At 47.0% G+C, this 60,948-nt stretch overlaps 2 protein-coding genes across 8 annotated transcripts; one reads left to right on the top strand and one right to left on the bottom strand.

Annotated features, from left to right (window-relative positions):
• Positions 1–1,484: 1,484 nt before the first annotated feature.
• STX6 (syntaxin 6) lies at positions 1,485–28,499 on the bottom strand. 2 transcript variants are annotated; one of them, XM_036273132.1, is made up of 8 exons: positions 28,251–28,499; positions 18,665–18,834; positions 16,492–16,586; positions 13,605–13,667; positions 10,846–10,971; positions 9,525–9,631; positions 8,265–8,359; positions 1,485–4,499 (listed from the first exon to the last, which is right to left on the bottom strand). In XM_036273132.1, exons 1-8 carry the CDS (start codon positions 28,283–28,285, stop codon positions 4,423–4,425), a joined length of 768 nt encoding a protein of 255 aa, XP_036129025.1. In that variant the 5' UTR covers positions 28,286–28,499; the 3' UTR covers positions 1,485–4,422. The 2 variants fall into 2 exon arrangements, with proteins under 2 accessions (XP_036129025.1, XP_036129023.1); XM_036273130.1 differs by lacking the exon at positions 28,251–28,499 and adding an exon at positions 20,067–20,186.
• A 6,018-nt stretch (positions 28,500–34,517) lies between these two features.
• Positions 34,518–51,551, top strand: LOC118637864 (major histocompatibility complex class I-related gene protein). 6 transcript variants are annotated; one of them, XM_036273487.1, is made up of 7 exons: positions 34,640–34,663; positions 41,575–41,742; positions 42,811–43,071; positions 43,752–44,027; positions 47,995–48,270; positions 48,843–48,947; positions 50,662–51,551. In XM_036273487.1, the coding sequence occupies exons 3-7, from the start codon at positions 42,957–42,959 to the stop codon at positions 50,700–50,702; spliced, it is 813 nt and encodes a 270-aa protein (XP_036129380.1). In that variant the 5' UTR covers positions 34,640–34,663; positions 41,575–41,742; positions 42,811–42,956; the 3' UTR covers positions 50,703–51,551. The 6 variants fall into 6 exon arrangements, with proteins under 6 accessions (XP_036129377.1, XP_036129382.1, XP_036129376.1 ...); XM_036273485.1 differs by lacking the exon at positions 34,640–34,663 and adding an exon at positions 40,659–40,974; XM_036273483.1 differs by lacking the exon at positions 41,575–41,742 and having other exon boundaries at positions 34,525–34,663.
• The last annotated feature ends 9,397 nt before the right edge of the window (positions 51,552–60,948 follow it).

Here is a 60,948-nt window from a genome sequence, read left to right as displayed (position 1 = left end):
TAATTTCTAGTAACGTGAGCCAGTGAAAGTGTATTCTCACAAAAATGAGTCCATAATAATTTACAGCTTGCTCTCTCTGGCCCCTCCCTGGCTTCCAGGAGACCACCCTGGGCAGTCTCCCAGCCTGGCTCACTTAGGACACAAGCACAAGGCATTTACAAGCAGTTCCAGTGGCTTATTAGCGACACCTTACTCGGGACAGCTGACTGGCCTCTCCTTACCCTGCACAGACGACAGGGCACACTCTATTCCTGAGTATCAGGACATCTGCCTCTCCCAGAACAGACCTTAACTGTGGGATCGAAACGGCCATTCAGTAGTGGGTCCCGGCTAAACCGACTTTCGGCAGAGCACGAAGGAGCCACCTTGAACTCGGCCCCACCCCAGGGCTGACAGAGAGCTTGGCTGGAGAACAGCGATGCTGGGTGGTCTGGTATCTAATGCCCCCTGAATCATGTGGCTTCTGGGTTTGAAAACTCATGATCTTAATGGTATAATACTTTCTCACAGGGGTCTGGCTGCCGCGGGCAAACCTGCTCCGTGCAATGTCCACGTGGAAGCCAAGCAGGAGGGCGGGTCTGGGTGCAGCTCCCACGGCACAGCCTCGGGAAGGGCAAAGGTCACGTCAGAAGGAAAACAGCACCAACACATGAGCGTATGTCAGAGGGACACACCCACCTCCCCAAACCTCTGTCTTGTCACCCTGACGCAGAGAACTCCCGTGCATATGTGGATGGCAGCACCTGGCTGCGGTGCGGCTTTCTGAGCTTCGGCGTTTGTCCCTCAGCAGACAGCGTCAAACAGCAGGGGCGACCACAAGTCACTACCAGCCTAGCTGAAGCATGTCGCTGAGGTCGGCCTGCCCAGAGCCTGCGGGCCCCTGGGCCAAGTCCAGGCTGCATTGCAACACACCAACCGACTCCTGTGTCTCTTCCGGTAGCTGTAATCGTTTCATCTTTAAAACAAGGATAAGCCCACGGAGCCTCCTGCAACACCAACCCCAGACGTCAGCTGGTTGGGAGTTTCAGCCCCAGACCAGGCTTCAGACTCAGAGGGCAGAGCAGGGCTGCTCTCTTCTCTCGATGTCTGGACTCGACCCTAGACGGCAGCTTCCCAGGGAGCACTAGTGAGCACGGTGACAATGACAGGCCTCGCAAGGACAGGGCCTCCTTATTTTAAGCATAGGCGTATATTTTGGGAAGACTGGGAGCTGGGTAAGGACAGCGGCCACTACAGGAAGACCACCTGCTCTCCTGGCAGCCAGGTGCCCTCACACAGGAGCAGAGGCCCCGGGCAGAGCCTCTGACGGCCTCCCAGCATCTTCCCATGGGGCACTGTCTTCGAGACCAGACCTTGGTCAGGGGCGGCGTGGAGGGACTGGGGGGCTGAAAGTCTGCAAATCCTTTGGTTGCAACTTCTCTCTGCTCTTGATGAACAAAGAACACTCTTTAAGAAAAAAAATTCTTAAAATATCTGGGAGGGAACAAAACGCCAGGGGAGGAAGCAGAGGGAGAATTGCAGGTGGTGCATTCCAGCTAGAACCTCAGCCTTCCGGACGGCCTGGATTTGGTGCTTACCAACTCGTCCCGCAGTTTACAAGGTAGAGCTGAACAGTTCAAAGTCCACAGAGCTGAAGAGCAACTCATATCTATCATTTAGTATTTAGATCTTCCAATGCTATGAATTCTCTGGAAAGGTAACGGTCTCACTTGACAGCCAGGAAAATTACCAGGAGAAATCCTGGCTCTGCCACCTTCCCATGCAGAAGGTACCGCACTTAACAGAGACAGACTTCTGTTGGAGTTAGATTGGGTTTCTCTTCACAGCCCTTCATCTACGAGGTGAGAAGGAGGGATGCTGCCAAGTCGTTGGCTCCCAGACCCATCAGTCTGTTTAACTCTGGCTAAAAGCAGAGAATAATGGGCAGGTTACCAAGCTCCTCCCCCTCTGGCGTGAAGATGCTCATGTAACACACCACCGCCACACGGAGCGGCACAGGGGCCCTGGGACTGTCCATAGTCCACACAGACAGATCGAACATTCGACTGGAAACTAATGGATCCGGTTTTGCAGGTGGGCTCCCACTCTGGCAAACTCCCCCAGTGGTTCACCCCTACTCTACCCCCAAGTCAGCTGATTTGTAAAATGCTTTTCCCATAAACAAACAGCTCTTTCTGTTATCCAGGCTCTTCTACCAGCTCTCTAGAGGGGCGCGGGACGAAGCGTGAGGACTGCAGGAGCCTCACCTCACCTCGGCCCTGGCTTGTCCTCTCGGATCGCCAGCTTGGAGTCTGGCGTAGGGCCTCCAGATGACCACTTGTCTGTAGTGACTGTCCTGCCCAGCACCACAGGCTCAGGCCCGAGATCAAGCCATTGGGGCCAGAGGTGATGGCTGGGCAGAGCCAGCTCGGAGCCAGTAAGAGGCCGGCTGTCGAAGAGCAGCGCCTTCACGCTGTGGAGAGCGGAGGCCCTGCAGCGGGAGTGTACGCGGTGCCCCTATTCTCAGTAAACATTCCCTCTGTTCGGCTCCAGCCCGAGTCTGCTCTCCAGTAGCCACTGTTCAGCGGACACCCGCAATGGGTGAGGTCAGCAAGCCGATTCTGAACACACCCAAACGTGGAGCACTTCACCTCGGGGTCACAGCTTGGTCCCTGCAGTCAGGGCAGCTACTCGTTAAAGGTCAGGGGTGTTCCCACAGGCCCTCCTGCCACGCGCGGTTCCTGGGCGCAGCGATCTGGTAAGAGCAGACAGCACGGCTCTCGCAGGGCAGCCGGGAATCCAGACTCGGGTGTTCGTGTGGCCGAGAGCACTAAGACAAGGCCCACGTCCTAGCAGTTTGCACAGACTCGTACGTTTGAATGCAAATCTAAGGACCATCCCTGTTCCAAGTTTACAGAAGACTATTTGAATGTCTCCAAACTTTGTACAACAAATAATCTAGTACGCTACCTCTGAAGCCCTTTGTGATAATTACCTTTTTTTGAAAAGAAATGAACTTGTTTATATATCATATGGGGCTGAGTGTGAACATGAGCTCAGCATGCAGATGCCTTACCGACCACCACCCTACACATGAGAAAATACCCTTCTTTAAAAAATTGTTACAAACATTTATTAAAAAGTGCTATTCAAAAGTTAGCTGGGCAAGTACAGCATTGCAAATCACCAAAGAAAGAAAAAGGGAAAAGGAATAAAAGCCCCAAACAAAATAAAAACCAAGAAATACAGACAGAACAAGAACAAAAAGTGAAAAAGTTAGGGATGGGCCCCAAAAGAGGAGGCGATGAAGTCAAACCTAAAACTCCACCCCGGGGTCACTGCGCTTTCCACGTGCAAAGGAGGATGGGAGACGCGGCCTGGCCGCCAGGCTGACCCGGACCGTCCGGCTGCTGCGTCGGCACTGGGGTGGCTGTAACAACACCCTATCTATACACACGTGCATGTCGGAAGCATTTACAGAGTCGCCGGAAGCTTGAAGTTTAGTGTCTCGGCAACTCAAACTCAAGGGGAGCGAGTGTTACTTAAATTTGGATTGGCTCAGTGACTGGAGTGGGTGATAAAAATCAAGTTGTCACCTTGGGGGGAGAAAAGCAAACCAGTTCATCTACCCCTTTTTGCCATTATTCACAGGGCAAGAGCAGCCTGGTGCAGAGCTAGGCTCTTGCCATTCCAGTTTCTGACTAAATGTAATCGATGTGCTAACCCTTCCCAACCCGGTCCTGCCCAGGGAGAGGGAGCCGCAGGGTCTAAATCCATTCACGGTGCCGCACAGCAGCCGAAAATGCAAGATGCACCGCTGGGGAGGAGGCTGCGGGCCAGCCACCTGAGTTCAGCCAGGCAGTGACCCCCAAGCCCTTCCTCCCTTCAACTCCAGACAGGTCGCCAGCACTCCCGAAGCCCAGGGCTTCTCATCGGTTCCCACTCGTTCTTACCACAGAAAGGGGTGCCTGGGAGAGCAATTTTCTCCCAGCAAAAAGAACCATGCGTTTCTGTCACAAACTGCTCCTGGGCCTCCGTCCCCATAGGGCCAGCTCTCGGGCTGCAGGACGCTCCCACGAGGGCAGTGGAGCAGCCCAGGGTCCTTCGGGTCGGGCGGCACCGCCGTCGGAGCAGGGAGAGGGTCGGAGCAGGAGGAACGACCCCGAGGGGTGCCATGGCGACAGCGGACACGAGGCGAGTCTGCGGATTCCCGGGACCCCGGGAGGCCCTGCGCGGACAGGTCCAGGGCGGCAGAGCAGGGGCGAGCTGTCGTCAGGACAGGCGGAGCCAGGAGCGTGCAGCGGGCACGTCCCCTTCCCACGCGCCCCGCCAGCGCGGGGCGGAGGCGCTGCCTCCCGGCGCGGTCCCAGAAGTCCGGCGGCCGTGTTCTCAGGAGGCAGGCGAGCCGGCACCGCGTGGGCGGCCTGTGCCCCGGTCCCTGCGTCACAGCACTAAGAAGAGGAGCAGCACGACCAGCAGGACCGCGAAGAGGACGGCGATGGCGCACCACTGGCGCCGATCTGCGAGGCAGGACACGAGGGTTAGCGCTGGGACTGGACGTTCCCGAAGACAGTCACGTGGACACTGAGGCCACATCTGAAGCGGAAAAGCGACAGGACTGCAAACGACAGGGGCAGAGGGGCCCTGGGACCTGCGGGGCTCCTGGCCTGCGCTGCACCTGCGTCGGCCACTCCTCCGTCCCTGAGGGCTGCCCCGTGACAAGTAGGTGCTCCATGTCTCAAGTCCTTAATTAGAACCCGAGGCCCCTAGCCTTCTGCTGGTGGCTCCTGCACCCTGGACAGGTGCTGGCCTGGCCTCATGGATCAAGGCCCATCTGCGCTCACCTCCCACCAAAGTCAAACCATTCAAATCAGCAGTAACCTGTCCCGGTCTCAGCACCGCGGGAGGAAGAAAAGGGGATGAGAGCTACTCCTGGTCACTTTGGGGAGTGAAGAGCTGAAAAAGCAAGCTCCAGGGATCATGGGCCTGAGTAATGACACCACACCTAGTCAAGAAAGTAAGATTACTCAACCAGTGACCGTGTTAAAGTAACTTACACCGCTTCTCTGTAAATGGACGTACCCTGTCTCTCCTGAAACTCGGCCCCACCAGAAAAGGCTCAGGGAACAAAGTGGCTAGAGTCCATCCAAAAGGCAGAGAGCAAGGAGGCCCTAAGGGACAGAGGGGATCCCAGCTGCAGCCCAAACCTGACTGTGACCCCGTCTCCACAACAGCTGCCTCACAGGGCTGCCGGGAGCCCAACAAGAACACCCTCGGGCACATTCCTCATTGGGGTCCTTCCTTCACTTGCATAGACCTAGACCGTAAGAGGTCTTTCCATTGATGAGTCCTGCCATTTTCCAGAGGGTCACTGGGAGAAGAGAATTTTACTAGCCTATGAAAATGTAGGTCAGCTGCTAGAAATAGGAGTTCCACTTAAAGGATCGTGTACTGATTCATCAGAAGTTCATTTGAAAGCCTGCAGATTTCAACACACCACGGCTACTGAGAATCACAGTATAACAAGGCCTGACCTAGGAAAATAGATTGTACAACTTTCCACAGGGCAAAGCTAAGTCCACAAAACGTGAACTTCAATTAAATGACCTGGAGAGCAAAGTCTTCAGAGGAGCCAATACAACTTCCACTAAGTGATGTAAGTGAAGCAAATACCTCCTTAGTGCTGCCCAGCTTGCTCTGCCTCAGGCAGGCTAGAAACTCACTTCCTAACTGACGAGGACAAAGACCCCAAGTCTCTAAGTTCCTTTGCTGAAGCAGAATGATTCCAAAGCAGGCAGAGCTGGCTTCCCCAGGTACTATTTTTAATGTTTCACCATTACTTCAATGGTGAAGAACAGTACCATATTTAATGTTCCTTCATCTTTTTAAAAATGTTTACAATAATTTGAACCACTGTCATTGAAAATAGACCATAGTCTTCCAGGGCAAACAATGCAGGTCATTGTTTCCTAACCACACCCCATCCCCCTCACACCTCATTCCTGCACTTACCCCCTACCCCCAGGCAGCCTGCCATTTCCAAAACCGGATTTCCAACACCGAACTGGCTTTCCACCTTTTGGCTTTCCATCAGCTTCCACCCCCACCCCCCCCCTTTCCTGCGACTGCATCGAGTAGAGGTTTTCACCCAGGAATGCGCTTTAAAGCATCTTCCTTTGAAGTGGGAGCTGCTGCTTTGAAGCATAAACCAGGTAACCGAGAGCTGTTCCCTGAGCCGAGAGCTGTTCCCTGAGCAGACTTCTCCCGAGAAGGGGCGGGACTAACCCAGGGCTCCCGTGACCTCCGGGGAGAGGGCTCAACCAGGTTTCCAGACCTGCCTCGGGGCAGGGGGACCAGAGAACTCCAGAGGCAGTTTGGTTTTTTTTTTCCTCCCAAAATATTTTCCTCCCCTAAAGTGAAAAGATGAACAACAGAATTTCAGAAGGTGAGGGGAAGAAAACACCTTGGTATCTACTCAAAAGGAGATGCTTCGGGTGGGAAAGTGACGAGCCAGAGTCTCTCTCGGGTAAGCGGTGGCCACGGGACAGATGCTCGGCCTCTCAGGCCGGGAACCGGGTCCGGTCACTGCCTATCGAACTGCAGTGTGTCTTCACATGCTTCCTGCGGTGTGGGCTGGATGGAAAGGCAGCGAACTTTCCCAAAAGTTATGGCTGCAGAGACAAGTACCAGTGGTCGCCCTAGAACTGAAACAGGCACCGCCAAGCGGGGGGCCCCGGGCAATCCCCAGGGAGCGAGCAAAGAGGAAAATGCAAACCACAGGCCAGCTGTGCACCCTGAAGGGCCTCGGGCCAAGTGCTGCTTCCTGGCGCTGTCCTACACAAATATAACCCAGGTTCTTCCTTTGCTCCCCAAACTGTTCTTTTGGGAGAAAGGAGAATAAAGCATGAGCAAGTTGCGGGGCTGTTTATACACGCAGGACAGCGGCCACAGCGCGAGTGCTTCTCCACGGTGTTCCTGCCGGGAACGCGGGGAGGCAGACACAGCGCGTCTTTGTTCGCTTGCTCCTCCCCAAACAACTGGCGCCGAAGGAGCCACTTGACTTTGCGACTAATACACACTAGTGGGAGGCCCGGTGTTTACACTGGTTCTACCATACTTCATTAAAGCTCTTCTGTACGCAGAGGGCTGGGGGCAGGAGGGGAGAGAGCAGAGGGAGGGGATCAGAAAGATGACTGCAAACCTCTCTCAATGTATCAAAGATGGACTAAGCTGTGTCTGCTCCAGGCCACGATGAGCCTGCTAGAAGCATAAATGTACGATCCTGGCAAGAACGGAGGAAACAGGCCAGGCTAGGAGCTTCCCTTGGTTTTGGATATAACAGGTCACTGGCCCTTAGAGCCATCTTCTGCCTGTCTTATGATTTTTTTAAAAACAAACATTTACCAAGTACTAAAATACATGGGAGACACTGTTCAACACTTGTACGTGAATTATTACGATTTCATGTAACCCTCACAATGACCTTGAGAGCCAGGCATCACCCTATTTTTTAATCAATGAGAAACTGAGCCCCAGAGAACTGTTCACATAACCTGACTATGAGTTAAACTGCTGAAAAGCAAATATACACATGTATTTTAATCTTGCCGCAAAAGTCTAAAGAATTAGACTCTATAACATGTACCTGACGGGGAAACCAACAGAAAAACGAGGTGTCAAGGGACAGGAAGTTCTCATGGGGGAGGGGGTGCTATGGTTCAAGAGCACATCAGGTACCTGAAGGCTTCTCTTTCCTCTCACCACACCACCCCCATCAAGTAAAGAAAAAAAGATACTGGATTTTCTTTTTTTTTAAATGTATTATTTCTTATGTAATAGAGGAGACAGGTTATAGTAATAATAATAACAATAAAAAAAAATAGTCACTGGAACACATCTTCCTATCTGGTAACTAATTTGAAAAATGCTATTTATTCATCCCTGTCCTGGTGCGAATTTGCTGAAATAGTTCACTGTGGACTTAAATCTAAACAATTTAAATGAGATCTGCAAGGGCATCTCATTCTGAAATGGTAGGGGTTTTCTTTCAATGAAAGTCAGTCCAGGAGAAACTGTAACAGGCTCCTTAATTACTATTTTAAAATAAGCTCCCTATTTTGGGCAGGAAATCGGAAAACAAAAAATAAAAAAAGGATTTTGTAATTGCAAAGAAAGTTGCCCCATCAGGAGAAAAGCCACCAACTACCAACTACGTGTGGGGAATGCTGTGTGGAACCCCCAGCCTGTTCTAGAATTAAGGGAGGGCTCTCAAACACCGTACATACCACTGGTCATGTGAGACACTTTTGCAAGTTTCTTCATCACGTTGTCCAGCCGAGAGTGAGTGCTCTCCAGCTCGTGGGAGAAGTCGTCCAGCATGCTGGGGAGAGAAGCAGGTGCACACGGCCCTGGTAAACACGCAGCCTCGCGACGCATGGCCGTGGGACTCATCGGGGCCGAGGCCTTAGTCTCAGCAAACAAGACCAGCAACACGGGGGTTCAAGCCCCCAGTCTATTACCTGAACTCCTTAGGACAGATTTTTGAATTCAGAATTTTTGATATTTAACGAAGTGATATGTCTTATATGCCACATATTAGCCAACATCCTCAGCAGGCCCAGGGCAGGCCCCATAATCACACCCGTGAATATTTCTGTAGAGGAGACTGTGAGCTGGGGCTAAGTCAGGGCTTTCAAGGCCACACGCACCTTCCCATCCCGGCAGCCCTCCCTCTCCTGTCACCACTTAGTGACGCGTACTCATTCACATCGTGTCCAGTCTGCCCAGTAAGTGGTCCTCTCCGATGGCAGACATGGACTCTTCTGTTCACTACTCTGAGGACAGGTGCCCAGTCTAAATTCAGTTAGTGAGTGTGTAACTCTGAACACAAAACTGAGATGGGAGACCTTCTGATGTATCCTAGTGGACTCTTGTTTGTTTTCAGAAAAAAAATATATCATAAAATGGTAAAGGTATTATGTAGTAGCATTTAAGAATGCTGATTTTGGTATCATACTTCAGTTTAAAAAGACTGTGCTTAAGGAAAAACAAACCCAGCTATGTTTCCTTGTGTGGCTTTACTTTTGATTTTGAAAGGGGAAGACTTTTTACTAATTGGAGTTAAATTTTTAAGTTTTTCTCATGAAGTTAAATTTGAGATGCAAAGCAAAAAGTTCTATTTGATGTAGAGGGAGAGTCGCGGGATGATAATGTCAGCTCGTGTCCTATCCCCTGCAGGACACAGGTCTCCCCAGAGGCCGCAGAGCCGTGTCTCCCACTCTCAGCCCTTCAAGTACCTGCTCAGAGGAATTTGTATCTGTTTTTGCAGGTGTCGGGGAAAAAATCATAACTTTGCCTACACCCTGTTTAATATTTTAACTGATAATTTGCTTCTTTTGGAGAGGCTGGTCTCTAAAACAGAATAAAAATGTAGTTATAAATAAAATAGTTTTTGTTTTACGAGTCCTGTAACTGTCAGGCTTGGCAGGGGTCCTGGGACATGGCTCCCCCCGAGCTCAGGGCCCCCGAGGGCGTCTCATGCTCACACGGCCTGTTCCTCCAGCTCCCCTCCGATGCGCTGGGACATGTTCTTCAGCACCCCGATGCTGCCAGAGACCAGCTCCAACTGCTCATCCTGCTGCTCCACGATCAGCTGGCACCAGAGAATGGGAAACAAGCAATTAAAATCCATCCTACCTGGTCCCAAGCCCAGCACTCCAGCAGCTGCCAGCTTCTCTGCCAACTTGGGACAGTTCTCATTCAGAAGCAAAGCCCAGAAATCAAAGGACCAGACCGGCGCCTCCAAGAACACACTGTTCAAAAAGCTGGATTGTCAAGCTACTGCTGTCTCCTGCTGATCCGACTTGTGAACAGTCAGCGGGGCTCAACGCCACCGAGAGAGATGCCTCTGGCTGGCGGGAGTCCAGCAAGGAACAGGTGATGGCCGAGAGCACCTGTGCAGTGACCACTGCGACGTGGGGATGCTGGGAAGAGGAGGCCCACTGCCAGGGCCAAGGTCTCAATCCACAGCAGGCTCACACGAGAGGCTGGCAAAGCTCTGGACGTGGAAAACCACGTCCTGTCCTCTCTCTCAAGGACACACCAGAGGCAGCCCTGTGACAACAGTTACCTCAAGGACAACTGCTAAGGGACAAATATTTCATTTAATTGTGTGGTAGCCTCCTCACTTTTATTAAAAAACAAAACAAAACACTTTTCTTGGTAAATAGCAATCTAAGCAGACAACTGGTTAAGCAAACATGCTAATGGAAAACAATCATATAACCGATTAAAATATATACATTAAACAATATGTAGGAACCAATAGCTTCAACGGGCAGATCATCCTCAAATCCAGGTGTACTATTATTAGCTCCCTTTTATTACAACAACTACACATCAAAAGCAGCAACAGACACAATCAACCTCCCTCTCCTTCGACCCTTCACCTCCACTCAAGCGATCATTTTATATACACAATGGAACCAACAATAATTTTCCATGAAAAAACCAGGACTCAATTTTTCTGAAAGCGTGCCTTTGTTGAAATGAACAAAAAACTGAGTCTGCGAGTGGAGGCTGGGGAAGAGGGGTTCTTTTGTTTGTTTTTGAATCAGTGGCCTTGTCTGTCAGCTTTGGAGGTCTGGTCTGCTTCTCCTAAGGGACCTAATCAAGCTGGTTCCCTTGAAGCGCGCTCCGGAGGAGGCATTAGAAACCCTTTACATATGCAGTCACTGCACAGGTAGGCACGGCCGCCGCAGGGCTAGCTCGGGTCCAACCTGCCTGTCATTAGCAACAAAGGCCCCTGGCTGCCAGAGGAGCCCGGGAGGCCCCCGCCTGCACGTCTCTGCCGCGCGGTTCCAGTACCTGTTGCTGCGCCTGCTGCTCCTCGATGAAATGGGAGTTGGCTAGCTGGAGCTCGCGGTCCAGACGCCCGTATTTGTCGGGGGCTCCGGTGCTCCACTTCTGGCCGCCGCTGTCTCCCAGCAGCGCCTGCGAGAGCCGGGCGGGCCGCCGGGCAGGGAAACGAGTAGTTACCATCCCCGAGCCAGCCCGCCGGGACGGAGGGGTGCAGGTGGGCGCCTGTGTGGTCTGCCCTGTCCCCACCGCTCCCAATGGGACTCACAAATGGGCTTTGTCCCATTACAATGCAAATAAATGCCAACTTTGAATCAACAAACACCCATCTGTACACAGCTTTACAATCTAAAAGAGCTTGGTCTCTGGGCCGGCTCTGCCTAGCACCCGAGGAAGTCCACCAGAGACCCACGGAGGGATCTGTTGGGCAGGTACGGCCACAGTGGGTGCCTGATCTGATAACTGGGGCAAGGGCTGGCCCTGAGGCAGTGTCACCACTAGGATCCCCGCATGGCAGGGTCGGGTTCCCCAGTAGGAATTCAAGGACGCTTGTAGCCAGAAGAGGGTAAGTTTGGGACCGTCCTGTGCAAGAGGCCAGACAGGAACGGGGAGCCGGGTCTCAGCAGCTGGCTGGGACCCCGCAGGCCTTTCTGAGCAGCCGGTCAAAGACACTGCTCACCGCCTGCATGGAGATCCAGCTCCCGCTGGTGACCGAGGTTCTTTTTCCTTACAGAGCTGCCAGACCTTCTTACCAGCTGCTTTTGATCTCTAGAGCTGCCAAAGGCCTCACTGATTACTTGGTTCTGTCTGCAAAGCCCCTCAATCCTGTCACTGACCTCAAACGGCAGTCGGGGCTAGGCCCGGGGTGCACAGCATAACCCGGGCAGTCGCGAGAGGAGGACCAGGACGTCTGAGCGTCCAGCTGGCCTGCACCCTCGTCTCTTCGGGAGGCTGGATGGTGACCGTCTCAGGTAAAAGCAGACCAAGGCTTTCTGTGGACGGCTCTGCCCCACCTGGCCTCAGGGCTGTCGAGCTTTAAAACATCTACTGGTTCTCCTGCAAAGACTCTAAGGACCTCTACAGAGTTCACTGGGGCTCAATGACAATTTTTTCAAGGTCAGAAAATGGCTACAGTGAGTCATCACTGTGTGTGCTCCTGGAGCCAGAGTCGGGGCTACTCCTTCTGGCTTATGCACGGGCTACACTTCGCTGGACATCTGACACCCGTTAAGAGTTGTCTAGGCTTCACTGTGAAGTAGCTTGGATTTCATCAGCCTGACCTCCCAGAGTCTGCTGGAAGGGAGAGAAGATGGAGGGAGGGCCCAGAGCACTGGACGCCCAGCCTGCGGTGGGTGCCAGGCCGGGCTGCTGGCACGAGGCGGCGGCAAGAGGGACTCCCTGCCCGAGGGCGTGGAGACCCTGGCGGCCTGTGACTCCAAGCCGGTTCACTCACTGCCCCAAACAAAACTCCAAGCTGCGCTCGGAAAGGCAATGGATAAACGTGCATTTTAATTGTTAGTTCAACTAGACTGTCCAGCGAGTAGGATAGGGTTACCTACCTCACCCTCCCAGGGCAAGTAGGCAGGAGAAAAAAACGACTTTAAGATGAAACGCAGGGAAAGGAAACAGGAAAATTAAGTGAGGTGATGCTTGGAGAGCCCCTCTCCTTCTTTGAGCTTTTATATTTATTCTAAAAATTAAGTGGGTCAACAAATACCCACAGGTGTAAAGTAGGGATTTATATTGTGAACTACTGACTAGTTCAAAATGGTGAGCTGATTTCTTGAGTTGACAGTCTACCAAATGGACTATTGGTAACTTTATGGAGTCTGAATAAAATCTAAATCAAGCCTATATTTTAAAGTGACTATTGTATTATTTATTTATTTATTTATTTATTTATTTATTTATTTATTTATTTATTTTGGTACGTGCCCTTAGCGGGAACCGAACCCGGGTCTCTCAGGACCGCAGGCCGACGCTCTAACCGCTGAGCCAAACCGGCCAGGGCAGTTTTTTTTTTTTTTAAAGGACTGTATTATATCAGTTGGAAAGGAATTTCTATCGTACACCAAAGTGTCTAATTTTTAAAAGATACCTAGAACAGGGCTTTTGTGGCTTTTATTTTAGATGTGTCAATACCCATGCTCTGGTTTCAGAAATGTATTAGGTTGCATAATTTATTTGTCATAACTAATGAAAACTGGACCTCATCTCAAAAAAAAGATACTTAAAATGATGCAAGATTTAATTTAACACATTAAATTCACACACATTTAAGATTCTTCAAATGTCTTTCATTTTATTTTAAATTTCATAAAATGTCAATCATTAAATATCTAGTTCTATGGGGTAGGCAATGTAACAGCAGCTGGAAATTAAAGAAATTCCTCACTCTCTAGGAGCCTGGGGTCCAGCAGAGGAAAAGACAAGTAACTAAGCAATTACAGCCCTTAGCAGAACCTGGCACACAGAATGTGCCCAGCAGGTGCGGAATAAATGGCTGTGTGGAAAGGGCTAGGCAAGCACAGGGCACGAGGAAGCCCAGAGGAGATGCGGAGGGTGGGCGGAGGGGGGAGGGCAGGGACAGCTGACCATGGGGCAGGGCGGGCTGGTGACTGGCCTTTCACAAAACCTGCCCGCCCCGTCCAGGCTCAGCGTGCACAGGATTCTGCTTGTGTACATGATACACAGATGTCAGCATTTCAAAATTCCAGCATCTGTGTCTTGTCTTTGATTTGATACTCTGTATTCAGATGTTGACTCACCTGTCTGTTTTTTCTTTCAGCTACTGCCTGCACAGATGAAGCTGACATCTGATCCTTCATGTCCTAATGAGGTAACCAGGAAACAAATGAGTACCCCCAGACGAAGCAAAGTCACGGTGAGCATTTCCTACACTAGCAAAATACGCCTAACAAGAAGACAGCTTTCTTTGGCTTTTTTCAGTCTCAAAAATAAAGGCAATAAAGAGAACAATGTCCCCTTGAAAAGAGGTACCTGGGTACTAACCTTAAGTAGGAGAAGAGAGGGAAGGAGCTTGTATTTCCTGGGAACCTACTCTGAGCAGAAACACTGTTCAACGCTTACGCACATTACCGCTGGCTTTTCATGACGACCCTCTGAGCCGGCTTGGCCTCTGCTCTACAGTCGAAGAGACTGAGGTCTAAAAAGACTGGAGCTAGTTTCTCAAGGTCACAGTCAGAAAATGGCAACTTTGGGGCTCAAACACACACGCCCGTGCTCAAGGGCTGGCATCTTCAAGTACATGTGAAATCCCACGCACGTCAGGACAGTTACCACTAAACACCTGTGAAATTTCTAACAGTGAAACAACAGGTCACTTATTTCACCTTTGCGTTGGATTTATGTGAATATAGACTATTTCAAACACCACAGTGAATTTCCAGAGTGGCATCAGAAATCATTTCCTATGGGAATAAAATGAATGGACCCATTACTTACGATGAAGAAAAAACACTTTGTTAAATATGAGTCATTTTGCTAATCAACTAACCATGACCCGATATACTTTAAAATGATTTGAACTGAGTACATAATTACTATAATACGATTTTTCTTCAAGGCTGCCAAAATACTTGATGATTTTCTACCGGCCAGTAGACTATTTTATAGATGCCAACACTTTTAGAAGCTTCTTCTAAGACCCATGACAAGTGAAGGGTAGACCAGAGAGCCACAACTTTCGTAACTGCTGCTGCGGGACGTCTGAGTGACAGCCACGTTGCTTCGACTTTCAAAGTGGCCACTGCTTCCTCTCTCCTACGGACTTCAGTTAGGCTTTATTTAAATTAAGAGCCCTGGCCGGTTTGGCTCAGTGGTTGGAGCGTTGGCCTGCAGACCAGAGTGTCCTGGGTTCGGTTCCCGCTAAAGGCACGTACCAAAAATTAATAAATGAATAAATTAAAACAAGAATGGCTAAGAACCATCAAGTATTCAGTTGGATCACAGCTGAGTGTGGCTTAGACCCCGGCTCTAGAAGCTACTTTGTGACATACAGACCTGATTTAGGGCACTGCTTTCAAGGGCTGAACTTCAAACAATTTTCCGATATCAGAAAACAGACTTTGGGTTCTACTTCAAATTATACCAGCTAACTTAACACTCAATACATTAACCTCTGAATTTCAATTTGCAATATTTACAAGTACAACCTTACAGAGAGAACTTAAATAAGGTCAAGATACATAGCTTTCACCATAAGGCACCATTTAAATACCAACATCTACAGAAGTGTCCTTCAGAAAATCTGAAGGATTTTACAAAAACTAAAAAAAGCAAACTATATTTATAGACAAATAATGGCGATGGATTATCTGCCTTACCAAACAATACATCGCCAAACAATGGGGTTTCCTGATCAGACTAGCTTTCTTAGCTGGCTAGAAATATCTAGTCCAAAGGCTCGTTGTGCAGATGGGGTCGACTGGAGGTCCGAAAGGTTACTGCCCATTAAAATGTTTGTTTATAAACAATTTTTTAAAAAGTTTTTTTCTTTATTGATTTTAGAGAGGAAGGAAGAGAGAGAGAAACATCGATGAGAGAGAACATCGACTGGCCGCCTCCTGCATGCCCCCCACTAGGGATCTGGCCCACAACCTGGGCATGTGCCCTGACCAGGAATCGAATTGGCGACCTCTTGGTGCATGGGTTGACGCTCAACCACTGAGCCACACCAGCCGGGCTATTTAGATATCTGTATATAGAAAGGCAACTAATGAATAGAACAAAGAACAAGAATATTTCAAGTTCAGTGATAATCTATCATTTGAAACAATTTCAAAAGGAAATCACATGATATAAAGTCTTTGGCAAATGGATACCAAGGTTCCTGCCTAAGATGACTCTTAAAAAGCCATATGTTAGCACTGATATGATCCCAACTTTTTTTTATTCAAGGAAGCTGCTTTCTAGTACATATGTTAAAGACAGCTGGTTCTCTTACATCTAGTTATGCTAATCAAATGGCTTAGCCATACAGTTTCAAATGACAAACGTATCTTAATGCTACAATTTTTTACTTAAATGCTATCTTCTCTTAGGTTTTTAAACAACAGGTTATTTTCTAAATAACTGGAGGCTAGATATTTGTTCACATGCGCTGGTTTCTGCACGGGGAGATGCCGCCTGCTCTGGAGAAGCCCCCAAACCCTGTCAGGCAGTGTATGTGCAGATGTCAGCAACGGGGCAGCGGGAGTTCCAGAAGCTGAAGTTCAGGTGGTGAGAGGCTGCCGTGCAAACCCAGGAGAGTCACTCTGCACAATGCAAAGTGATCGCCAATCCATCCAGAAACCACATGGTTTCTACAATAGTAACTCTTCATTTGGCCCAGAAATACAGTGGAGAGGACCACAGAGGGAATGGTAGCTGGTCTGGAGGAAGGAGAGGTGTGGACAGGACAACACCATTAACACAACTTCCCAAAGCCAGCCGACTCTCATGTCTGCTCTAAGAAATACACCCGATGATGCTAAAGACAGACTTCTCTTTTCTGCTAGAGAAATTCTGTGTGGGAAAGCGGCATTTAATTCATATGAAAAACATAGCTGCAGAGTTGATGTATTAGTTTACCATTAAGAGAAAGAGTTCTGAGAAGTTTGGCTATTTCTTGCATGATAAGATCACATTCCTTACCCGGACAACTTGCCGAGTGCTTGTGATGAAGGATTTTCTTATACTCAGTTCGGTTGCATCGAGATTGAATTTTCTAGGATTTGCTTCAACTATGCGTGGGTCAAGAAGTCAAGGTAAAGCCGTGTCATCGTGAAGTGCCTAACAAACAACATCACACTGGACCACAGCATCCCTCACGGGCAAGCAATAAAGTCCTGCAGATTTCTGAAGACAGGCAACTTGACAGTCATCCTTCTCAGACCTTCTCTGCCTGCAGTTTTAGTAGGACCCTGTGCCCCTCGGCGGAGACACCTGCCAGGCTGAGGACCCACAGGCCTGACTGGGTCCACCATCAATTCCTGGCTGGCTGACGCAGCTGGGCTGGGCTCTCCCAGATGCCGGCCAGCGTTTGGTATGTACCTGTCCTCCTGACCCAGGTCACCTTTCCCCGCCAGCTTCTGCAACCTTTTTCACTTAGAGTTCCAAACCCTTCCACTTACGGCAAGAAGCTGACCCTGACTCTTTTTTTTTTAATCCTCACCCAAGGACACCTCATTGATTTTCAGAGAGGGAGGGAGGGGGGAGAGAGAGAGAGAGAGAAACATCAATGCAAGAGAGACACATTGCTTGCCTGCCTCCTGCACAACCCCAACCGGGGCCAGGGATCAAACCGCAAGCAAGGTACGTGCCCTTGATCAGAATCGACCACGAGACTCTTCAGTCCGCAGGCCGACGCTCTAACAGCTGAGCCAAACCGGTCAGGGTAACCTTGATTCTTAATCTAGAGATGGAGGCCCCTTTAGCAGAGCTTCCCCTGGTCTCCTGGCCCCCAGCCTGGTCCTGTCACCCCACATCGGACACTCACATGGCACTCTGGAGTTTTCTCTCACAATCTGCAGCATGCATTTGTGCTATAATCTGATTAATGTCTGGCCCCCTAAGTCCCTCTCTACCCTTCACTGTCATTCCATGAAGGCTGGTATACTGTTTTGCTTAGCAATCCAATCTCAGTAATCAACAAAAAGTCCAGCACATGATATACTCAATAATTATTTGCTGGTTGATGAATATTTATTAAAACTTTTGTCTCCTGACCAGTACGGCTCAGTGGTTGAGCATTGACTCAGGCACCAAGAGGTTGCTGGTTCGATTCCTGGTCAGGGCACATGCCCAGGTCGCAGGCTTGATCCCCAGTGGGGGTGTGCAGGAGGCAACTGGTTGATGTTTCTCTCTCATTGATGTTTCCATCTATATGTCCCTCCCCTCTCCCTTCCTCTCTCTCTAAAAATCAATGAAAAACATAAAAGTTTTGTCCTCTTTCTCATAATTTCGCTACCTCCTCCAATCTTTTTTCTTCCCTCCTATCTCAAGGGGAGACGTATCTTCCTGTAACTGTGCTTTAGATCCCGTCCTCTCACATATTTCGTGCCGCTCATTTTAGAGAACACCGTTATCTTTTAATAATTTAAAAGGTGCCCGGGGTCATTATGATGAATAGAAATGATGGTTTCCTTGATGTTTTATCACACTTGAAAGAAACAAACAAAACAGAACTCAGAACATGCAACTGGCATGCCTTCAATCTAAAGTCCTGATTAAACAGAATTTTTTCCAGTGGAAAAGGCCACATCATTTCAGCTTTTACAGTGCTCTGGTTTGTCAGATCAGTGGACTTACTGAACATCAATAGCATAACTTAGCATAATAGATCTTTTACTAAATGCTGTTCATGAAAAAGATGCCTCTCGCTGTGTGGGGGGCACCATTCTAAGCTACCTACCTGTTACACTTTCAACAACCCTATGAATTAGGTACTGTTATTATCCTAACTTTCTACTGGAAAGGAAACTGAAGCACAGAGCAATGTGCCCAAAGTCACACAGCAATGTGTCCAAAGTCACACAGTTAGCAATCGGCAGAGCCAGGACTTGAACACGCAGCCTGACTCCAGGGTCTGAGTGCATAGCCATTGCGCACGCTGCTCAGTGTGCAGGATTGGCCACACACTGGAGAAGAATTTGGCTGTTCTACCTTAGCTTCCTGGGCAATTATTTTAAGTGTGTCACAGTCCAAATGAGAACAATATCCATCGATCATAAAAGGAGATGCCCAATCTATGTGCTTGAGACCTGGATAAAAACTTGTCCGTTTGTCTGTTTGCCCCAAGGGGCTCAGACTGCACCGAAAAGGATATTGATGGTTTCGTCAAGGTCCTCCAGGTCCCACTCTATGCTCCGGAGGTTGTTTCTCAGCTCGTTGGTGGTCCAGTCGATTTCCTCCCTCGTGGCCGTGGCGGGGTCCTGAAGGAGCTCTGTCCATCTCTGAAACAAGCCCTGGGCAGTGTTGACAGCTTTCTGTACCTCTCTGTAATCAAGGAAGGAAGGAGAGGCGTCACAGACATGGTCCGCGACAGTTCCTGCGTGACTTACACTAACATGGTCACATCCATTCTCAGCAGCAACCACCATTCCCAAAAGTGTATTCAAGTCTTTATAGAAGGCTCTTCATGGACAAATACCAAAGTTCAAAACTCTAAAGTAACAATCTAAGTATTATGTTCTCAGCTGAGGTCCAGAATGAAATAGCCATTATTTAAGCAGCTCTAATATCAAGTTTGTTTGAGAAGGACAGAAATTTAATTATGCTCCGAACAGACTATGCTTAACACAGTACTAGAAGCGATATTAACTAAAGGGCCATTAACATTCCCACGTGCTGCCATTCGGTGGGACAGTAATTTATATTCGATGGAAAAGTCCTAACACAGCTTTTCTTTCCTTTGGGGTGGGGGTAGGGGTAAAAAGCATGGAGAAAGGGTTACTCTAACTCTGCTAATCTTTTAGGGGTTAAGTATTTTTATTTGGGACATTTAAAAACCCCAAATCTCATTAGATTTCCCAACATTATTAGCTTTAAATATATCCCCTTCCCTGGACTGAGCCATGGTGTCGGGCAGATTGGTGTGTTTGTTGGTTCGAGAGGGCTCAGGCCAGACGCACTATGTGCGATCCAGTGTTCTTTTAGATTCGATGTTGTCACAGGGTTTTAAAAACCTTTCCCCCGCCGCTGGACCACTATCGACCAGTTAAATGCTATCATCTAACACTACCACATATAAAAGCCAAAAAAAGGAGTCATTTTATAATCATATGGTCTCTTATGTACAAAGATAATAACTTTACTGCTCCCAAACTAAGAGATCTGTTCTGATTCCCCCAGGATTTCTTAACCAATTCTGTGCGTTCAGTCAGGGTGTTTGTTGACTGCAGCCTTACAAGCAAATTTGCACACATCCTATTCCTGCTGACGTTTCAAGCACCAGGAGAGAAAGCGCTAACAAAAATGAAGAAGTGTCTGACAACATTTCGCCTGTGGAATACTGATGAGCGGGAGGCTGTGTTAGACCCAGCCGCTGGGCCCGGCTGAAGCAATCACTGCGCCCCGCGGCCCCAGCGCATCCGCCAGCTCGTCCGTCCAGTGCGCTGGGCAGGTGCTGTCCTCGCTCCTCTCCCTCAGCCTTGCTCCAGTCCTGAGAAACTGTCTGAGACAAACAGGGGAAGGCCTGAGGAAGTGAGATGTAAATGCACTGTCTTTACTCTTCACTGGGGTTTCCGGCTGGTTTGGTGGAGAGAGGTACACATCTTCCCATCATGGGAGGCACTCGGTTTATTCGTAATGTGGAGTATCATCTATGGTAACGGAAGACAGTCAAGAGGGATCGAGAACAGTGATCTCATTTTAAAGAATATAAAATGTATTAATTCTGTAAAGTAAATATAAATTCCTTTTGGAGAGCTAGGCACGTCAAACCCAAGAAGCCTCAGGCTGGGGCACCCCACGTTCCCACCACCTGTGATGCTGGAGTCAGCCCTTAAGGAGCAACCCCTCTTCACAACGCCTGAACACTCCGGAGAACTTAAGTTGATAGAGAAATTCAAACAGACATTTAAAAAGATACTTATCAATTAGTTAAAAATCACAATGAACTTACTACATGTTAACACATTTTCATAAAAAAATAACTTAAAAAAAAAAAATAGCGGGAAGAATAGCACTGTTTAACATTTTTATTTTTTCCAAATTTCTTTAATATGTGGTTTAACAAAAAACAGCTGGATTCTCATAACTGTTTTTACATTCAGTCTGTTGACATACATTTTGGTTGAGTATATGATGAAAATCCAGCCTCATTAGATATATAGTTGGGGGAGGGAGGAGTATTTTTAATACTTGCTGCAGATAATTGTGGACCAAAACACGACAAATGGCAGTTTCTTTTTTTTTTTTTATCCTCATCCGAGGATATTTTTCCTTTTTTTTTTTTGTACAGATAGAGTGGGAGGGAGAGAGAGTGAGAAACATCGACGTGAAGGGACACATCGAGTGGCTGCCACCCGCACAACCGACCAGGGTCGGGGACAAACTGCAACCGAAGTACATGCCCTTAGCGGGAACCGAACCCGGGTCTCTCCGGACCGTAGGCCGAGGCTCTAACCGCTGAGCCAAACTGGCCAGGGCGACAAATGGCAGTTTCTTAAAGGTTGCAATGTGGAACCCGAAACTGTATCAAAGACTTTTTGAACTATCACACAATTCCAGTCCATTACTCTATCTTGAATGTTGAATGGGTCATTACCCAGTATGCCTTTATAACATCATGAAATGCTGATTCATTTCATTACACAGAACTCAAAATCATATAATACCACCACCAATCTCATCACAAACACAGAAGTATTGGGAATTTGTAAGATGATAGTAGTTGATAAAAGCTTTCCAGAATTCTTTTTAAAAAGGGGGGGACGACTCTAATTTTATCGTCAGCAAAAATACTGTCAGGTGCTTTCCATGAAGTAATGGGTTTGCCCCATTCATTTTAAAGACAATATCGCAAGTATTTTTTAGATAATTTTGAGATTTGAGAACATATGTGAGTCTCAACAACCAGTTTGTCAGTTATTCTTTCAGGTAAACATGAGAGTCTGTGCGGGGACGACCAGGTGTTTTAGCTCGGGACTCGTCCCAGCCGCACTGTGCCCGGAGACCGTCTTATCTCTCGGGGGAAGAGCACGTGGCGCAGAGCGCGGAAAAGGGCACCGGGCAGGGGGAGAACTTTGCAACTTACACATCTGATCCATGTCACATCTTTTTTGAAATATTTTTAAATCTCAAAACTTAACAATATATTTTTAAAACTCTAAATGAAACAAACGCAATTTAAAAAAGGGCAAAACATTTGAACAGTCCCTTCACCACAGAAGGCAAAGATGACAAGATGCTCGGTACCATTAGTCATCAGGAAAATGCAAATGAACTTCACCACGAGATACCACTACATACTTAGAATGGCTTAAACAAGAAAGCGAACAACACTGACAGTGCCAGGTGCTGACCAGGTGACAGGGAACCTGGACCTCGCATGCCTTACTGGTGGGAATGCAAACCGGTCCAATCGCTTTGGAAAACCGTTTGGCTGTTTTTAAAGTTAAGCGTACACTTACCATATGACCCCAAAATCCCACCACTAAGTGGGTAGATACGTAGTAATTTTCCGATTATTCTTGTGGGTTAAAAAAAAAGTTGTCTTAGTTACAATGTTGCCTCAACCTGCTTCTGCTTCCACAACCCCCCTGGGATGGTACTACTGTCACCAATGATGCAGGTCAAAGCCCTGTCACCTGAGCTCATCCTCATTTTCAGTGGATTTGACACTACAGCCTTCTCATCTATTTTCATGAAACGCTCACTTCCTTTGGTTTTGTGACACTGCCCTTCTAGTTTCTACCAATGTTCTCTGTGCTCTGCCTCCACTTGGTCTCAATGTTTCTTCCTCCGCAGCCTTTTCACAGCTTCTAGGTTCTGTCTACACTCACAGGGTCAAAGATCCCTTTAAGCCGATGGCTCCCCAAAGGCATTTCCAACTCTCACCACCCACCCAGGATTAGCTCCTATATTTTTAGCTGCCTATAGGATCCTTCCATTTGCTTAAAACCAAACAAACCATGCCCTCCCTACAAAAAAGGCAAGTATTCAAACAGAAAGATAAAACGGGTTAAAAATCTGCTTCTGTCTCTAACTTCCCATTTTAGAAAATAGTGCCACTGTTTTCCAAGATTCAAAACTTGTCTAGACAAGCGTCATCTTTGACTCTTCCTCTTACTTCTCACCTTGCACAACCCCTACTTAAGCCCAATCACCGGAGTTTAGATCTGGAAGGAACTTTCAAGATAACTAATCTGCACTCATTGAGCAAATAAGAGGGCTGGGGCTCAGCCACCTTGGCTGCTTGCCCCGAGTTTCGGACTCTGAGTGCGAGGCACCTTTCACAATTAAGACTCTTCGATTCCATCTTTGCTAAGCCTCCAGACAAGTGGATTTTCTTTGTGGACTCAACACCTGGGCTGGAGCCCCGAAAAGCTGTTTGACCACAGGCAAGTGAATAGTCACTGGAGTGAAACCCGCCTCCTGGTTAAGAATTTATGATGAGAAACAGATTAAATTTAAACTCGTCAGCTGGGTATTCCATGCCTCTGCTTCCCCCAAGCTGGCCGACTTTAATATCCAACCTGATTTCTCACTAAAACAAATTTGGTTTCAGTTGGCAGGCATCTAGGCATCTTCCACCCCCCCCACCCCCCCTTTTTCTCATTCCTGGCTCTAGACTTGTGTGTGTTTCCCCAGCTTGGGAGTCTTTACACCTCTGCAAATGAAAAGCAGACATTTCCTTTGAGGCCCAGATTGAGACCCTACTTGCGTCACTCAAGTGTCCTTGACCAACGTTCCCACTCGGGTCTTTCCTTTTTTCAATTTCCACAGCACCTCAACTCCAGTCCAAAATCGTACACACAATGCACATTGTCTTCCCCTATCCTCTTCGGTTCTGCACAGTGTTCTCCAAACTAGACGACAGCCTCAGGAACCAGATACAGTACTCAGTGCATTTAGAACCAATGTTTACAGTGAAACATCTGATTCTGATTTTTAAAAAGTAGGAAATGAGATATGACCTACATCCAATTGTACTAGACTAAAGTTCCTCTGCAAACAAGAATTATTTTTTTCACAGTGACGGTCTCCAGAAACAGTTTTCTCAGCTTCGTGAGCAGGAAGGATGCACACGCTGGCCTTCAAGGAACTCATGCTCTAGACCAGGGGTTCTCAACCTTCCTAACGCCGCGACCCTTTCATACAGTTCCTCATGTTGCGGTGACCCCCCCAACCATAAAATGATTTTCGTTGCTACTTCATAACTGTAATTTTGCTACTGTTGTCTTAGGTGACCCCTGTGAAAGGGTTGTTCGACCCCCAAAGGGGTCACGACGCATAGATTAAGAACCGCTGCTCTAAAAGGATTCATATACAGCCCCGGCCAGTTTGGCTCCGTGATTAGAGTGCTGGCCCGTGAACCGAAGGGTCGCAGGTTCTATTCCTGATCAAATGCATGTGCCTGGGATGCAGGTTCGATCCCCCGGCCCTGGTCAGGGTCGTGCGGGAGGCAACCAATCAATGTGTCTGTCTTGCTCCCTTCCACTCTACCTAAAAATCAATAGAAAAAATATCCTCAGGTGAGGATTAACAAAAGATAAAAAATAAAAGGTTTCATATACAGATAAAAGGCAGTGACAGGAAAATATAACACGACACAAACCATCTTGCTCATCTGCTTACTCATGCCACTATTTCAGCACTGGTCCACAGCCCCGAACCTGGACTAAAGCTCTGGTGGGAGGGCACAGACGTGAGCTCGGGTAGAGGAGCCAAAGCCGGAGCGTTGGAGAAAGTTCCAGAGATTCCTTATGATGGCACCAGTGGGATGCGATGACAGGTGGGCCAGGACTGAAGGAGACTGCGGGGTCAGGAGTGAAGAGGGCTAGAGGACGAAGGACCGGTCAGGTGCTCATAGGCAGGGGAAGGAGAAGAGGAGATCTCCGCCCACTGCGTCGGATATGCAGTAATTAGTAGAAAAGAGAACCGCACCCAGGAGAGTTGCACCAGAGTGACGGGCGCAGGAGGTGCACAGACACACAGGGGCACCTGTGGCAACGGGAACAATGGAGGTACCCAGGGAGAAGCACAGAGGGTCAACCAGCGAGGCCACGCTGAAGGGAAGGATAGGGCACCAGCCGGCCAGAGGTGATCAGCAGAGCTGGGAGGTTCAGGCCTGGAGTGTGAATTACACCCCAGTGTGTACCCTGGGAATGTCTGCACCAGGCAGGAACACACTTGCCCTAAGGGGCACCCCACCCCACCCAGCAGTGGGCTTTCCTCCTCTGTGCTCTGCCTCAGTCATACTAACTAAAGGAGCCTCAAACACCCAGGCATTCGTCACTGCAGTTAAGACAGCTTTCTAACTGGTCTCCTTTTTCAACTTTCCCTCCGCCAATGTAGCCAATGCTACTACCAAATCAACATTCCTAAAACCCTAATTTCATGTCATTTTTCGGCTTTAAAATCTCCAGTGGCCTCAAGATAAACTCTCCTTGACCTTATTCTACCTTGTACTATGAAGTGTTAACAGTGTGAGAAGAATTAGGCAGTGCAAATTTGAATCCTGGGTCGACTACTTATTAGCTGTGTAACCCTGGGCAAGTAACTTAACCCCTCTGTGCTCCCTCAGTTCTTCATCTCTAGAATGTGGCCAAGACCCACATCATAGAGCTGCTCTTACAAAATGAAAAGTCTCACACAGTGCTTACTCAGCACACAATGCCTGGCATAGGAGTGGCATCCTTGAAATGTTAGCCATTATTATTTCTTCCCAGATAAACTTCCTACTCCACCTGGGATGTTTGCCATGATTTCTAAACAAACAATGCTCATCTCGGGGCCTTTGCTACTGGCATTCCCACCCGTGCACCGCCAACACCACCACCAGCACCACCATAGAGTATTCATTCAACATTTATGCTAAATATTCAAGGTGCTGGGCTGGAAATACAGGAAAAATAAACAGTCCCAACCCTCAGAGCTCATAATCTAATGCTGAAAGGCACAGGAAGAAGTGCAATAATGTGTTACAGGTGCCAAGGGGAGCATGTCCTGGAGGGAGTGGAGATGCTGACTCCGGATCTTGAGAGCCGAGTGGGTGAAGCAGGCAGGGCTGGGGCAGGTGGAGCAGAGCATCCAGTACTGTGGTCAAGGTCACGGCACTGGGTCAGGCATGGCTGGGACTCTGAGAGGAGGGCAGGATCACGCCGGTCATGAGGTGTTTGGGTTTTATTCTGTAGACAACAGGCAGCCACTAAGTGGTATTAGGTTGGGAACCCCTACTTGGGTTCTGTGCTGCCCAATACGGAAGCCACATGTGACAACTGAAGGCTTGAAATGCGTTAGTGTGACTGAGGAACTAAAATTTTAATTTAAATTCACTTAAATTGAGAAACTAATGCATACTTCAATTACTAGTAAAATTTTTAAGTATGCTTGGAACAATTTGGGTATGTGACTCTACTTTCTCCACTCTAAGTTTAATAAACTCTAAATACAGATAAGTATTTCTGATGAAAAATTAGCATCCAAACCGAGATGTGCTGTAAGTGTAAAATATGCACCAGATGTTGAAGACAATACAAAAAAAGTAAAATGTCTCATTAATAATCTTTATTGATCAATCACATGTTGAATTATTTTGAACCTATGAACTTGAAGATGGCATTAAAATTAATTTCTCCTGTTTATTTTTACTTTTCAAGGTGGCTCCCATGTATTTTGGATAGCACTGACCCAGTACAACCAAAGGCAGAGGAAAGAGACTGGGAGCAGGAAGACCTGAATTACCTAAATTCTACCCATCTTCAAAACCTAATTCAAGATGTAATACTACCTCCCAAAGCTTTTCCAATCATAACCATCCCTCATGAGTCACCTTTCTCCAGACTCCAGGGGCACTTATCTTCTGTAGCATTCACTTCAGCACTTTATCATTTACACCTGTCATTTCTACTTAAGCTTTGAGGTCAGTTGTTTCTCAGCTGAGACTATCAGCTCCTAGGGTAAGGGCCACAATTTAGGCATCTTTAACTTTTCCACATTGTGTGATGCATTTTCAATACTTTTAATGAACAGAGGGACATACATGCCTTCCCAAATACTGGAGACACCGATGTGGCTAACTTTACTTTTGCACAGCAGAAGATATTGTGAGTCATTGCCTTCAGGCACACTAAGGACAGACAATAAGATGATGTCAAAATCAACTAAGACTCCAGGCTAATGTTCCAATAAAGCAGTGATATCTAATCAGTGAGCAAACATCGGGAGTCTGTATTGGATACTCTTGAGGGGGGGAAAAATGTCAGGAAGCAGAGCAATTTAACATTTTCACAAATTCTATTAAAAATCAAACAGAGTTCTGATTCTCTCTGGTCTCCACTGCCAGAGATAACCTTTGCAACTTAAGAATTAAGAACTTTTATTCGGGGGAAAAACACACAGCTTTAACATTTAAAAATTAATCCCTAAATCAATCCATCTAATAAAATATATAACACATTTTCCAGGCGGAGAGTCACATATTACTAAAAAAAAAAAAAAAGTACAACATAACATTTTCCCATCTAAAGTAAGGTGAAGAAAAACCCTTTTAGGGAAATGTTAAGTGTATAAATAAATTTTACTGTATCATGGATAATAAAATATTTCACCTAAAGCACCATTTAAATTTTCTAAGACGCCTTAAAAAAAAAAAAAATTAAACCAGGTCAACTTTCACCATTACAGAAATAGGAAGCTAGTAGCAACTAGTTGAAAGCAAAGGAACCCCGTGTGGTTATTAGTACTATCTTCTGGGAACTTTGTAGTTCTTAGATTTGTTCGTTTGATATTTATAACATAAAGCTGACAAGTTGTAAAAACATCAGACTCCATCTTTCTTGCATTTGTTTAATGGCTACAAAGCTGATACAGTACAAAGTGCAATTAAAGTTTCTATCTCCAAACAATGCAGTAATCAAACATGGAGTCAGGAGAGCTCAAAGGGAAAAACAAGTGAACAAACCTGTCAAATAGCCTGGATGAAATCAGGGAGTTGAAAAGAAAGCACTCGTTTCCTTTAGCACTGTGGGAAAATCCCGGTGCTAACAGAAAGCCAAGGAAAGTTTAGTTTGGCTGATTTCATTTTGTTTTCCTTCCAACATCATCACTGAGCATGAACGACTGCTTTCCTCCCGTCCCATTACTCAGTAAAAACTCCCCCACTGAATTGAGCTGTCTTCCGGAGCCCAGCTCCCCAGCCTCCCAGAGCCGCACCGCCCCCGCCTCCCAGCCTGCAAACGTGCTGGGGCGCCTCCGGGCTGCTTGTGGTCCCACCAGTCTGCGGGCCAGCGCTCGGATCTCAATGGACAATGGGAGCTCACCCCCGTCAAAGCCAACTACAAAGCTCAGGAGGGCCATTTCCCTTTTCCTGCCCAGATGCTGTTTTCCCTCCTTCGAAGCAGAGCCCGGTGCTCCACTAGAGCCCCAGTTTGGGCTGGGACCCGAGTCTCCCTCCCCACCTGCTGAGCTGCTGAACTCCTCGACCCCCACTTAAGTTACACAGCAGCGCACTGGCCAAAGGGGACCCCCTCCCCAGGGGCTTGGTTGGGGGCACGGATTTCACAGTCCAGGTAGGTCAAGGAAGGGATGTCTCTGGACGCTTGGTCATGGCCCTGAAGGCTAAGCTGTCCCCATGCCCCTCCCCAGCCTCAACTTGTCTCCCCTCCCCCTCCAGCAAGGAGAGCGGGGAGGAAGGGGCAGGCAGCATCGCCACCTCCTCCTCCCGTGGAGCCCTCGGCGACACTCACCCTTTCACCACAAAGAAGGGGTCCTCCATGGACATGGCGTCCCGGCCCCCGGCCGCCTCCTGCCTGCTCAGAGCACAGGGCGCCCGCGCCCTCTGATCCTTCCTCCCGCCTACTGCAGCGCCGGCGCCTCGGATTGGGGTGACCCAGAGCACCGGGCGCGCGCAGGCCGGGGTGCACGGGACCGCCGCTGGTCCAGCACCCGGTGGGACCACAGATCGAATCCCAGACCTAGTGCCAGCCCCCACTGCTGCCTCCTCCCCCAGCTCCTCCGGGCGGGTCTGGCCGGCCTGACCCCGCCCCCGAGACCCAGGCCCCGGCCAACCACCAACGCGGCCTGCGACACCACTTCCGCACCCACTCTCACGTGACCAGTCTGCTCCGCCCCTTACTGGGCGGGGCCTTGCGCGCGTCACTCGACCTGGAGGCCGGGCTCGGGGGGGGGGGGCGACGGAGAAGGGCGGGTCTTCTCTCACCCCGCCTCTCAGGAGTCAGGAGGAGGAGCCGCTTGTTTTTTCTTAAGAAGACAGGTGGGTGTTCAGGATACACGATAGTACCTGATTTGCACAATCCTGTCGTTCGTTACCTCTCCTCTACGTACTTTTAATACTTGACTCTGATAACGTGATTTATAAATCCATCTTGTCCTCGACTTACAGTAAAGTGTGCTCATATACATGATCCGACTAGGACAATGTTGCACAACTCCTTTAGGTCTTACTCCGTGTCCGGCAATGCACTAAAAGCTGCTTATGCATTACCTTGATATTGGTTGGAGGTAGTATTATTCCCATTGGGTAGATGAGAAAAGTCAGAGAGCTTTCAAGATTTCCTGTGGCCACACAGCCTGGACAGGGTAGTCACAGATTCTGTGCGCTTTCCATCAGACCAGGATGTGTTTTCTGTTGCTGAGCATTCTGCAAGTAACCGGTAAGGTAATTTTTTCATACAGTGGTGCATCCCTGGGAGAGAGCACCCCTGAGGGACAAAGGAGGGGCCAGGTATGGCAGCTTCCTCTCAGCTATGGTTCAAGAGTGCTTCCAGAAAGCATTTTAGTCAGAGCAATTAGCCAACTCATATGGTAAATATGCTTTGGGAGTTGTGAGCTTTAATCACTGATAATGATTGAGCAACTACTGCGTGTCGGGCACTGTGCTGTTATCTCAGTTGCTCTCACAATGAGGTGATTACTGTTATTATCCCCATTTTCCGAATGAGAAATCTGAGACTCTTGGAGGTTAAGTGACTTGCCTAAATCATCATTTTTTTTTTTTTTTTTAAATGAAAGAGTTTCTGGAGCCAGACAAACCCTCTATCTCTATGAACCTGGGCTCTGTTACTCAGTTTCTCATCTATAAAAGGTGAGCTCATGGGTTGTTGCAAAATGTGAAACAAAAATGCATGTAGTGCCCGGCCAGTGTAGCTCAGTGGTTGAGCATCAACCCATGAACCAAGAGGTCGCGGGTTCGATTCCCGGTCAGGACACATGCCCAAGTTGTGGGCCTGATCCCAGTGGGGGGCATGCAGGAGACAGCCAGTTGATGTTCTCTCTCACTGATGTTTCTCTCTCTCCTTCTCCCTTCCTCTCTCTCCAAATCAATAAAGGCAAAAAAAAAAATTTTTTTAAATGCATGTAGCCCTGGTTGGTTTGGCTCAGGGTTAGAGCTTCCCCTAACCCCACCCCTCCCACCCCGCGATCGAAGGGTCATAGGTTCGATTCCTGGTGAAGGGCACATATCTGGGTTGCAGGTTTGATCCCTGGCCCTGGTCAGGGTAGTGTGGGAGGCAACCAACTGGTGTGTCTCTCTCACATCCATGTTTCTCTCTCTCTTTCTCCCTCCCTCCCCTCCACTCTATCTAAAAATCAATAGAAAAATATCCTCAGGTGAGGATTAACAACAACAACAAAAATGCGTGTAAACCCCAGGGTCCCAATGGAGTGAGGTAGTGAAGTCGGAGAACCAGTCGGGAAGCTGCTGTGGTCATCTGGCCTGAAGAGATAAAGACCAGACTGAGATGAATCTAATAAATGCTCCCAAGAAAAAACAAAACAAAACTCCTGGGTGTGATGAGAGATTGAATGGGGTTAGGGAGGAGAGAGTTGGAAGTTACAGACTAAAGTCTCTGAGACTGAAGGAGCAATGAAGATCAGATGTGGAGAAAAGAGGCTATGAGGAGCGAACTCTTTATCTGATTATGGGGAGTATCTATTTATACTGAGATGGGGAGGTGGAAAGGGGTCATCTTTCATTCACTCAACAAATACATGTAAGCTGAGGGGCAGATGAGAACAGTGATTAAGAGCCAGATTGCCTGAGTTCAGATCCCAATTCTGCTGCTACTTGTTGTGTATTGGGCCAATTGATTCATCTCTCACTGTCCGCAACTGTGAAATGGACACCATAAGAACACCTTTCTCATAGAATGTCATGCGGATTAAATGAACTGATGTGTGAAAAGTGCTTAGAACAGTGCCTGGCATGTGTTGTGCTCTTACTATGTGCCAGGCACTGAGGACACAGAGAAGAACAGGCTTAGTCCTTGCCTTCATGGAATTCTCAGACCAGAGATAGGTAGTCACACACCATGAGAGAAGGGCACAGGTTGCCATAGCAACACAGAGACAAGATACCAGTTGATGTGTGTGTGTTTATGTGGAGGGGGTGGTTTCTAAACAGTGACAAGAGCACGCAGGAGACAGCATGACAGCCTGTAGGGGAACCACAGCAGAGGGAAGTGGAAGGAATGAATGGATGGTGGTAGGAGGAGCTAGAGCTGAAGTTAAGAACTGTAGACATTTTCCTGTAGATCATGACCGTTGAGGGAATTGACAGGGCCAGACTGGCATTGGAGACAGATACTATGATGGTGGCCGGAAGGTCAGCTGGGAGGTCATGGTCCAGAGGAGGGATGAAGGTGTCCTGAGGTAGGCTCATGGCAAAGAGATGGAGAGTAGGAATACATTTGAGAAATATTTCAGAGGCAACATCAGCGGGCTTGGTGACTGACTGTTGGTTCAGGGAGTTAGGGGGTTGGTGAAAGCAGAGGGAGGAAGGCTCGCTGGGTTCTGGAATTGGACGTGGGTAGTTGTTAGTTCCAATCACCAGCAAAGAGAACACAGGAGGAGGATTAGATATAGGGTGGATATAAATTAGCATGTTGCTTTTCCCCGCTAAACCCTAAACTCCTGGAGGGGGGGAGACTATGTAAACATTATTATCACCTCAAAGCCTAGCATAGCCTCTTATTATCTATTTAATGAATTTATTAATTAAACCACACATGAGAGGTTGGAAACAGAGGATAGAGGACAGAGGCTTGGAGAATTCCCATAATTAGGGCTTTGGAATGGAGATAGTGGAGGATTGAACTATGAAATGTATGTGTATGAGGTATAGGGTGTCCCTTTCTTTAATATGTCACCCTCCTTCACCCTCTCTCAAACCAGACAAGTCCTTGGCTTCCACTGCCCTTGGGAAAGGAAAGCTATGATTAAAATGCAAGCATTTTTTCATGGGTTTATTAACCATTTGTATATCTTCTGTGGAGAAATGTCTATTCAAGTTTTTTGCTCATTTTTAAATTGGGTTATTTGTTGTTGAATTCACCCTAAATCCTTTTGAAAATAACAATGAGTAGGAAGAAAAGTGTTACATCGATGTTAGGTATTATACTCTTCATCATTACCCCACTCTTTAAAAAACCCTGATATGCAGATGCATGCCCTGGAACACTCCAGGAGACATTTACTTATATTGGCTTTCACTGGTCCAGCCATAGCTGTCTGCATGTTCCAGCCCCATCCCCATCCCCAGGAAATAGCCACACACACTGGGTATGTTTTCTTCCTTCTTCCTGCTTCTTGGTTGTTACCAACACCTGCACGCTTACCCTCTACACACTGGTTTAAAATAAACAAGGAGGAATTCTAGTCAACTTACATATCCAGTACTAGAAAGTGATTAAGAATTTATGGAATACCCATTTGATGGTCATTGGGAATGTTGTTTAAAAGTGCTTAATGACATGCATGGAAGATAACAAGACACAAAATTTTGTATATGATATGATTTCAACTCTGTTCATTTTATATATAGAAATATTTTTATACATAGAAAATGTTTATGCATAGTAAAAATGAAATGCATTTAAAGTTTGGCACTATGAACTGTTTACTGGGATAATCAGAAATATAAAAAAATTAAAAACAATGTTTAAGAGAAGTGAGAAAACCAAGTAACCACATTTGCAAAAGTACATCAAATTTCAGTTTTAAATTTTTTGAGAGTAAATTAAAAATGTATGAATGACTAGATTTAGGCGCATATTAAAGGTTAAAATACATTATTCAAATTCAGTGAATTTTTTGACACACTGTAAATTTGAATCATTGTAGGAGAGCAGGTATGCTCTTTGCCATGTCTATGGATTTGTTGGTGAATGGAGAGGGAAAACCACAGTCTCTCTTGGTAGACTAGTGAATACCAGTATAGTACTAATGATTTTAACATCTCCTTACTATGTAGCAGACATTGTGCTAAATGATTGATATACATGCATAATTTTCAGAAGTAACTCCAGAATTTCTCCATCGGGCAGGTTTTAGAATGTAACTTAAAAGTTTGAACAGCACGGCTAGGAGGCTTGAACTGAGGTTACATGGCAGACCCACTGTCTCTTCTTGAATTAGAGGTTTATTGGGGGTGGCTCAAGACGGGTGATAGTGATTCTGTGTGTGTGACTCTAAAGTCCCAATAAGTCTCCTATTGATGTTATAATAAATTACCATGAAGCTAGTGCCCTAAACAACACACATTTATTCTCTTGCAGTTCTGGAGGTCAGAAGTCTGAAAGTGGGTCTCGTGGGCCAAAATCAAAGTGTTGACAGGGTTCCATTCCTTCTGGAGGCTCTAGGGAAGAATCTGTTCCCTCTCCCACCAGTCCGAGAGGCCGGCTGCATTCCTTGGCTCCTGCCTCCATCCCAGCAGTGGCATTACTTCAACCCTGCTTCTACTGTCACATCTCTGACTCTCACCTTTTTGCCTCCCTCTTTTAAGGACCCTTGTACTTACATTGGGCCCACCAGATAATCCAGGATAATCTGCCCATCTCAAGATTCTTAATTCAATCATATAGGCTAAATCCCTTTTGCCATATAAGGTAAAACAGTCACAGGTTCTGGAGATTAGCACGTGGATATCTTAAAGAGGTGTATGTGTGTGTGTGTGGGTGGGGGGTGGGGGGTGGGGGGGGCGGACATTATTCACCTGCCACAGAAGGAAATCAATATGTATAGTTCTACTACTTACCAGGTGCATCATAAACATAACTTCATCTACTACTTCAACAACTTTATGAAATATATGTCAGGACATGCTTTTAAAGTTAAAGAAACTAGGCCTCAGCTCAATTTGGGATTCTGCCCAAGGTCAAGTAGCTGGGATGCAAACCCTGGTCCCTTGTTGCCTAGCCTCCATTCATCTCTCCTAGACACCTCTACTTACTCTTTCCTGTCTGGGCCTGTCCCCCAGCTCCCTGGATAAGCTTAAACTGTTTCTCAACTTGTCATACTCTCCCGATGACAATGGAGTCACAGCTTAATCCTGGGGATTGCTAATCAAGCAAGTCAAGTGGCTGCCCCTTGGAATCTACTTTTAGGCCTTTTTCTTGCTCTCCTTTATTCAACAAACTTTTTTTTTTTTTTTTTTTTAAGTTTACTGTGCTGGGTGCTAGAGCAGCCGGGAAGATAAACTTCAGCTAAAAATGCTAAGACAGTCTAAGTGACATGTGCTATATCAGCCATATGCACTGGAGCGTTGTAGGAAGCTGGAGCAGGGAGTTCCAAGTCCTGGGAACCTTGTATGAATCTTACCCATCCACCTGGGGTAAGATCTATGCTCCAGGGAAGAAGCAAAGACTTCTTTTCTTTTGCGTTTCCGGAGGGACAAGGAATGATTCATCTTTGGGTTCCCTGTGCCTTGCACATAGCTGTGCTCCATAAATATTTAAAAGTTGGGAATAAGGCCACTTGAGACTAATACAATATTGTATGTCAAATGTAATTGAAAAATACTTTAATAATAATTCTAAAAGTTTGGGAACAGGATCTAGAAAGGCACACCCAAAGGATCAAACAGTGCCTGAAACCCAAAGGGTTAAAAACACTGGGGAGCTGTTTCTCTCCTACCTAGCAACTGCTGACACTGCATACTTCCCCTGTTTTTATTGGGAGAGGGCCGTGAGCGGCAGGCAGTCGCTAAATCACCGAGGACTGGGTGGAGTTTAGGTTCTTGTAAGGTCCACAGGGACTTGTCGGTGTTTTGGTTCAAAGGATCTGAAAGAAAGGCCTTTCGGAGGGCTGATGGTGCTCCTGTTACCCCTCCTTATTGTCTGTACGGTGGAGCACAGCGTTGCCCGTGAGTATCCCGGCTCTCAGCCGCAGGGGGACAGCTTGTCTTCCTGACGCCGCAGGTGACCGGGAAGGCGCCTCCCCGCCCCGGACCCGGCGGAGCGCTGCTCCGGGAACAGTTTTCCGGCGTCTGGAAAGACCCCCTGGTGACGTCCTCACTTTCCTTCCGGGCAGAGCCCCCTCTTTCCGCCCAGACCCCTTCTTTGACTTCTGCTGCTCCTCCGCGTCGCACAGGCCTCGAGCGGCGGAGCGGATTCATTGTTCAGGTTTATTTACGGTTTTCTTCCTTGCCACAAGCTCCACCTGTGACAAAAGATCCCAGAAAGAAAAACTGTGGTTCTGGACCTGGTTACTGGGTGTGAGAGATGTCAGCCGAGCCGAGGAGTTTTTCACGGTTTAGGGGCCCATGTAACTGGGGAAACAGTTACCCCCAATACTTGAGAAGGCCCATGGGCTGGAAGCAGCAGGCTTCTCTGCCCTAAGTGGCTCCCCTTCCTGGGGACCGGCTCCCTGACTCAGCCCCATCGCGCGGTGACTCATGGGAGGACCCGAAGGACTCTTTCACGTCGTCTGTGTACTAATTACACAAATGTTGGTTGATGGCCCACTACGTGCCAGGAACTTTGGAGGCTACGACGCTGAACAAGACAGGCATAGACATTTCTGCTTCTACAGAAATCGAATCCAGAAAAATCCCACCATTTAAATCAGAAATGGGAAAGATTGGGAGTGAGGGTCAGAGACAGATTGATGGAAAGAGGAAGGAAGGAAAGGGTGATATTTCCAGGAGGTAAAAAGCTTGTATATTACCTGCATTTGATCCTTAAATAGCTCTCCAATAATATGACCACAGTATCCCCTAATCATAATCTTTCATGTGATGGTCTCACCAATCCAGGCTAAGAAAACTCGGCCCAGAGAAGTTGACCCAGCTCATGTAATGAACAGTCTGACATACACAGTGGCCAGGGCTTCACGACAATGTCACCGCGCCTCTGGATGCGGACATAGGCACTTTGATAATGTGTGGAATGTGAGATAAAACCAGTCATCTATAAAGAGTAGGGAGGGTCTACTTTGTGCCGGTTATTCTCCTTTTAACTCCTAGACGTCATCCTTCTCTGTCTCATCTTGTGCCCTGAAGGATGACTCCTGCAGACTGTATCACCCAGTCTCTCTTGCAGGCTGATTTCCACCCAACAGGAGACACAAAGCAAGGAGGAAAGAGAGGCTGGGATATTTCACCTCCTCCTTTCCCCTGTTTCTGTAATGTCTCTGTTGGTAGCTGTGTCCCTCTGCAATAGTGTCCCCCTGCAGTCTAGCTTTCCCTGAATAGCCCCTTCTTCATATGGTTCCAGCTCCCACTGGGCTTCAGCAACACAATTTGCTACTCTTATCTTTGCAACTCTAGCAATCCCATCATTGCTAGCTTCTGGGCCTCATTATCTCTCATTTTTTTCCTTAACCTTGCCCATACCACATAGAAGGAGTCCTTTCTTAAGGTCTCTTCATGAAACTCATCTGGAGCATAGGCTGTTACCTGCCAGGACCCTGACTGAGAGTTCTTGAACATGGAGGGATGCTGGCAGGGAAGGGAGCCAGGGTTAAAAAAAAAAAAAAAGACTTGGTCTACTTGATACATGTGCCTAATGCTGGCCCTCAGTAGGAGCTTCTAGACATGGAAATGCAGGGAGCATTTAGGGGCACAACTCCAGGAAGTGTCAAGATAACTCCAATGATCACTTCCAGTGTGTTGTTTTCATTGACTCCATAGCCTGCAGTAAGTAGACTGCTCCTTCCTGTGTACTCACTCCCATAGCTCCCATTCACAGTTTTTTTAATTTCCTAATTACAAAGACCTTTCCTTCAAGGCTCTCTTTAAAGCCAAGGAGAATTCTCTTCATTTTTTTCTTCATTTCCCCGGCACTACCTAGTGACCAATAGGCACTTAATGCCTCCTGAGTGAATTTATGTTCAAAGGTAATGTCCCTAAGAAATTGAAGTTATCTGACTGTGAGCCATAGAGAACTTGGGCAGCAATAATGACTGCACATTTGCAACTCTGGTTTACTATAGTAGTTGCAGAATTTCTATGGGAAAAAATGATGTTTCATGCTTTATAGCTCATCTTGTTGTTCCCTTCAGCCCGTGTGCAACTGTGACCTGGTGATGTGGGTGGGTGCATAGGGCATGCACAGAATCTCTCTTGCATAGCCATATGTGGTTTGTGTTTCATATTGAAATAACCAAGGTCAGTCTCTTGATATTATTTATAATTCTATGGATGTATCAACCTGCTATATCAATTTGCCTCATGAATGATGGCGTCCTTCAAAGATAAAGACTGATGCCTGACCGGTGTGGCTCAGTGGTTGAGCATCGACCCATGCACCAAGAGGTCGCTGGTTCGATTCCTGGTCAGGGCACAAATCCCCAGTGGGGGGCATGCAGGGGATGGCCAATTGATGTTCTCTTTCATTGATGTTTCTCTCTCTCCTTCTTCCTTCCTCTCTCTCTAAAATCAATAAAGAAAAAAATTAAAAAAAAAAAAAAAAAGACTAATGCTGGATAAGACCCCTAAATTGACAACCAAGCTAGTGTACAAAACACAACCTTACAGATTATCTGTTTAGATATGACCTTGAGTTCAAAGAGTTAACATGAGAAAATATGGGCATTTGCTATAGACTTTATAAGCCTTCAGTCTGTTTCCATGGAGCTGTTGCCAAGGTACATGCAGTAGAAATTTCTCCAAGACAACGTTTTACTCCCCTAAGGCCCTCTTCTTCTTCGTTGACATGGAATCTATCTAAATACGAGAAATTCAAGTAATTTGTAGATTTTTTTTTTTCTGATTAGTTGAAATATCTATTTTCACTAAAATCCATTGACCTCAACCACCCTCTTACTCCAGAGGAGTTCCAAGAACTGGAGGAAGGGGGCCTAGGTTAAAGATCAAGCATGTGGCTCTTTAAACACTTGCTTTATGAAACTCAAATTGAGACAGATGACAAAGGACATTTTTTTCTGACACCCAAATTTATATTTATTATCAAAACCCTTTCAAGAATACAACGTATCAAATCACATTTTGTTATGACTTCAATGAATCATTTAAACAGAATGAAATTCACAAAACTGGAATTCTTCTGGGAAATATGAAACATATGGTCATCATTGTATAGAGAGAGTACTGAGAAAAGTAAAACAAAAAACACCTGAGCTCATTCATTTATTTCTTCTCTGATGTCCTTTGTGGTCCTACAGTGGTGTCCTTGCTGCTCCTCAAACACAACCTCCTCGAGGACTTGGGCTTACTGTCCTGCCCGGAAGGTTCTCCCATGGCTCACTTCCGCACTGCATTCACATCTGTGCTCAGATGCCGCCTTCTCAGAAAGGACTTTCCTGGTCCTTCTAGCTAAGAGATCAGCCCTCGTCACACTCTATCTCTTTCTCTGCTTTATTTTTCATCACTGCCTTCTAGAAATTAGCCCATCGGGTTGGGACTTTGCTGTGTCCATTGCTGCATCCCTAGCACTAGGGCTGTGCCTACTGGAAATTCAGAAAAGAATAAAACTTATACAAAAGGAGACATGGGTAACCTCCAAAAGGGTAGCCTCAAAAGAGGAGCTAAAAAGTCAGCCTGTCACATTCAGCACTTTGGGGCCCTCAGTAAGTTCCTGTAGTTAGATGAATTCTTGCTGCCCCATAGAACCATCCACAGCACTGCATGCTTGGTTTGAGAAGTGTCCAAGGGTCCTCTTAACTAAAAATATCACCATCTACTTCTCCCCCTCATTCCCGAGATGCCTGAAATTCCAAAGAGTAGTTCCCAGAAATTATAATCATTTTGACTGTATTAAGGCATAAGGCTGCTTGGGAGGGCCAACAAATAATAGGGACTTTGTTGACCTGGTTATCCAATCAGGGCCCACAGCCAGTTGTAGGAAGGTCAAGCCTGAGCCTCCAGGGACTGGGAAATAAATCAGTGACAGTGAGTCATCCTTGACACAAGGGGGCGGGAGAGAGCAATGGTGATGGAGTGGGGAGCCTGAAGCAGTCTGGGCTGGGGAAGTGCCCCTGCCTTAGGACAATTTGGGTGTCTAAGGCAGAGGGGCTTCCAGTTTGAGCGCTCAGAGAGTGAATCCTGGCTCCTGCACGTATGGATTCTAAGGATGATCTTGGGCTGTTTTCTTCCTCTCTCTGAACCTACTGAAATTGGAATTTTAAAACCTATCTCAAAGGGTTGCTGTGGCCCTGGCCGGTTTGGCTCAGCGGTTGGAGCGTCGGTACAGAGAGACCCGGGTTCGGTTCCCGCTAAGGGCATGTACCTCGGTTGCAGTTTGTCCCCGGCCCTGATCGGTAGTGCGGGTGGCAGCCACTCGATGTGTTCCTTTCACGTCGATGTTTCTCTCTCTCTCTGTCTGTTCCTCTCTCTCCCTCCCGCTCGGGTGAGGATAAAAAAAAAAAAAGGGGAAAAGGGTTGCTGTGAAGAGTAAAGGAAACTCATGTTTATCAAAGGCTTAGCCTAGTATCTAACACATGGAATGTACTCAATACATAACTGCAGTTGTCACGGTTATGATTCAGATGCTGTGGCCCTCGGCCCTCCGTAGCTCATTGAGGGCCCAACTTCATAGAAGGATTGTCACCTCCTCCTTGGAGCATTTCAGGATTGCTTCACAGGAGAGCAGGCTCTCTCTGAGCACAGTCAGTACCTTGTTCGTGGCATGTACGGCTTGCTGCCACGTGTCACCGCACTGTATCAATTTATGTTACATGCTTTAGTCCTCCTATAGTACTGTGAGTTTCTGGGGGAAGAACTGCTGTCTGATTCGTTTTTCTCTTCCTGACATTGCCTCACAATTCCTTGCACATGGTACATACTCAATAAAGATTGCCCCCGTGGATGAATACCTGAAAACACTATCAATTATTTTTTAACCAGACATTTTCACAGCCTTTTGTAAAAATGGCCTAACCAGTTAATCTATAGGTTAAAGGAACATAATTTAAGATCCTAAGCAACACTATGTCTGGTCAAGAGCCCTTTGGCTGTGTTGCCTGGGCTTTCCAGCAGCGTCTGTCAGAGGCTATCGGGACCTGCAGCAAATGCCCTTGGAGAAGAAGCAGCTTGACTGGCCCGAACAGAAGGCCACATTCTACATTGTAACTTTCAGCTCAATAAGTGAGTTGATGCTGATAGTTCACCAAAAGGAAGAGAGAAACCTAATTTCAAATTATTGGAGCAAGAAGAAAGAATCAGAAGATTCTTAGGTTGAGTCATATGAAATTGTCATTTTAGTAGATCAAAAATGATCAAATGTAGGTCTTTTCAAATGATTCAGCCTTCTTAGTTCTACTAGAAATCTGATCGTCTGGATAATATATCCATAGGATACAGATGATCACAAGGTCTAATGTACTGTGAGAGAAAAGACTTCCCCGATCTCTTCTGTTCTGAGTCACTGATTTAACATCTGTCCACCAACCACCCATCACAGCCGAGGTCACATTTTGGAAGCCCAGCTGAGGAGTAAGCATGACTTGTACCTGTGGACACGCCAGATGGGTAGCTGGGCCCTCGGCAAAGGAAAGGGAGGGCGGCGATGTCCTGGAGCGGGGCCAGGCCGAGCTGCACGAGGGGTGGACAGGCAGATGACCGACAGATGGAGGCCAGCCTCTAGGGGCAGAGCAGGCTGGCAGGTGGCGGGCTGCTGCGAAACCAGGAACTAGACCTGGTTTCGAGATGAGGGTGGAGAAAAGGACAGTACACTGGACTTGGACAGCATTGTCAACAGACCATATTTCTCCTATTTCCTCTTGTAAATTCTGGATAATAGAGTTTTAGGAAATAATATTTTTTATACGAAAGAGAAATGACAAAAATTGTAAATACTGTGTGTGGTGATGATGTCAGTGATACTCAGAAAAAATTCTCCCATTGAACAGTAATGCCCCAAGATGACAAAACCTTTTTCTTTGTACTTGTTGGCATTTACTAGGCATGCAGACCCAGATGTCATAAATGGAACCCCAGATTCCAAGGGAAGTTCTATACTAATGCAACTTAGCTCAGTAACACATTCTCTTTTCAAATTCCTGCTTCCTTCTCCTCTCCCATTCTGTGCCTGGAATTTGATTTCTGTGTTGTTGTTGTTTTCCTATGAATAACTGTGGAAGCAATTCCTACCTCTTTCTTTCCCCCTTACTGCCTCAGCTCCAGCCACAGCCTTCTTGCTCTTCTCTGAACATGCCGGGCAGGTCCTTCCCTCAGGACCTTTGCACAGCGCCCCCTGCCTGGACTGCTGTGCCCAGGTATCTGCCTAGCTCTTCATTCCCTACAGAAGTCACCTTGAGGAGGCCTCCCCTAACCACTGTGGTTTAAAATTGTATTGCTTAGTCCTCTTTGCAGCTTTTCCCCTCCATTATACTTACTTTTTTTAATTAAAAGATTTTTTTATTCCTTTATTGATTTTAGAGAGAGAGGAAGGGAGAAGGAGAGAGAGATAGAAACATCGATGAGAGAGAACATCAATTGGCCGCTTCCTGCATGCCCCCCACTGAAGATTTGGCCCACAACCTGGGCATGTGCCCTGACCAGGAATCGAACCAGTGACCTCTTGGCGCATGGGTTGATGCTCAACCACTGAACCACACCGGCTGGACTCCATTATACTTATTAAAAGACATTTTATATTTCATTTATTTTTGTATTGTCTGCTCCCTTCCCCCACATTAGAGTGTAGGCTCCATAAGGGCAGACATTGTATCTGTTTTGTGTGTGGTGTGCTCAGGGCCTAGCACAGAACCTGGCACAGAGGGGCCCTCACGTTTGCTGAATACACAGACGGATACAATTAGTGTGAGCACGAATGTTCACGACCTGTTCTTCCTTTTGCCTCCACCTTTAAACAGTTGCGTTATCTGCAGAGCCACAAAACCTTTCCAGATGTGGAGGAATAGAACTGTTTCAAAGCCAGTGACAGATTCGAGCACACCCACCTTTTGCAGACTCCATGTAAATTAGATTTCACTCTGCTCCCCATTCACCAGCCTGCGCTTTATAAAAGTACTTTTTAAAGTGTAAGTTCCAGGTTAAAAGAGATTCACGTCCATTTCTGTATATTTCCTTATTTCAAAACAGAAATAAAATGTTTTGTCACTGATCTAAGTCACAAATACTTAGGAAGTTCCTGCCACATGCCAAGGAAGAGAGCTAAGTGCCAGTGCTTAAGTGTTTTAGGACCGAACGCAGTGGGTAGGAGGTAAGCAGGATGATAGGAGAGAAGGCAGAACGTGGGGATATTGGTTTGGGGATAGAACTTGTACTTCTGCTTCCATCCCTGGCTCATGTCATAAGAACCAGCATCTTTGTGATGAGATGCCCAACCTCAGAGACTTCCACTGTGTTGCCTCCTACTCTGCCCCGCCCCCACAAGAAGGGAAAGGGGGGAGGTAAAGGGTCAAAGCAATGCAGAGGGCCCTTGGGGGCCCTTGTGCTCTGCCCAAGCCTGGAGAAGAACAGCCTCCATCTTACTCAGAGCTGCAGCTGACATACAGGACACCTCCTCTAGGGAGGTGCTCAGGGGACTGGGGGTCCACTCGGAACCCTAACTAGCTGCCCCGCCCCAGCTAGAGGGGCAAGGAGAAAGGGGAGAAAAGTTATGCTCTTACAGACTGGTACAGTCAGCGCCTCCAGCAGGGTAGGTCAGCCCCTGGGAATCCTGTCTCCCTAGTGGTTAAGGTTAGGGTACCCTGGACTCCGGGTGGTCGGTTCCAACAGATAGTCTGCACGTTATTGATTCTTTCAGAAGTAGTTTCAGAGAAAAGAAAAATAGAGGCAGACTGCATGCACAAAGCTGACCCAACCATTTTGTGAGCTGATTGTTAACATTTTGTTTTTCTTAAATATATATTTATAAATTAAGAGGAAGGCATGAGCATCATTAGGTGGTAGTCAGCCTGGGGAACGGGAGCCTGACACCCACCCAAGGTGCCCTGCACTGACAAGGGCCACAGCACAAGATCCGAGTGCCAGGGAGGAGTGGGCGCAGCTGAGCGTGGAGCGCTGTGCGGGGATTGAGGGGACCGCAGCTTATGCGTCTGGATGGCCTGTGACTCTAAATAGCTTCCTTTCTGCCTCCCTCCCAGGGACTCATTCTCTGAGATATTTCCGCCTGGGCGTTTCAGATCCCAGCTATGGGATCCCTGAATTCATTTCAGTGGGGTATGTGGACTCCCATCCCATCACCACATACGACAGCGGCTCGCGGCGGAAGGAGCCGCGCGCGCCGTGGATGGCGGAGCACCTGGAGCCGGATCACTGGGAGCGGTACACGCAGCTGCTGCGGGGCTGGCAGCAGGCCTTCCGGGTGGAGCTGGAGCGGCTGCAGCGGCACTACAATCACTCAGGTGAGTGCAGCCGATTGCGTCCCCTCCCTGGTCCCCACCCTGGCCCAGAGGTCCCTGGGCGGACAGCGTGTGTGAGCTTCTGCCAAGTTGCCCTCTCGGCGACTTTTGGCAAAGCCTGGACAATTTGGTTGATGGGGTTCAGTGCCTGCCATCTGCCCTGTGCATCTTCCCAGTTGGCTGTCACCCTCAGGAGCCCTTTGTCCTTTGCTCCCCATATCCCTATCCCAATATCACTCAGGCTTGCCACCTGTACCGTCTCCTTTCCATCTAGATGCGGCCATTCCGTGTCATTTTCTGGTGGCCAGGCTTCGTGAGTTGTTCACTTATGCATCGTGACTTATGACATTAACTTTTCCAGGGATATTTCTGGCTCTTGCATATTCTCCCTCCTCCACTGCACTATAAAATGGATCAATCAATCATTCCCATTATAGGAGTTACCCTATAATTCCCCAAGGCAGGAATAATCATGTTCCTTCGGCACACAGTAGGTACGCCGCAAATATCTGTTGATCGATGAGATTATGTCACAGGAACCTCCTGGTGACAGTCATGCCATGGTGGACCTGTAGGGTGCTGTCCTGGGGTGGAGGGTGCTCCTAGCCACGCCCCCGGTCACATCACCTGGGCGCCCACCTCCATGCCACTGTGCAAACCCCTCTCTGGCCGGTGTGTTCCAGGGTTTCACACGTACCAGAGGATGATTGGCTGTGAGTTGCTGGAGGATGGAAGCACCACGGGGTTCCTGCAGTATGCATACGACGGAGAGGATTTCATTATCTTCGATAAGGACACGCTGTCCTGGACAGCTATAGGTAGTGTGGCTCACATCATCAAGAGGGCATGGGAGGCCAACCTGCATGAGCTGCAGTACCAGAAGAACTGGCTGGAAGAAGAATGTATTGCCTGGTTGAAGAGATTCCTGGAGTATGGGAAAGATACCCTGCAAAGAACAGGTAAAAGGAAAGGAGAACACCTTGCCCCGCACCCCCAGGACACTTGGTTTTATACATAATTTCCTCTACTCCAGGTTATATTCACCCCCTATTCTGAAATCCATCTTGTTAGTCAGACCATCATGATGACTTCCTGTGAACACTGACTGTCCCTAGTTACTTTCTTACCAGCATCTTGATGAGATTCAGCAATTCCCCTCGAGAAAGTGGAGTACCTCCGGGGACACCTCCTTTGGTGGAGATCCAGTGACACCGGTTCTTCCGTCTTGTCAATGATAAGTCGGAAATACTTTGGGCAGGGGGGCAGTTCTTACAAGTCGTGTGGTAACTAAGGGTCCCCCGACACCAGTATGAGTGACAATCTGGACTTACAAAGAAGACAGACAGAGGGTCTTTGCTTTTCTAAAGGATTTATGATAAGATTTCTTTCAGTGAAAAACTCCTTTTACACATTAACAATTGGATTTAGTTGGTCAACTTTTAGTTACTATGGAACTTTTCACTTATAATTGTGTTGAAAGTGAATTATGTCTATGATGCTACAGGAAACTGCTGGGCACAGTGTGCCTTTACTACGGGGGTGGTCCTTAGTGGGGCGTTTCCGGAGCCGTGGTGGGCCCTCAGGAGGCACCTGGGCCCCAGCTCTGAATATGGACCATCTTCCCAGGAGCCTCTGCTCTGGAGGCGATAACTGGGGTTCAAGCTTCAACTCTCCCGCTCATAGCTGAATAGCTGTCTCAATGTCACGGCTGTGGTTGACAGAGCCCCACTGTGACTGGCCTGAGCACAGAGTGGAAGGCCATTGGACAGGCAGGAATCAGGGCAGTGTGGGGACCTGAGGACTTGAAACCAAGCTTTGAATGGTTTTCTCCGAGAGGAGGATGTGCAGCCAACACAAAGCTCGTCCTCACAGTGTCGCCATTCTGGGAGGATGGGCTTCTTTCTCCTGGCTCTAGTTGCAAACATTTTGTTTTTTATCCTCACCCAAGAACATTCTTCCATTTTTTGTTCAGATAGAGCAGGAGGGAGAAAGAGGAAGAGAGAGAGAGAGAGAAACATCGACGTGAAAGGGACACATCGAATGGCTGCCACCCGCACGACCAACCAGGGCCAGGGACAAACTGCAACCGAGGTACGTGCCCTTAGCGGGAACCGAACCCGGGTCTCTCTGTACCAATGCTCCAACTGCTGAGCCAAACCGGCCAAGGCTGCAAACTTTTTTTTTTTTTTATCCTCACCCGAGGACATTTTTCCATTTTTTTTGTTCAGATAGAGTGATAGGGAGAGAGAGGAAGAGAGAGAGAGAGAAAAACATCAATGTGAAAGGGACACATCAAGTGGCTGCCACCCGCACGACCAACCAGGACCAGGGACAAACTGCAACTGAGGTACGTGCCCTTAGTGGGAACCGAACCTGGGTCTCTCTGTACCGACGCTCCAACCGCTGAACCAAACCGGCCAGGGCTGCAAACATTTTTAATCACAGGAGGACTCTGGTTGGCCTCAGTGGGGTCACGTGCCCCCCCCCCCCTTGCTCTAATCACTGTGCCCATCAGATAAGTTTCTAAGACTGACTGTGGGTGACAGAGTCAACAAGAACTAAATGGCACATCCAAGATGTTTAACTGAGTGGAAGTCAAGAAAGAGATTATTTACAGAGGAACAGTCAGGGCTGGGGACACTGGGAAGGGATAGTGAAATACCCCGAGACTTGCAGCAGAGGGAAGCCATTACACCCCTTAGATCTGAAGGCGAAAGAGGAGGGGCTGTCATTACCAGAGCCCAGCAAGGGCTGGTACCCTGGGAGAACCTTCTAGCAAGAGCTGTGGCTGTGGAGGACCACGGTCACTGGCAGACTGCAGTGGCTGGGCACCTGTGGACAAGCCTTTCTCTCCTCTAGTTCTCCGATCTTGCGAAGGGTAGTCCTCCCAGAGGCCCGACCCAACAGGGAGCTGGGGGCGCGGGAACCCTGGAGCCCAGCCTGATGAGCACTGTCCCCTGGGGCAGAGCAGGGCACAGAAGGTCTGCGATTAGAGCTGGGAGCCAGCGAAGAGAGAATAAGCAGGGCACACCGTTCGGGTTATGTTTGGGTGGCAGGGTTGAGATTGGTACCTCTGAAAAGAATCATGAGCTAGGGTGCCATGGACTACTTTTCCAATACAAGTAGTGTGTTCAGGAGAAGGGCTTCTTGTTATCAGAAAAACGGGGCTAATAGATGCTAAGCCAGCAAAGCAACAACCCTGAGTAAAATTAGTAGGTGCAACGTGCCCGCCTCACAGAGATCGCTGTGAAATAATGTGTATGAAACTCTGTACACTGCGGGTCTGTTTACGCGTTAAATGTTACTGTGGCCAGACTGAGGAATGTCTGACAGCTCAGGCTCTGGCTGAAGTCGAAGGCCAGCCAGGGGTTATGGGAGACCCTGAACCATGAGGCACTTTAGGCCGAGACCAGCCAGATCTGAAGAGGGGCCACGGGAGCCCCCACCCCCCTGCCTTGATTAGCAGCGGAGCCTTGGGTAGCAGAGAACACCCAGCTGCTCAGCCTGCTGATCTCGGTGCGCCAGCGCTAGGAGCCGGCCGACAGAGTTTAACTGGGATTTGAAGGCTAATACCCGTTGGAAAAACGGGGGTGGGGGGAGCTTGGGCACCTGGTTTGTGTGAGAAGAATGTGGGAAGTCTAACTTCAGTGTACCTACGCCCCCTCTAAGCCTCCTCGCTCTCTACTGTGGGTGTCCTAATGGGGTCTCAACCCTTTGGTCAGAACCCACTCCTAGAAAAGGATCTGTGATCATTTCTTAGGTACTGTCAACAAGCAGAGTCTCTCTTGGTGGTGTTTAGGTTACCTTGTTAATGTTGGAAAGCCCCATCGTTTCTCCTACAGGAAACAGAAGAGGAAGGTATTGTGGAGGCGAAGGCTCCTCCCTGTATCCGGGTGGCAGGTAGCGCGGTGGGGTGAGGAAGTGAGTAGAGATGAGCAGGAAGCAGCCCCTCCGGGGATGGCGTTGGGCTCTGTGTGGCTCAGGTCTTGGTGTGACTCAGTGTCAGCAGGAAACGCTAAGGACAGCACCATATGGAAAATGAGCAGCATGGTCAAGAGGAAGCAAGACCACAAGTGGACAGTTCTTTGTCATCTCTCCATGATATGAATTTCCATAGCCCCTCTGAGGGCATAACCATGACGTGATCTGTTGCATGTTTGTGTTGCATGGTTGTGTCTTAGTCCATTTGGGCTGCTATAACAAAACAGCACAGACTGGGTCACTTCCAAACAACAGACATTTATTTCCCACAGTTCTGGAGGCTGGAAGTTCAGGATCAGGGTGCCCACAGGGTCAGATGAGACCCTGTCCCAGGTTTCAGACTGCTGACTTCTTGCTATGTCCTCATATGGTGGAAGGGGACGAGGGATTAGAGCTGGGAGCCTCTTTCATAAAAAAGTAATCCCATTTTTAGCGTCCTACCCTCATGACTTAAGCACCTCCCAAAAGCCCCACTTCCTAATAGCATCATCTTTGGGGGTTAGGATTTCAACATATGAATTTGGGGGAGGGACACTAACATACAGACCACAGCAATCGCCAAGGTATCAGCTGAGTACGAAGGCAGTTCAGAGCCGAAGCTGAGCTGAGCTGACTGTGATATCTTTGACTAGTACAGGACTGAGAAAAAGGAGCACGGAGTTCTAATCTCCAGACTCGCTGAACTACTTGTCATGCACGGTCACATGCAAACCGTGCAGCTCCGCTACACGGCACAACTCCACATTCAGTATTCCTGAGCACACCGCCCTAGCAGGAAGTATACCATAAATCTGTTGTTGGTAAACCTGGGTTCCAGGTCCTTCTTGGTTTTAGATGTTTCCCGCAGTGAAGAAAACAAATTGGGAAACCCAGGTGCCAAGTTCTAACATTGTATGCTCAATATATATATGATATTTCTATTCAACTTTACCTTCTCTTTCCTAGAGCCTCCATTGGTCAGAGTATATCACAAAGAAACCTTGCCAGGGATTACAACCCTTTTCTGCAGAGCTCATGGCTTTTACCCCCCAGAAATTTCCATGATCTGGATGAAAAACGGAGAAGAAATGATCCAGGAAATGGATTTGGGAGACATTCTTCCCAGTGGGGATGGGACCTATCAGACATGGATATCCTTGGAGCTGGATCCTCAGAGCAGTGACCTTTACTCCTGTCACGTGGAGCACTGTGACGTCCACATGGTTTTTCAGGTCCCTCAGGGTAAGGACAGGGTGTGCTTTCAGGGTGTGAGACAGGAAGGGGGGAGAGCAGCAAGCCTGGGTCACTGCGTGCATTGGAATGGGTCCTTTAAATCAAAGGTCTCACCTGTTGGTCTCAGGGCAGGATTGCTGAATGCTCTTAAAAATGACTGAGGATCCCAAAGAGCTTCATTTATGTAGATCATCTATATCGCTATTTACTATATTAAAAAGTTTTTCAATTTAAACTCCCGAGAACACAAGCACGTATTTCATTCATTTTCAGAGCAAAGGTGGCGTCCCGTGTGATACAGCCTCTGGAAAGCCCCATTGCACAGGCGAGAGAAAAGGCAAATCACGATGTGGGCCTCTTGCGCTCCCTGCAAGGGTCTTGAAGCCCCCTGGGGCATTCAGACCCCCGAGAACTCCTGTACCCCTGTTTTAGATTATTTCCCTGAACGGAGCTGTGACGTGGGAAGCGAGAGTAAGGGAAATGGTGTTGGGCTTCCTGATGGTCACAGGGACAGAAGTGCCCAAGAGTTAGTACAGAAGGGGAGGAAGGCTTGTAGACTTTCCTCATGTGCTTGCTTTCAGATTCGGGAACTATCCTTCTGGTGGTAAAAGCTGTCTCTGGGTCCATTGTCCTTGCCATTGCCCTGGCTGGAGTTGGCTTCCTGGCTGGCAGAAGAAGGCCCCGAGGTGAGAGGCACGTGGAAGGGGCCATGGGGGTTGCGATGGTCACTCGTACAGCTCCACAAGCTTTATTTTCTGCACCTGCCATTCTACTGTCCATTTAGGAATTAGTTGGGCCCCACTCTGTGACCACAGCAGGACCTGGAACCCCTCTTCCACCACATGGGTAACACACACGTAGATAACGCCCGCGAAGAGAGTGGTTTGGTACGTAGGTGATGCTGATGTCAACAGAGGAGGACTTCCGTCCCCATGAACTGTTCTCCTAGAAGGTGTGGCAGAGAAGATACAATGATCTTGATTTGTCTTTTTCTAAACTATATCCTTATCATTATTTACTATTAACTTTTTGTTTTGTCCTTTGTTTCGAGACATCAGTGAGTTTTCTCATTTTGACCAACATTTTCTGACCCAATTATATGAAAGTCCTTTTCCTTCTAAATTCATCTTTTAGCCCAGCTGGTGTGGCTCAGTAGATTGAGCATCGCCCTGTGGACTGAGAGGTCCCAGTTTGATTCCTGGTCAGGGCACATGCCTGGGTTGTGGCCTCAATCCCCAGTAGGGTTGTGCAGGAGGCAGCCGATTGATGTTTCTTTCTCACATTGATGTTTCTATTTCTCTCTCCCTTCTCTCTCTAAAAAATCAATAAAAACATATTTTTTAAAAATAAATAAATTCCTCTTTCAACACACGAAATGTTGAAGAGTAGATAGATACCTTTGGAAAATGGGACTCAGGGGAAAGAAAAGGGGAAAGAGAAATGGGAGGGATATAGGCTCTTGATGCCTTGGGGAGACCTTTCATTCACTCCGTATATATGTATTAAATACCTGCTATGTTCCAGGCACTGTACTGGATGCTGGGATGTAGCAATGCAAAAGACAGAAATGATCTCTGCTGTCTTGTAAGGTCATCTCCCTCCTTCCCCCGCATCCCCCGGCTTCAGTAGATGCTCAAGTTGATCACAGCATAATATTGATGAGACCCGATTTATGGGTTTGAACCCAGTGTGGGCCAGGAGTTTGGTGTTGTTCATAACCACAAACTTCAACCCCAATTCAAGTGATATGGTAAAAAGCATGTTATAAGTTTTTTTTTTTCTCTTTATTGATTTTAGAGAAGAAGGGAGAGGGAGAGAGCAATAGAAACATTGATGAGACAGAACATTGATTGGCCACCTCCTGCATGCCCCTCACTGGGGATCGGGCCCACAACTGGGGCCTGTGCCCTGACTGGGAATCGAACCAGCGACCTCTTGGTGCATGGGTCGACGCTCAACCACTGAGCCACACCAGCTGGAGGGGAAAAAAAAAGCATGTTATTATATCAATGTATAAACTATCCCATTACTAGAAAATCAACTCAGAGAGTAGTGGGTCATTCTGATGTTTTCTTTACAAAGTACTGCACTAATCCCAATTCAATAAATGAGAGTTACTGAAGCAAAAAAAATATATATATATATATACATATATATATATATATATATATATTTTTTTTACAATGACACACCTGTCTCAAGAATGACACACTGTGAATTCTTGCTTTTTATCTTGTGGAATTAGTGAATTTGAGTTAAAATGTGTCGAATACTAAGAGAATCTTGACAAAGCAGGCTAAAAATGTCAATGCCAGCTTCTCAGATTTTGCTTACCATTGCATAATTTTTTTGAGCTATAAGGGAAAATGCACGTATCTGACTAAAAAGTCTTTCTTTCAGAGAAAAATGAAGTCATCTACCTTCCTGCACCAGCTCAATGATTGAGGATAGCTGTTCCAGTTGTCTTTCCCCTGGGAACCATGGTCACCTCTGTCCCCTGTGGACTCAAGTCCGGTACACCCACAACAGGCATGGATATTACAGGATTGAGCTTTTACGCCGGAAGGATGGGAGCCACAACGTTTTCTTTGTTCTTTGGCTCCAAAAAGACTGTCAGCTTTCAAGCTCTTTTGATGGACTCATTTATCACATTTGGATCTAAATATAGCTTGTCACATGACACAGCACTACCCTATATCCCATCTGTCAACGATGATTTACAAGTAAATTAGAGAATCTCAGAGCTGGAAGGAACCTTCCATGAGAGGGCCGGATATGTCTTCTCCAGCGCCTTTGACTTGAGCATTCAGCCTCCACTTGAATAGCATCAGTGAAGGGCACCTCACTACGTCATAAAGTGGCCTTTTTCTTCCCTCATGAGAATGTATCATGCAAGAGCTTTGATCATGGGTGCTATGACTGTGACCCTAGAGACAACGTTGGACCACCCTGGAAAAGCAGCCAGTGAGTTTCTCTGATGGGCTGTGAATCGCCAGATCGTTTTACGTATTTCCCTGCCTGAGAGAAAGCCAGTGTCCATTTTTATGGCATCTCTGCCTGGTAGCTTGGAATCTTGGAACTATGCCTGGTCGGATCTGAGGAAGTGATCTCATTCTTTCTGTCTTCTGTGGGAGAGTAAGAGCAATAATTTTCAGACACATGATCACCTTCAGTGGAACTACAAATACCTAGATACAAGTGTACTATTTTAATATAAAAGTGATACTCCCTGGCTGGTTTGGCTCAATGGTTAGAGCCAGGGCCCGCAGACCAAAGAGTCTCAGGTTCAATTCCGGTCAATGGCATGTACCTCAGTTGCAGTTCATCCCCAGCCCTGGTCAGGGTCGTGCAGGAGGCAACTAGTTGATGTGTCCCTCTCACATCAATGTTTCTCTCTCTCCCTCCCTCCCTCCCACTCTATCTGGAGATAAATAGAAAAATGTCCTTGGGTGAGGAGTATATGTATATGATGTATATGTATATGTATATGTATATGTATATGTATATGTATATGTATATGTATATGTATATAATATAAAAGTGATAGTATGTGTATCAGAATAGGGTTCAATTCTAACTTCTGTCCTTCCTCTACTGGCTTATTGTGGATGGGCCACACTCACCTTTATACATATGCTTGTTCTCCACACTTATTCCCCATCCACTGAGAGTAAATAAAAGCCCCACTGTGAGAATTAACACTCCCTTGATCCACCTTACTGTACCCCTAAAATCTTTTCTATCGTTTACCTCTTGTTCGCCTGTCATCTTTGATTCTCAGTAAGAAGGTCATATTCTGCCAGAAGGGAGATGCTGATGTTTTTCAGTCAGTTAAATGAGTTCAGACCCCAGGACCCTGGACTCTCCTGGACATAAAGTTTCTAGAAACACTCAGGCCATGGGGAGCCGTAATGTGGCTGGAGGGGAACTCACCAGTGTTTCCACTGCGGTCTCCTTCCCCAGCAAGTGTTCTTCTAGCTTCCCCACTGTGGGCTTGGCTGAGTGAAAAGAGCACCAAATATGGCCACTTGCAGGAGTAAGTGAAGATAAACACCATGTATGCCAGCAAATGTATCTTTGTTGTAAATCTTCTTTTACATTTATTCCATCTCTGGCCTGTGAACCATCTGAGGTTATGAGCAGAGCCACAGCTAACCCATATGGGACATTTGTTCAGATTGGAGAACTTTTCCTTCCTTTGGGTGGACACAGACCCAGGCTGGGTGACATGGCTTAGTCAGTAAAACATGACATGGCAGCTCTGGTCATACCATTAGAAAATAGATGGATATTGGTTGTAGATTAAGATGAATGAATTAACTTGGAAGGGAGGGGTGGTAGTGGAAAAAACAGGTCAGTTTATCCAAAACAGTAGAACTGGACACCCTGTTTGTATATCAAAGAGCTAAAATTATCTGAAAGGTTTTGCATAATCCTATCATGGAGTTTATTTATGGCCATCTATTTTTAAATTTTTGTCATATTACACAGTCTGTTTCACAATGCCTTGTATGTATGTAGTAGGAACCCAGTAAATACTTCTTGAATGAACCAGTACAGTATTTTAATTAGCTAGTCCTCATGTACTGGTGAAAAAGAACAGTGTCATCTTACAACTGAAATCATAGAGGGGAAATGTCTCACTCAGGATCATATGACATTCCAGAGCTCAGGATGAATGCCCCAAGGACCAGTCTGAATTCTTCAAAGGTTTCTACAGCATTAACATTATTTAATAACTTTATCTTGTTATTGCCTTGTCTGTGAAATTAGGATCCCAAACATTCTAACCACACTGCTTCTCCCCACACATTAGGGATAAGGACAGAATTCAGAGGTTCATACAACCACCATTTTTCTTAAAGGTCTATGAGAAGGTCTAAAGGTGCTAAGAAATGAATTCTCAGTCATCCTGGGGGCCCTAAATTTGATACCTAATAGCTATCTTTTTATTCTTGAGACCCTTAGAGCTGTTATATAATCTGGATTTTTTCCCCCCTCTATTATCATTTGGGTCTTTATTTTATTAAAGTTCTTGAAATACTAATTTCATCAGTTCTTATCAATGACCTTGGGAGTATGTGAAACCCTCTAAGGAGGATGGATCATTGTGCTTTTCCCTCCCCCTTCTTCCCTGAGTTCAGCCCTCAGGCAGGAGCAGCTGCATTTGTCCCTTGGCAGGGTTTGGTGTGCGAGTGTTTGGAAGCAGAAGGTTCTGAGCCGAGCCGGCTGCAGCTGGACAGTGGGAGCTGAGGGACCTGGTAGAAGGCCGGGCTGGCCTGCAGCCCTGGTAGCGGAGGCTGGGTCAGAGGCAAGTGCATGGCAGCAGCCAGACCTCGGAAGAAGCAAACCAGGGCCAGAGAGTGGGAACAATTGAGAAGAAAAACACCTTCTGAGAAAACAACTTCTCGAATGGAAAATAAATTCAGGGAACAAGAGGCTGCAGACCAAAATGGGAAGAAGCCACCAGAATGGAAAAGGAAGTGAAACCAAGGATGAAATGAGGCAGTCGACCTCAGGCCGAAGCTGCCTTGGCTTGTTTTCCTTTTGGAGGAAATCAGTGTGGATTTCAGGTGAATCTATGACCTGAACTGAGTAAAAGCTCTTTCTTTCTAAGCAACACGACAGTCGCATGAATAGAGAATTCTGGGAACACATCGAGAAGACACAAACTCTAAAAGGTGATGATTCTGGGGCTACTTGGAGGGCTGGAAATAATAAAAAGTAAAACATTTTGAGTCTCATCAGCTGCTGAGTACAAGCCCTTGGATGTGCTTGAAGTGATCTAAAAGCCATTACTCACGAAACGCTACAAATATGGGCCTTACACACAACAGGAAGTTGCAAACCAGATGGAACCCCTGAGGCCAAGAGCTTGGGCTGCCCTCTACTTTACTCTTTAAACACTGAATTAGTCATCGATCCCTGCGGATCCAGGAGGGTTGAAGATGGGAGGCAAGCTGCTCTAACCTAACGTGGGCCTTTGCAATAGAAATTAAGATCAAATCTCAAAGATTCGTGAATTTGCCCAGCTTCACTGACTGGAAACCAGTTTACATGGTAACGTGTTTACAGGCACAGTGATGACATTTTCAAGGATTGTTCCCTGCCACAAGAAATCAGTAGTTCTCTGTGTGTCACTGTATACACTATATTTTCATGAATGCCTCAGAGTTTATTTAAGAATTTTCTGCCACGAATATTGATATTCAAATTAGATTCTTGTAACCTTTGTTAGTTAATCAGCCATTCATCGAATCCAATGTATGTTCCATGAGGCCTGAGACTCCAGTGCCTGGCACATAGGAGTTACTCAATGCATATGCATATTGGCAAAATGAATTTCAGTAGTACCTACTGTGGGCCAACCTAGAGGCAACAGAGCCCAATAGAAATGTTTTGAAACTTACCAAGTGCAGAAATGGCCCAGACATTTGCTTATAAGCAAATCAAGCTTACATCATAGAAAATGACTTTCAGAAAGGTAATCTAGAACACATTTCTATAAAATAGACCTGGGTTTTGTGTTATAGAAGAATTACCACTCTGACAGTGACCTTTTGTGGTAATGCTGAAAAACACAGCTTTGCTGATAAAACTTCAGAGTGGAAGGGGAGGCCTGCATATCAATATTCCATTAATGGGAGAGGAGGGAGGGGGGGACTGGGAAGCCTGAGCGCTGCCTCCGTCCCTGCAGCAGCTGGGCGGGGCTTCCAGGACAAGCAAGCAGTTGTGATGGTGACATCCGGGCACTCAAGGATATTCAGTGAGATAGAGCGGGTTCTAATCCTCTATTTCCTTTTGCTTTCCCCAACTGGCCAATCCTCAGAATTAACTCCCTCTCTAAGTTGGTAAATGCTTTTTGGCTCTGTTGTTCAACTGGCACGTGGCCACTCTGTGTTGGTTTTTATCTGTTGCTGCCCGGCTTATCTCTCTGGCTAGACTATAAACCCCTTAAGGACACAGTTTGAATTCCATCTCCTTCACTCAGTATCAGGGTGATCTTACGTTATTTAACTTCTCAGCCTCAGTTTTATAAAAACAGGTTTGTAACTACCTCTCTCCCAGCATCAGTTGATGTAGAAATTGAATGAGGGGTGTGTGTGTGTGTGTGTGTGTGTGTGTGTGTGTAGGCACATTGCACAAGGGGTGGCACATGCCTTGTCTCTTTTCCTCTAGGTTTTCTTCAGGGACACATTCCCTATGTCACACAACCATAGCCACCATTTATTGAGTGCTTACTATGAACTGGGCACATATGTTATGTCTATTCCTCATAACACTTTTTTGCCAGCAGGTATTATCATCTGCATTTTGCTGAAGTTCAGCAAGTTATGTTTTTTGACAAGGTCACAGTTAATACGTGCAGAGGTATGATTCAAACCCAAGTCCTTCTCCATCTATAGCTAGTGCTCTTTCCAGGACACCACCCTATCTGCACACAGTAGGCACTCAGCTGATGCTTGATGAAAATTGTAAGGTATCACCTCCTCAGATCTATGCTCCATAGTGAACCTTGGGAGGAAAGGAATAAAAACTTTACAATGAATCAGAAAATCAATAAAGTTCCTTATAAATTCATGAAAGTCTGAGTCTTTTTGCTCAGCCTTTGACGATGTGACTTAAATGCTGAGTAAGGCCTGGAGGGCCAGATGAAGCCCATAGGGAGTTGTCACACATTTCATGGGAATGTCAATGAAGGCCATGGATAAGATTTATTACTTGTCAATTCTTGGCAGATGGGAACAGCTGATGCCCAAAGGGAAAATGAAAGCTCTTCGCCTTGCAAACAAACGCACCCAGGGGGGATGCAGTGCTTAGAGCTGGAGGCTTGTTTAGGGGTCACGTAGTTAAATTTTCTCATTTTACAGATGAAAAAAAAATCGAGGCTTGGAGAGAGTGAAATTATTTGCCAAAAGAAACTCTGAAACCAATTATAGACTTCATGTCTTTACAAAAATATGTTCCACATCACTAGTCATTAGGAAAATGCCAATTAAGACCACAGTGAGGGATCACTGCACACCTGTAAGAACAGCTAAAATAAAAAGGAGGGACAACATTAAACTCTGACGAGGACGCGGAGAAACTGGATCACTTATCCACTGTTGGTGGGAACAGAGAATAGTAACGGCATTCTGGAAGATTTCTGGCTATTTCTTTAAAAACTAAACACATGCTTACCTAGCAATTACACTTCTGGCTGTCGACCCCAGAGAAGTGAAAAGTTATGTCCCCATTAAAATCGGTGCACAGTTCTTTGTGATAGTCCCAAACTGGAATCAACCAAAACATACCTCCATAGATGAATGGTTAAACAATACTACATCCATGCTATGGAGTACTACTCAGCAGTATAAAGGAATAAACTATTTATATAGGCAATCATTTGAATGAATCTCAAGGGCATTATACTGAGTGAAAAGGGCCAATCTCAAAAGGCCACGTACTGTATAATTCCATTTCTATTACATTTTCAAAATGACAAAATTATAGCCCTGGCCGGTTTGGCTTAGCGGTTAGAGCGTCGGCCTGCAGTCCAGAGAGACCCAGGTTTAGTTCCTGCTGAGGGCACGTAACTCGGGTGCAGTTTGTCCCCGGCCCTGGTTGGGTTATGCGGGTGGCAGCCACTCGATGTGTCCCTTTCACGTCGATGTTTCTCTCTCTCTCTCTCCCTCCCACTCTATCTGAACAAAAAATGGAAACATATCCTCAGGTGAGGATAAAAAAAAAAAAAAAGACAGCCCTGGCCAGTTTGGCTCAGCGGTTAGAGTGTCGACCTGCGGTCCCGAGAGGCCCGGGTTCAGTTCCCACTAAGGGCATGTACCTCGGTTGCAGTTTGTCCCCGGCCCTGGTTGGTGGTGCGGGTGGCAGCCACTCGATGTGTCCCTTTCACATCGATGTTTCTCTCTCTCTCTCTCTCTTCTCTCTGTTCCTGTCTCTCCCTCCCACTCTACCAGAACAAAAAAGGAAAAATGTCCTCAGGTGAGGATTAAAAAAAAAAAAAAAAAAAGACAAAATTATAGAGATGAAAACCAGGTGAGTGGTTGCCGGGGTTGGGGACCATGGACGGAATGGGGTGGTATTACTGTAAAGGATAGCATGAGAGAGATATTTTAGGGGTGGGGGTCCTGTATGCTGATTGCAGTGGTGGTCACATGAATCTACCCATGTGATAAACTGACACAGAACTATGCACACATCTTGATTGTATCAGTTTCTTGATTTCGATATTGTACCACAGTTATAAGATCTAACCATGGAGGAAACTTGCCAAAGGGTACATGGCACCTCTCTGTACTATCTTTATGCTATCCTGTGACTCTATAATTATTTCAAAATACATTGAAAAAAAATTGAAGGACAATGCAGGAACTCATTTCTGTTAGGATAACTTGTAATTATCTGGCTTACATGAAACTAGTTTCATGTAGAAATTGGCCAAATAACAAAAGTGACTGACAGTTGAGCTTGTTAGAGTAATCTGTGCCTGTTATTACAGCTACCCCCCAAAATTCCTTTTTAGAAAAATTCTATTTAGTTTGCAGTCAGTAGACTGTAAATTAAGACACTTCGGGGGACCCCTTAACAGTAGAATAATCTGAAAAGGCCGTATTGTTAGAATTTGGTCATCTTGTGTTGTAACGTCAAAAGTAATTTGGAGAGTGCTGGGGGCGTTCCCACTGTTTAAAAAACCCCTAGAAGAAAAGGTACAAGGCATTTGGTGCCTAGATCTTTCATCATTGGAAGGTGCCCTCCCCAAGGTGAGCGCCATCTACCTGTGTGACCGACAATTCTCATTGCTTGATGGGGGCAGCTCAAGGTGATTTGCACTTGAAGCCTCGGCAGTGGGGCTACCCCTTAACACTGATTACACTGAACCGTTCTGATTACTGGGTCTCGGGCTGGTTCCTTTGCAGCAGCTGTGTTCTAGCTGTTCACAGCTACACCTTGAGTCTATAAGTAAACCACCCATTTTGGGGGGCTCTAGGATTATGACCAATGCTTCCCATTTTGCCTGTACTTGTCAGCCTCATGAATGAACTTCCATTAACTGCATATTTCCTCAGAGGGAGTTCCCCGTGAGATTTATCCACATATTCAGTTAGGCATGATGGCCACAATCTCAACTCTGCTGGGCATTCAGTTATAAATATAGCCCTGCTCAGTTTTGTCCATAACAGCAATTCCAAGTGCTCTTCAGTCCCTCAAGTTCCCTGCTTGGTCCCACCCCATGTGCCTCCAACTTCACAAAGAAGGTGGAGGTTATCAGAAGTCCCACAAAGAGACCTGCAGCCCAGCTCCCTTTACCTTCAGTAGAGGTGTTCTACTCTTTGCTCTGGGTGGTCCTTCATTGTAGGCTCTCGATCGCACCCTTTACTGACTCCCCCCAAGACCTTTCCTCACCAATTCCCTCTCTCCCTGCTGCAGCTTCGACTTCATAGACTCGTGTAAGTGTGTATGGGAAAGGCAGAGATTTCACAGCCGGCCAGACGAGGGTTTGAATCCTACCTCCCCCATCTACTAGCTGTAAGAACTTGTTAAAATTGTGCTAGAATACACATAACCTAAATTCACCGTCTTAACCATTTAAAGTACACAGTTCCGTAGGTGCACATTGTCGTGTACCTGTCTCCAGAATGCTTTTCATCTTTCCAGACTGAAACTCTACACTCATTAAACACCATCCTGTCCCCCTCTCCCAGCCCCTGGCAACCACCATTCTACGTTCTGTGTCTATGAGTTTGACTGCTTCAGGTACCTCATGTGAGTAGAATCATACTGTGTTTGTCGTTGTGACTGGCTTATTTCACTTAGCGCAATGCCCCTGAGGCTTATCCATGTTGTAGCATGTCTTGAGTGAGTTTTGGTGAAATTTATTTATTTATTTATTTATTTATTTATTTATTTATTTATGTGGTACGTGCCCTTAGCAGGAACCGAACTCGGGACTCTCTGGTCCGCAGGCCGACGCTCAGCCACTGAGCCAAACTGGCCAGGGCTTTGAGTGAGTTTTAAAAACCATCTCCAAACCTATTTCTTCACCGATCAGCCCTACAGCTTCCTGAGAGTTGTTGAGAGGACTCAATGTTGGTTGGTTCCCTTTTCTCTTCCTCCCGGTGGCCCTCCCCTGGATGAAGTTTCCTTGCCTTTCAACAAATCTTTCTCAGCTTTCAGAAACCCTCCCAAGTTCCTGGATTTCTCTCTCCTTTCCTCATTGCACAGAGTTGCTGAGAGAAAGCTGTCTCCACTCCTCACGTCCCCTCCAACGCTCCGCAGAAGGACTTCGCCTGTTGCTGCCACTGCAGCTATACCATTGCTGGGGAGGTCACCGGGACACTCCCAACTGCCAATATATTTCTCAGGTCTAATTTCACTAGTCTTTTCTGCAATGTAGGACATGAATTAGCATCACTGAATAGACTTCCTTTGTTGAAATCTTCCTTGGCTTCTGTGATGCCACCGTGTACCACTCTGAACTGGTCAAGAGGTAGTTAGGGTTCTTATTGATTTTAGAGAGGGAGGAAGGGAGAGGGAGAGAGAGAAACAATGATGAGAGAGAACATCAATTGGCCACCCCCTGCATGCCCCCCTCCCCTTCCCGCACTGGGGATCGGGCCCACAACCTGAGCATGTGTCCTGACCGGGAATTGAATCAGCGACCTCTTGGTGCATGGGTTGACGCTCAACCACTGGGCCACACTGGCTGGGCTAATGTTCTCTTTTTATTCATTCAACGACTACTGTTTGAGCACATTATGTACCAGCTACTGTCCTAGGTGTTAGAGATACAGCAGTGACCAACACAGAAAAATGGGGTGTTCTAGATTCTTTGAGGGAAGATGCTAATTCATTAAGGCTTAGTTGGTGGCTGGAGTTCCCCCGCCCACCCTCACCTTTCTTCTGTTCATTATCCTCTTCTGCAACTAGTAGAAGAATAAGTAACTCAAACTCTTTCTCTGGCGCTGTGAGCCATGGCCCCCAGCTCTCCCTGTGCCCCCATCACAGAGGAGTTACCTTTGCCCTCGGATCCCACCCTTGTCCCTTCACGTAGTCCTGTTGCAGGACTGATCACAATGAAACCCTATGCTCTCACCAGCCTCCCTCCCCTGCTAGGAGGCGAGCTGCGTGCAGGCAGGCTGGAGGAGCTCGTACTCACCCGGTGTTTCCAGGGTCCCCTACAGTGCCTAGTCCATAGCAGGCAATCAGTGAATCTTCACTGGATGAATGAAGTAGAAGAATTTATTTTTTTTAAGTTAATTAACTAGAATATTATGATGGTTCTTTTTGTCGTCTTAACATTTTGTCAGTTTAGGACCTGAACTGCAGAGATTTCAATAACCCCTAGAAACATTTAGGACACGTCGCATCTTCTTTTTCCTTTAAATAGTCTTCCACTGCCACTAATTTGGCAAATAAAGCTAGGCTACTCAGAGTCTTTGTCATTCCTCTTTTTCCAGTGTGTTGGACCTTAGATGAACCTTCGATGTCACTGATTAGAATCCTGAGGACTAAAGTGCCCTGACTTGCACAGGGTCACCCGATTGTCGAGGGGCAGAGCTCACGGGGGGATCTGATTTCTCATCCAGTGTTCTTTCCACTGTCCCATGCTATCTCTCAAAAATTCAAAGCAACCCGTATTTATGGGGCACCAATTAGGTATGAGACAGTAGGCTGAATTCTACT

Source organism: Molossus molossus, unplaced genomic scaffold (genome assembly GCF_014108415.1).
Source record: "Molossus molossus isolate mMolMol1 unplaced genomic scaffold, mMolMol1.p scaffold_m16_p_20, whole genome shotgun sequence".
Classification (NCBI taxonomy): domain Eukaryota; kingdom Metazoa; phylum Chordata; class Mammalia; order Chiroptera; family Molossidae; genus Molossus; species Molossus molossus.
This window is presented reverse-complemented; position numbering and strand designations above follow the sequence as displayed.

Excerpts from the sequence above, each read along its gene's own strand:
- STX6 (XM_036273130.1), bottom strand. The coding sequence starts at position 20,122 with ATGATGGGAAGATGTGTACCTCTCTCCACCAAACCAGCCGGAAACCCC. Across the intron at positions 18,835-20,066 it reads GCCGGAAACCCCAGTGAAGA|AGAGGTACAGAAAGCTGTCA; the intron begins GTAAAGACAGTG and ends CCTTGATTACAG. Across the intron at positions 9,632-10,845 it reads AGCAGCAGGCGCAGCAACAG|CTGATCGTGGAGCAGCAGGA; the intron begins GTACTGGAACCG and ends CTCTGGTGCCAG.
- LOC118637864 (XM_036273483.1), top strand. The coding sequence starts at position 34,609 with ATGGTGCTCCTGTTACCCCTCCTTATTGTCTGTACGGTGGAGCACAGC. Across the intron at positions 34,664-42,810 it reads GGTGGAGCACAGCGTTGCCC|GGACTCATTCTCTGAGATAT; the intron begins GTGAGTATCCCG and ends CCTCCCTCCCAG. Across the intron at positions 44,028-47,994 it reads AGATACCCTGCAAAGAACAG|AGCCTCCATTGGTCAGAGTA; the intron begins GTAAAAGGAAAG and ends TCTCTTTCCTAG.